The sequence below is a fragment of the Arvicanthis niloticus genome, chromosome 22 (assembly GCF_011762505.2).
Source record: "Arvicanthis niloticus isolate mArvNil1 chromosome 22, mArvNil1.pat.X, whole genome shotgun sequence".
NCBI lineage: Eukaryota > Metazoa > Chordata > Mammalia > Rodentia > Muridae > Arvicanthis > Arvicanthis niloticus.
Window position 1 is genome coordinate 45,694,511 of NC_133429.1, and position 72,089 is coordinate 45,766,599.

The 72,089-nt window shown below is 36.6% G+C and overlaps 1 pseudogene; it reads left to right on the forward strand.

Annotated features, from left to right (window-relative positions):
* Window positions 1-24,320: 24,320 nt before the first annotated feature.
* LOC143435732 (core histone macro-H2A.2 pseudogene) lies at window positions 24,321-25,510 on the forward strand (annotated as a pseudogene).
* Window positions 25,511-72,089: the final 46,579 nt, after the last annotated feature.

Sequence of the window (72,089 nt, forward strand, 5' to 3'; positions counted from 1 at the left end):
CTGACCTGCTTGGATTAATGTATCAAATGCTTATATAACAGGCATGTGCCATGTCTGGAAAATTTTTTAACAATTTTAAGAATCAATTACTTTTATATGTAAATAAATATTGCTTTAGTATGATATCAAATATTTATAATTATAAGCATTCTCTTTTCAACTTGTAAGGTAATTATTTTATTAATGGATCTTTCAAAGTTCCTTCTTTAGAGAATGCTTTGAAGCAATGGACATTATTTAAAATATTTTTAAATTATTATGTGTGTGTGTGTGTGTGTGTGTGTGTGTGTGTGTGTGTGTGTTAGCTCAGCAGTTAAAAGTACTTGCTATTATTCCAAAGGACCTGATTTTGATACCTAGCACCAACACAGTGGCTCATAACAATCTTTAAATACAGTTCTAGGGGATCAGTGCCATCTTTGGGTATTTGTAAGCACACATGTAATGTACCTACATACATTCCTGCAAAACACACAAGCACAAAAAAATCAATCTTTTGGTTGGTGGTTTAGTCCCTGGGAGCTCTGAGTGATCTGGTTATTTGATATTGTTGTTCTTCCTATGGGTTTACAATCTCCTTCAGCTCCTTTAGGCCTTCCCCTAACTCTTTAATTGGGGACCCCAAGTTCAGTCCAATGGTTGGCTGTATGTGCATTTGTATTTGTCAGGTGCTGGCAGAGCTTCTCAGGGGACAGTTACACCTAGCTGTTTTAAAAAAAAAAAATCTTGATATTTAAAACACAGTTCCCTCCCTGAAGCTGGGTAAAATTTCAGGAGACAGAAGTCTCATTATTAGTACCCGAACTGTCTAATCTTGATTGTCAGCTTGATTTGATGGAGAAATGACTAGAAAAGTATCATTCCAAAGATGAGTATTACCCATCAAGTTAAGATCCTATTCAATAGATGGGGGACCTGGGTGGGATAAAAAGGCAAGAAGGAGGAAGCTCACTAGCACAGAAATACTCTCTGTTCTTGGATGCAGTGAGGAATGTAAATTCTCCCAAATACTTCCACTATGGCATCAGCCTTTCTTATAACTGGAGTATAGTGTGAATCAAGCATGGGCAGAAGCCTCCAAAACTCAACCAGAGAAATCTCCTTCCTTCGAGTAAATAATTTTTAAGTATTTATCACAGAGATGAAAAGTCTAACATCACACTAGACTTTATTTTTAAAGCACCTTTTAAACTCAGTTTCCATAGTGATTTGAGTTGATGATGGTCACATCAGTGAGTTGATTAGCCCAGTTCTAACACACATGCCAAGGGTCCTTACAATGATGCTTGCTTAGGGTCATTCAGTCTGCAATGTCAGAATGTGTGTGTCTATACCAAGCCAGTTTCCAGCAACTGAACTGCTTAGTCTTATAATATTTAATTACCAATAACAAAGTGGCAATACAGTTTTCTTAATAGCCATAAATCAGAGGAGAAAAATACAGATAAATGTAACGTTTGTAGTATCATATATGTTTGTTTGTCTTCTCTTGTGTTAATATTATAGGTCATGCCATATCCTGCCATACATTATTTTGAGGAACTCTGCCTCGAGCCTGCCTTACTTTAGCAGTTTCATATGGTTACTTTAGTTTTGTTTGGAAACTCTAGTTTCAAGATCATTACATTTCGAATCTGTGAACTTACATCTGTAAAAATTTTTGAAACAATTGAAAGTAACAAATGTCACTATTCTTTAATTTGGCATTTTTTAAAGCATACCATTTATTTTATTACTCTATATTTCACATTAATATTAGTGTAATCTATAACTTTTTTGTAGTTTCCAAAACTGACACAGAAAAATCTCACTTCTCTCTCTCTCTCTCTCTCTCTCTCTCTCTCTCTCTCTCTCTCTCTCTCTCTTTTTTAGTTTTTTCTTTAGGTTGTAGCAGACAGTATCTGACAGATATCTAAGCAAATAGTTTTAATGGTGCTATAAGGAAGCCTTTAATATAATGCCTTGTTATTTCTTTGAAAATTCCAAGCATGCAACATGTTTTAATAATGTTCTTCCTTCTAACTCTATGCAGATCAAGCAGTACTTCCCCACCTCCTCCCAGCTCTATGTGTATTGTTTTATAACCCACCTAGTCCAATATGTGCTGCCTACATACCCATGAGGGGCATCACCTGGAGTGTGGTCCATCTATTCTCACCCACACCCTAAGAAAGAATTTTAAAAATAAAATATTTACCACTATGAATGAGTTAGCTACTGGACCTTCCCGATATACAGCACTGTATGTTATCCAAGCTGCAAGTTTTGTAGCACAAATGGTCACAAACAAAGATATAGTATACATAACTATCCCACATTATTTTCACTGTCAATTCCATTTTATTTTACAAAATACAGTAAATTATGTAGAAAAATAGAATGTAAATTAATTACAATAAACTCTAGATAGTAATGAAATTACATTTCATTATTGCATGCATTGTGCAGGGATATATTGTTCAGCCTGTGCAGCAGATGAGTAATTATTTGCTTTCCATGGTGTCTATCTATATCGGAAAGGCCCTAAGAGCAGGTGCTGTTTGTTATTTAGCACCAGATTCTTTGATCCTAGACTCTTTGCCTGGGTAGGATTTTTCCAATGAAGGAAATAGTATTAGAGCATTAATTCAAAGCTGAGCACTCTAAATATTCTCATTTTATGCACTTTGATCAGTTGTATGCCTCTGTGTTCACTAACATTTACTTCAGGAGAATCTTCTTTGGGTAGGGTTGAGCAATGGACTAATATTTGGGTTTAGCAAGATGTCATTAGGAGCCATTGTATTGCTATATGCATTTAGTACAATAACAGTAGTAGGGTTTTGCCACCTAACATGTTCTAACTAGCCTCGAGTTCTTGACTCATTAGCAATATCAGCTCTGGGTTGGTTCCACCTCATGGAGTAGCCTTAAATCCAATTTTTAAAATTCTTAAAGTTCTTTACTCCCCTGATGTTTGTGTCAATATTATACCTGTAGGCATATCTTGAAAAAAAATTATTCCAGTCAGAATGTCCAAGATCAATTAAATAAAAGAGGTGCTGGTGAGGATTCAGGAAAATAGGAACATTGTTTGTAAGAACACAAACAGGTTCATCAACTATGGAAATTACCATGGAGTTTCCTCTAAAAGCTCAAAACAGGTCTACAACAAAATACAACTATATTACTCTTGCACATATAGCCAAACACGTCTACATCTTTCTATAGACATACTTACTCATTCATGCTCACTGATGCTGTATACATAATAGCCAGATATTCAAAACAGTCAACATGTCAATCAGCTGATGCATGGGTGATAAAAAGGTGCTATACTTACACAGTGAAATATCATTCAGCTATTGGAAAATGTCATTATGAAATTTGCAGATAAATAGCTGGAGCTAGAAACAATCATCTTATGTGTGGTAACATTGACACCAAATGACAAACACTGCATATTTTATCTTATGTATAAGATACATAAGCTTTAAATGTGTGTGTGTTCTATTTAGAACACCCATAGAGGTTAGGTAGCTATTACGAGGCTAGGAGGGATGAGTTAATCACCTAAGAAAAAGAACTATAGAAATAATGTTATGAGTGGATAAAGAATAATTTAGAATAATTAATGATTAATTAATTATTAATTAATGGGGATGGGGTAGAAGAAGGCCAAGTAGAGAAAGAAAAACTAATTCTAAAGACCTATTTAAAAGTACAAAATCTTCCTAAATATAGACATAAATAAAAGGAATTCAAATGAAGTTATTATATAATGAAGGAGACAAGGCTCCACCCAGACAAAAACAGTATGTACTATAAAACAAAACCCTTAGTACAAGGAATAGACTACATCCTTTTGAGACATTGTTGAGTTATTGGCCAAAGTGGTAAGTCTCATAGAATCTCCCACTACTACTTTTGCAAATGCTACTGATCATCTTGTACTATTTGACAGCAAGCCCCTTTTGCTGAAGATATCACATACTTATCACATAGAACATGACGAAGGTTAGTTCATACTCAACTAAAATTTTACTTTAGAAACTGAAATTTGTTTACAGTACTTTCCCTTTCCCTCTCCTCCCGTCCCCTCCAGTGTCCACTTGGCTCTTTTTAGGTTCCGTGGCCTTTTATTTATCTGTCTGTCTGTCTATCTATCTATCTATCTATCTATCTATCTATCATCTGTCTATATCTATCTACCTGTCATCTTTCCATTATTTCTCTATCTGCCATCTATCATTTATGTCTATTTCTATCTATCTATCTATCTATCTATCTATCTATCTATCTATCTATGAATAAATCTACAAATGCAACCTACTGGTTCTGTTTAATCTTGCTTGAACATACATGGTTCTAGTGAAGACCACTTGAAATTGGATAGTCAATTGCAGGACTCATCCCTGGGACAAGATGAATTCTTTCTCTCTCAGAAGTCATTAATTGCCTATATTTCTTCATCTTGGATTAGAGCTTATGAGATTTCTATTATCCATGTTGACAAATAAACTGTCTTACCTAGATGTGATGCTTATGAACCAGAGCAATGACTTGCACAGAAAGATATACCTATATGTGCAAGAGAAGCACTTGGTGGTAACCAAGAACTGTTTGATTGGCCTTTGCCATTTACAGGTGGCTAATGAGGTCATGTATCTTAGAGGAGACTATTATAACATCATTTTATTAAACAAGTACAATTTCTAATGCCTGTACTTATACCCACAGGTCAATGCTACTATGCATCAAAAAATTATATATATATATATATATATATATATATATATATATATATAGTTTTTGATTATGCCCCCATATGCAGAAAGACTATCACCATTAATATATTATAACCACAATATATTGAGCAAACTTGACTTTAAATAATGGTAATCCTAATTTATAACTTGATCCTCTTTTTAAATCCCAGGAAACATGAAGGTAAAATCAGATTACAGGTGGCAAAATGATGCCTTTGTCAAAATGATAGATATATGTTTTATAGACAAGATGGGATAGCAGTGCTTATATGAAGTGTGACCAGGAATAAAAACCTATGTTTTATTGTTTGTCTAGTTCTTACCTGTGTAGCAGTTGAAAAGTAAGATATCATGTTAATCAATGTGGAAGAGTGACTCAATATTGATCACAAGGAGAAGCTTTGCACATTTAAGAAACCAAGCTAAAGAAATGAAGAATTCAGACCACCAGAGGTTTTGAAAGTTTCTATGTTTACATAAAACAAGACAGATTTGGTGGAAAATTATTCCCAATGTTGGTTTAAAATCATATCTGTTAAATTTAGATTAAATCAAACTCAACAAGACAACAATTCTGTATTGAAACATATCTCCTTAATTCCTTTCTGCTTTCCCTTGTTCCTCTCATTTTCCTTCCTTCTTTTCTTCTGTCAAATCAGTTGATGTTAATAGTCATACTCTTGAAGAGTGGAAAGGGTGCTAAATGATCAGGAGTGGAGAAGACTTATCTTGAGGTAAAATGGATTAAGAAGCAGTGGGTATTAACAGGGACAAAGAGGTAGTAAAAGGATTGAAAATGTCAATTAGAAATTTGTCATATTTCTAGATACTAATTTATAATTTAAGTTATTGTTATTGTATATTATATATTTCTTGTTGTTAATATATTTTTACATATTTCAATATATGTATGCATATATACATATAACATAATATGTGCATGTTTATATATACATGTAATATATGTTTATATATATCAATGTTAGGATATAAATACATATTATATATGTATATATACATATTTATGTATATTAAGTTTGTACATACCCATGAATGTTTGATTTGTGTAATGATGAAGACCTTACATTTGACTTCCAAATATGGCTACTAATAAGAAAAAGATAGGAATCAACCCTTGAAGAAAGACAGATCACAATTTCTGGAAAACTAAACATCAGACATAAAATACAGCCTATTAGACAATAAATTTAGAATAAGTTGAACATTAAAATAAGATGTTGGTATGAAGGAAAGAATGAATAAATAAAGAAAAGAACAAAAAGAAAGACAAATAAATGTAAAAGAAATAATGGTAATTAAAATGCAGTACTCAAAACTTGCCAGGATAACATCAGACTCTATTAACAAAATTCAGGAGATAGCATATTTATATAGACTTAATCTATATCCTAAGATACTATGAATTAAAATAGTAATTTCATAGAGGAATAAGTTCATATATACTGATTAGATCACATGAGTATGGTATTCTGAAATATTAGGACAATTTGAAATATCCAGTGCCCAATAAAATGTTCTATAAAAACAAAAGCGTTACACCTGTGATAAACATGTTAAAGATTGACAGCCTGAAACCGATAGTGATTGGATCATAACTGAGGAATATGCCACTAAACATTTTCTGTAATCTTTTGTTGTTTCAATATCATCAAAGTAAGGAAAGAATGAAGAAGTGATTGAGTTGATGGAATAATATATTTAAGTAATTTTTAACACATATTCTGAAGATGTCTCAATTTTCTGTAAAACATTGAGGCTATATTAACACTTAAAAAATCCATTTTAGCATCCCCTTTACCTTTAATGAAAACTGTGCAACCTAAAATGTTTCAAAATTTAAACTTTTTCAGTGCCAACATGATGCCACAAGTAGATATTTTCACACTTCTTACGATGAGTCATTGTGGTGTTCCTGTGATAAGTCACTGTGGTGTAGGCTTACACCACAGGATTGAGTTTCACACTTCCTGTGAGGAGTCATTGTGATGTTCCTGTCATGAGTCACTGTGGTATAGGCTTACAACATAGGACTGAGTTTCATACTTCCTGATAAATTAATGTGGCATAGGCTGACACCATAGGATTGAGTTTCACACTTCCTGTGATGAATCACTGTGGTATAGGCTAACAGCACAGGATTGAGTTTCATATTTCCTGTGACAAGTCACTGCACAATGCCCCTCACAAGGCAAAAGTATACCTGCATAATTGTCACAATTTCTTGCCTGTGATATGGACATACTGCGAGTAACATAAATGTTTGAAAAGGCCTAACTATAACATTCTGTAATAAAATAAAGAAGTGTTGTTATTTATAGTGAAAGGTATAGAAAACTTATGAAAAATATAGAAGGTTTTTATGACCCCTAGACCTGAGCAAAAAATTCAGGCCAACTGCCTCACTAGTTCCACCAAGAAAGCACAGCTAAATGTGAGATTTTAGGTCTTCACTGCCCTGGGATACATTCTACATTCTGGGAGGGGTACATTATCCCTGAGTCAGAAGACACTTGCTGGATTAACATTCAGGAGAGGAAGGGAGAAGCTGATTAACATTCCTCATACCTCAGGGAAGAGAACCCACCTTTGGGTGGGGAAGGCCCAAAGCATGGTCGTTGGGCAAGGTTACATTCTTGGGAAAGATGAGTGTACAAGATGTTTCCGCCATGACTCTGGCTGAATTATGGGTTGGGACTTTTGGGGACTTTCTACTGTTTTTATGTTATGTTTCTTTGGTTACCCCTTCACCTACCCCCACCCCCCATTTGTGGGTTCCCCTATATAAGACCGCCCCTAACCAGGCTATCTTGTCAATTCCTTTGCTCCTGCGTGAGTTACGAGTTGACCATCAGCTGGTTGATCCTAAAATATACTTCTTGCTGATTGCATCTAGATCAGTGTCTTATAAATTATTGGGTGGTCATGACATCCCAAGACTTGAGTAAGAGACTCTTCTCTCAGGGATCTTTCAGTAGCATTAAAACCAAGCTGTTGGAGAAATGTATGTCTAAGCACTAAGTATCAAATAGAATAGAAGATGATATTGTGATGACTAGCACACATGATCCAAAACAGCTAAAAAGAAAGATGAGAGAGGACATATATCAGAAAGATGAATACAAGCTAATAAAACAAAGAATAAAGCTATACATAGCTAAAAATGGAGGTCTCAGGCCCAAATTTAAAAACTATGTCCAACATCAGCAGAGTGAACATGAGTCACTTAATAGTTCTATAGATCTATCATGATGGAAATTGAGTGCGGTAATTAATTTTCTACAGAGTGAACACAAAAACTTAAAAAGGAATACATTGAATTTTGAAAAGTAGTGGCGATATAGCGCCTGCTTATCAAAGACTAGATATGAAGGGTGTCAGTGTTAAAAATGTGATGTGGTATCATCTAATAATGTTAATTAACCATTTCTGCTTTGGCATCATTCTCTATTTTTTATTGGTTATTTTATTATTTACATTTCAAATATTGTCTCTCTTCCTGGTCTTCTCTCCACAAGTCCACCATTCCATTCCCCCCTCCCCTTTGTCTCTAAGATGGTGGTCCTCTACCCACTCACACACTTCTGCCCCACTCCTCTAGTATCCCCCTACACTGAGACAACAAACCTCCAGAGGACCAAGGGCCTCCCCTCCCATTGATGCCCAACAAGGTAATCCTTTGCTACATATGCAGCTGGAGCCATAAGTCCCTCCATGTGTACTCTTTGGTTGGTGGTTTAGTTCTTGGAAGCTCTGAGGGGACCAGTTGGTTGATAAAGTTGTTTTCCCTATGGGGTTGCAATCCCCTTCAGCTTTTTCAGTTCTTCCCCTGACTCTTCCATTGGGGACTTTTTGCTCAGTCCAATGGTTGGGTGTGAGTATTTGTATCTGTATCTGTATTTGTCAGGTGCTGTCAAGCCTCTCAGGACACAGCTATACGAGGCTCCTGTCCACAAGCACTTCTTGGCATCAGCAATAGTGTCGGGGTTTGGTGTCTGCAGATGGGATGGATCCCCAAGTAGTATGGTCTCTGGATGGCCTTTTCTTCAGTCTGTGCTTCATTTTATGACCCCGTGTTTCCTTTAGACAGAAACAATTCTGGGTTAAAAATTTTGAGATGGGTGGGTGGTACCATTCATCAACTGTGGTTGTCCTTATCTACTTGAGGTGGTCTCTACAACCATCATTCTCTCTTGAAGGCACTGACTTCAGTCCCAGGATGAACTAAGGGCACTAGGGACAGAGTAGTGCTGCAGGCATGGGTTGATGCACAGCCTAGTCATGAGGTACATTTGCTGTGCTAGGGGAAATACTGAACCCTCGTTACTTTTGCTGAAGTTATATTTTACATGTTCGTTGTTGTATTAGCAAAATCCATGTGTTTCCAATGATATTCTTTCTGGTTGTCTTCCAACATGTTGTACCTGTGGTCTGTGCTTTCTACCAGGACACCCCTTAAATAAGGAGCCTAAGATTGGCTTTGTTCCTTGACAGCTGTTCTCATTCACACACAGAATTTTCATCAAATTGGTTTATGAAGGCAGACCTTAGGGTGAATGCCGGTAAGTCTAGGACTTGCAGGGGAATCAGTGTAAGGAAAAGCCCAGTAGTTGAGTTTCAGCCCAGACAAGTTTACATCATGACTCCTTGTAGCAAAAAGAAAAAAGAATATTTTTTCTTATATGTAGTTTCATTAATTCTTCCTTGTGGCCAGGCAGAATCAAAAAGAGAGTCAGATTAAAAAAATATCAAAACCAAAGTTTTAAATGGTATGCTAGCTGTGAGGGTCCCAGCAGCCATGCAAAAGTGAGTTTTGAAAGAAACTGAGCACATAGGATGCTATACATACTGTTGCTAAGGCTTGACCCTCAGTCTCTGCACATACACAGACAAGTAGTACCTACTACTTGTCTGTTACTGCCGATCAGATGAGTTCTTTTTCTTCATCAATTAAAGACTTAGAACTTAAACAAAAAATGGCACAAAGAGAATCAAAAGCACACCCTTTCCCCTTTGCCGAGTGGCCTAACGGTACATGCATTCCTTCCATGACATCGAGTGGGTCTCTATCTGTACTCATGGGTTTTCTTTCCCAATTTCCTCTACTCTTTGTTGAGCTGCTCCATGAAATATTATGTTTGGGGGAAATAAAAACTTACAGTATCAAGGAAATGGAGGCTTACTGTCCATTACTTGGGGCCACAAACAATTTTTTAAAAAAGAAAAGGAAAGAAAATCTAAAACTGGAATTTTTGTATTACATTTCTCTGCCATCTTAAAATCTCCATGGCATCACTCCACCTTTACTCTGTAAGGGTTCACAGGAGTTTTGTTTTGTTTTGTTTTTTTGTTTTTGTTTTTTTTTTTATTTTTTGTCAAGGAAGGGAAAAATAAATATGTCTGAACACCTTAGGTCTCTAAAAACTATCTTTTCCCTATCTTTCAAAAAGCTGGAAGAAGTATATTCATCAATGAAATTTTAAGCACCAATGCAACTCTCATTTTTCATTTATTGACAAGAGGCAAAATTATCTTCTAAGTTGATGCTGGTAAGAAGTGGAAGAGCTAAGTCAGCATTACAGTAAAATGCTTGTACAAATTACACAAACCAAAATTCTTGGCCTTTGGAAGGATCAGAGCAGCACACATTTGTAACAGAACAAGAAAACATGTCAGCTTATAAAAAAAAAAAAAAAAAAAAAAACCTGCTATAATGAGAATTTATGTTAAGGGAGGTGTAGAGTGAAAAAATTATAAAGATCATTTTATAAAATATATACAGGCTTTTTCTTTACCCCTAGACCTGAGCAAAAGAATGCAGGTTCACTAGTTCCAGAAAGCGGAACTGAATGTAAGATTTCAGGCCTTCACTGGCCTGGAATACATTCCAGGAGGAGTATATTATCCCTGAGTCAGAGGACACTTGCTGGATTAACATTCCTCAAGCCTCAGGGAAGAGAACCCACCTGTGGGTGGGGAAGGCCCAAAGCAGGAAGACACATTCCTGACCACAGAAAAAAATTCAAGTCATCTAGGTGAGACTGAGAAATAGTTGGGCAAGTGACATGACAAGACCACGTTTTTGAGAGGAATGGGTATACAGAGTGTTTTCCACATGGCCCTGATTCACTTAGGTTGTGCTCCTTTAGAATTCTCCGATATTTTTATGTTATGTATCCTTGACAACCCCTCCCCCCTCCCCATTGCCCTTGTTTGTCTTTTTTCCTTTTAAAAAGCCCCTCAGCTTGCTGGCCTTTTGTCAAATTCACCTCCTGCGTGCCAAGCGATTTGGGCTGGCCAACTCTCCTTAATAAACCTGTTTGCATCCAAGTACTGTGTCTTGCAATTTTTGGGTGGCTGTGATTTCCTGAGACTTGAGTAAGGGTCTCCCGAGTTTGGGGGTCTTCAGTGGATAAGAAGGAGACATTTTCAAAGCTATTTTGTAGAAATGTTTCCTTATTTCTGAGCACCTACTTACTTCCCTGGTTCCTCCTTGTCCTCTAAGGGACTCTCGGTGAGTTTCTGCTCATATAACAGAAAAAAAAGTTCAATGTCCAGTAACGTTTTAAGCCAAAACAGAATGGTGGCCAGAGCCTGAATTTTGCTGCTGACACCAGGGTTCTAAAATGTTCCACACTTCCATTCCTTTACAATTCACTGCATTAAGAGTGTGTAGACTTTCTACAATTAAGTACATATGTGTAAATACATAGTGATTGCTTTGGGGTCACATTAAATTTGTATGGAGGTAGTATATAGGGCAAGTGGGCAGTGCCACCAGATAGATCTGGTAAGGCTGAGTAGGCCAAACCCTGGGGAATCTCTGAATGGAGAAAGGCAGGCTTGGGGCCAGCTCCCTGCTAAGCTGTTCTGGAATGTGTAACCACAGCACCCCACTGACACCTAAACTCCTTCCCCCATGCAAACATAGCATCCCTAACATCTCAGACTGAGCCAATGGGAAGCATCGATGCCAGAATCCCACCCTACTCCCAAAATGTTTATAGTGTCCTATCCCACACGGAATAAAGTTCACGAGTTATTTCACCAAGAATAATCTGAGAGTGGCTGTTTCATTAAGCTCTAACACATATAGGAGTTTTCTTTCCCAGAGCATTCCTTGCTGGACCTTGGATCTGCAACCCCCCCCCCCCCCCCTTTCTAGGTCATGCTAGTACCCTGACCATCCCCTGCTGCTGCAGCTCCGAGCTGTCTGCAGCTGTTTGTCCTCATTTGACATTGATCATAGCTACTTCCTGCCACTGCCATCTTGCTAGTGGCTCCAGCTGTGGTTTTCTGCTGCTTGCTGCAGCCCACCACCACCGCTGCTGCTAGCATCATATTGCTAAGGTAGCGGGAGATGGTGGATACCTGCTCCATACAGGCTTTCCTTCGGAGACCTGTACGACTTTGGTTTTTCTGGCCAGACCAGAGCTCCATGGAACTTTTGGTTCTAGCCAGACCACAGATCATCAGAATTTTCCGTTCCGGTTCTATCACTGACCTTGTTCTGCCTCCCATGAGCTGCCATAACTTCCCCAGTGGTGTGGCAGACAGGCAACACAACAGTGATAATAAATAATGACAAGAAGTATTCTGCATAAGTAGCTGTCATACAGCCCTAAAAGACACATTTATATCAAGCTCTTCCCCTGAAAAGCTCAGGAGACATCCATCCTAGAAAGGTAAAAAAAAAAAAAAAAAAAAAAGAACATGAAATCCTGAGGAAAGGGATGAGTGACATGAGCTGAGCACCATTTTCTGGATATGGAGTGGCTCTTTCACTCATGAGCAGGCCGCATCTGAGATTACTTATAGAAGTGTGCATAAGATCGAACCAATAAGATGAATCATCATCCCAACACATCCATCCCAACACATGCACTAATTGGACTCATGGACCACAAACAAAGGAGAGGAGATAAAGACAAGATGGCGACATGCTGGTGAGTGTGTAGATGGAATGCTGAGTATATATGGCAGACAATTCTAAAACTGTCAAAGAACAGATTAAAACAATCTAATAAATAAACAGCAGAGAGAGCGAGTCTTTGCTTTCTGGTGGTTTAATGTACTCAAAGTCACTTCATTCACAGAATTATGAAAGTATTGTTTATATAAGGTGCATATTAAACTTAACCAATTTCACATTTTGGATTGGCCCTGCTACTCCAACACCTCATTATCCCAAAATTTGAATAACAAGTCAGATATCTGAAGCACTCTGGTGCTAAAGATTGAGAATAGAAACAACTAAACTGAGTATCGTTCTAGAAAAATAATGTGACAAAACCTTTTCTTGAGTAGATTCCCTGAGAACTAGACCCAGTTTTATATTACCTTGAGTAGTTGTAAGATTAGGCATAACTCTTAGACTTTTAGGGCCTCACCTTTCAGGACCACTAAGAAATATTCACAAAACCAGAGGAAGACTTAAGGATTAGCATAGGCACTCCTGCTAATTGAGATGGAGTTTCTGTCCTGACAGCTGAAACTTACTTCATTTTTGCAAAGCCTTCCCTCTTGTGAGAACTATTTGTATTCCAGTCCTTACACAACTGCACTTACGCCATTATCTTTCCAATTTACCTGTCAAACATACCAAACAGACTCTTAACCCCACAGTCCATTCAAATTAGATTTCTGTTCCTTCATTTCCCTGTCCTCGGTCCCACTTCAAGTTTATTATATGCAGGGGAGCAGGAGAGATTCATAAAACCACACTGAATTCTTATTTTGATTTTAAGGTGATAGCGATTAAACATAGGCTCCTTGTTTAGGTATGCTTAACATAAAATCAGTCACCGACTTATGCTCCCAGCTTCCTACTGTATATTGATTCCTGTCAGACTGGTTCAACTGCTGAACAGAGACCACTGTGGGGGTTTTTTTGTGTGTGGGTTTGTGTGTGTGTTGTTGTTGTTGCTGTTGTTTTGATTTGATAAACATCTCACTATTTAGCTTGAGCTGATTTAGGAAAACAAAATCAAAAGTGTGTGCATGTGTGTGTGTGCATTTGTGTGTGCTTGGGTTTGTATGTATTTCACACCATAGGTTCTGGGTCAGAGTGATCTTCAACCTGCTGCTCAAACAACCCTTTCATAGGGGTCACATTTCAGATATTCTGCACATTAGATACTTACATTACAATCAATAACAGTAGCAAAATTAGAGTTATGAAGTAGCCACACCATAAAACTTTATGGTTGGAGGTTACCACAACAAAAGACACTATATTGAAGGGTCACAGCATTAAAAAGATTGATAACCATTGTTCTAGAAAATTCTACAATAGCTGGTTACACGCTATAGAGGAAAACCAACAGTTACTCAGTCCAAAAACCTGGATGAATCAGTATTTCCATCAGACATTGAAAGCCTGGAGTTATCTGGACATGTCCCAATATGGAGACCAAGCAGTCCAAACAAACTGGAGAATAAAAGCAGCAGCAGCGGTGGCGGCAGCAGCACTTGCTCAGAACACGAGGAAAATCAGGTGTGAGCACAATGCTTTTTATTGAGCTAACTTCTTAAATTCTGGCCACTATTGGAAGGTGCTGCCCCATTGCAAGCTTGTTTTTCCAGCCCAGTAACTATCTTACATGCAAATCAACTTTGAAAATACCCCAGGTATACAAGAACATTTTACAAGGTCAAAAATATGTCTCAGTAGAGTTTGGTTGACAACCAATGCTAACTGCCACATTACTTAACATAGAAAGAATCTGTGGATAATGTGTATGGGGTCAACATGTAAGAAACGCAGTCCACTATTCTGTTAGAGGGGAAATGGTTAAATATAAGAGAATATAGTGAACCCGCATTGCTTTTCTCTGACTGGTAACTGATTAAAAATAACGCTGTAAATAATGTTATCCTGTTTATTATAAGGATGCACACTTGCCTCACAGTATTCCCCGAATGCTTTGCCACAATTCAAATATTCAAATCATTTGAATTGTCATATGCTTATTTCACTATTAAATACTGATTGGTTCCTTCAATAAATAGTGGTTATCACTATGCCGTCCCTCCTCTCTGGTGATTTGTACGTCATAATAAAGTAAGTATGTGCACTCTCAGAACACAGAGACTGACAGGGAGGTAAATTCAAATATACCGTAATGGGTACTAAGATGTAACAGTGTGAAAGAAGGCAGAGTCATTATCTAGGTGCTCCGAACTTGATCTTGCACATAACTCGTTTCATTTTCCTCCAAGAGCCATGAAAGAAAAATTCATTTAGCAAATATAAACATAGTCACTTACTCTGAATGATGTGATATTTTAGACACTCGAGATCGCTTACTAGGTGTTAAATAACATTTTTGTCCCTGTGCTCACAAGCTGGCCCAAACATTCTTCTAATAAAGCCTACATCTCTTTGGGGAGGAGAGAAAAACAAAATCCACAACCTAAGTCTATGTTTTAGGCAAGTGTGAGAAAGGCTATAAATATGCCAATAGATACTAAGATTGACACGGGTTATAATTTTAGCAAGAAGATGTGGGTTGTGACTATGGTGCATGATACTTGATATTATTAGATTATTGGTGTTAACTTAGAAGCAAAGGTTTAGAGAAGACCAAGTACATTGTCCAATGTCTCACACGTTCTAGAAGATCCCGGATTTAAACCCAAACAACCTGTCCCTCTGACTCAGGCACTACCACTATATCACAGGCTCTGCTCCTGCTTCCTTGTCATTTTCCTGCATGTGTATTTTCAAAACTTGATTTTCTTCTCCTTTAAGTTGCCTCTGTTTACATCAAAAAGGGGATAGATTACCAAGTTGTTTTCTCTCTGAGTAGTGTGAATTCTTGGGGGGTGGGGGGACCTTAGCCCTGAGAAAAAGCGTCTGTGCTTTCTGGAACATTCCACTTGGTGAAGTGACAGATGCTGAGTGACTTTTGGAAGTCTTAGTGCAACAAGGAGTGGCTGCCGTTTCTAGCCTGGGTTGTCTTCTAGGTCCTGCACTGGTCTTTGTCAGGCCTTTTTTAACTTTCTACATCCCTGCAATCCTAAGTATGTCTGTCAGCAATACATTTGGCAGTCAGCCAGCTAGCCAGACAGCAAATCCCTTTGGAGAATTGGCCTAGTGGAGCATAAATAAGGACGTCCACCATGATGCCTACTTACTTGGCAACCTGAGTCACCTTTCTGAGTACTCCTTCACCCTCCGTATCACTTTTTATAAACAGGACAATGATTTCAAGTAGCTCAAGATCTTTGAAGCAGCTCTCATCCAACCCTAGAGGATTAGCTTTTCACTCGGACCAAAGCTAGCTGCCAGGTCACCACTTAAGGCCCTGAAAAGACTTGCCAGCCGATCAGTGCCGCAGTCCGCTTTCTATTGTTGAAGGATTTGTACTTTCCCTTTGGCCACACTTCTATCCAGATTGAATAAGATCTGTAGGCCTCGGATTGCTCCTGTGATTCTCTTCAAGGACCGCACACGGCCATATTGTCTTGAGTTCCTTAATCCTGTAAAACGACTTCCATAAACCAATAGGAAAAAAAAAACAAAAAAAACCAAAAAACAAAAATGAAACAAAAACATTTATATGGCATGTCACATGAAAGGAGAGAGTATATAACTTGTTTCCACAGCAACTGCTTAGGACCCACTTCTGGCATTTCTGCCTAAATGGGATTATAATGGTAGAGTGATTCTAGTATTCCTTCCATTGCATCTAACTTTTGGGAAGCTCATGCTTTCTGAAATTTTCTGAAAGGGTGTTTGTTTTCCCGTATAAAGGCCACACTTTCTATAGAGAACATTTTTACATCTATATTTTATATATTCTTATATCTTTCTAATATTAATATACTACTATGAATCTATTTCAAGTTGGGTCTTATAAACCATTTTATTAGCCTGGGAAATACAATTTTATAATGTGACAGATCACATAGCAATATAAACTCATCATTTTAGATGAAAGGCCATTAAAAAAATAACTCATCTTTTACAGTTTGAGTCAGTTTTACTATCTGCTATGTCAAACCTTTCAAATTTCTAAATTTCCATAATGATTTCAGTTCAATGAGTACGTTAATGTTCCATGTTATGCTTGAAATCCCACAGGGTCTAAATGAGGACAGGCAATAGACGTGTATCCCAAATTCATCAAAATGTTTGTTTCTGATGACTTTATTTAAATCCCTCATGCTTCCTATGTCTGATGTGAATTTCTGAGTCAATGATTATTAAGTTATTAAATCGAGGTTCAGTTTCCTAATAAAAATTTTTGGATATTTCCAAGAGGACTTATTTCAGGTGATTAACTGAAGGCAGGTAGTCTGTGGAAAGACAGACAGCAAGAGAAGTGACTGACCAATGCTACATAAGTAAATTGGCATGATTATCAAGGTAGGTCATAAATAGTGACTAAGATGGTGTGCAAATTCTTAGGACCTGGAGTGTGTACTTTGCATAATCTGTCCCCTTTAACTTTGGTAAGTAATAGGATATCACTTGTGTGATTTTGCAAGTTTACATAGAAAAACTGAAGAATAAAAATGGAGAGTGATTAATTTTTTTACTGAAACTGGAAAGTAATTGAGGCTTGTGATAAAGTCTAAGTCAGAAAAAAAATTGATTTTAAGGTATCAATCAGGTTTCTCACTTGCCTTCTCTGAGCCTGGAACATCTATCTCATCTTGAGAGGAGGCATGGGATGTGGAGCAGTTGGAGGGTGGACCTGGAGGGAAATGAAATCTGGAGTGTAAATAAAATAAATAAACAAACAAACAAACAAATACATAAGTATATAGTAGAGCCAGGAATCGATCTAGGTTTGTCTTACTTAGGAGAAGCTACGTTCAGTCACGACATTTTCCAGCTGAATGTTAAATTCTATGGTCCTCATTTCTATGCCTATAACACTTAAAACTCACAGCACATATTTAATATACTCTTTATATAAAAGTTTGATACTAAAGAAATTATCTGTTTTATAACGTTTTATATATGAGTATTCTACTTATATTATTTCTGTTCCTTGTTTCATAACCTCTTCTCTAATTATTAAGTAGGCATATATAAATACAGCCCACTGAATTCATTTATATGAGCAACAGTATATATATATGGTGTAGTGGTGTGTGTGTGTGTGTGTGTGTGTGTGTGTGTGCGAGTTTTGGGATGACCTATTTGGCTTAGGATACTAGCTTATCACTTTCTCAGCAGCCATTAATTTCCTGTAGTTTATTCTGTAGAAGTAGGGCCTTGTGAATCAATGTAGGGTTTGCCACATCCACATTGACATGTTCACTGATGTCATGTGTAGGTCTTGTGCAGACAACTGTATTACTGAGATTTCAAGAGTGTTACTTTGTGGTCAATAGGAAGACACACGCTAAGAGCAGGCATTCTGCTCCTCTGCTTATTACAACCTTTCCAAGTGCTCTTCTGCAATGCTCTCTGAACTTTTTTATGTGGGGGTTATATTGAAGACATATCCATTTGGATGTGCATCCCATGTTCAATTGTTTTATGAATATTAACCCCCTACTATTTTTCGAGACTCTCCGACTCACATCCTGTCCACCTATCTCTCTTCCTTTTACCCCAGAGAAGGGGAGAACTCCCATGCATATCAGTCTGCCTTGGCACATCAAGTTACAGTAAGACTAGCTGCACCTTCTTCTACTGAGGTGAGACAAGGCAGTTCAGTTAGGAAAAGAGGACCCAAAGGCAAGCAACAGAGTCAGAGATAGATACTCTTTCATAATAAGAGTCTTGGATAGATCAGAGATACAAGTTGCATACCTAAACACAACAAAGGCAATCTACAGCAAGCCAATAGCCAACATCAAATTAAATGGAGAGAATATTAAAGCAATTCCCCTAAAATCAGGGACAACACAATGCTACTCACTCTCTCCATGTCTGTATTCAATACAGTACTTAATATTTTACCTAGATTGATAAGATAATGAAAGGAGATCAAAGGGATACAAATTGGAAAGGAAGAAGTCAAAGTATTGTTATTCACAGATGATATGATAATATACATAAGTGGCCCTCAAAATTTCTACCAGAGGTCTCCTACAGCTGATAAACACCTTCACAAAGGGCCTGTATACAAAATTAGCTAAAAAAATTTGTAGCCTTCCTTTATACAAAAAATAAAGAGGCTAAAATAAAAGTTAGTAAAATGACACCCTTCACAATAACCACAAATAATATAACATATCTTGGTGTAACTCCAACCAAGCCAGTGAAAGACGTGTATCTCAAGAACTTTGAGTCTTTGAAGAAAAAAATTGACAGGATATCAGAGGATGAAAAGACATACCATGCTCGTGGATTAACATAGCTAAATGGCCATCTTACCAAAAGCAATCTAAGATTCTTTTGCAAATCTAATAGAGAGAAAATGAGAAATATACTTGAATACATGAACACAGGAGACAACTTCCTAAACAGAACACCAATGGTCAGAGACTAAGATCAACAATTAATAAATGGAGCCTCATGAAACTGAAAGGCTTCTATCAGGCAAAGGGCACCATCAGTAGGACAAAATGACAGCCTATAGTATGGGAAAAGATATTCACTCACCCTACATCTGACAGTGATGATAGTCAAAATATATAAAGAACTCAAAAAGTTAAACACCAACAAATCAAATAACCCAATTAAAAATGAGGTACAGAGATAAACACAATATTATCAAGAGAGAAACATCTAATGTCTGAGAAGCACTTAAAGAAATGTTTGGTGTCCTTAGTAACCAGGGGAATGCAAATCAACAACTCTGAGATTCTAGCTTACACCTGTCAGAATGGCTAAGCTCTAAAACTGAAGAGTCAGCACATGCTGGCAAGGTTTTGAGCACAGGGAACACTCTTTCACTGCTGGTGGGAGTGCAAGCTTGGATAATCACTTTGGAAATGAATTTGTTGATTTCTCAGAAAATCGGGACGTGTTCTACATCATGATCCAGCTATACTACGTATAAGCATATACCCAAATGATGGTTAATCATACCATAAGGAAACCTGCCTGAAGAATTGTGAATATTTGTTTTTTGTATCACTGGTTGAGACAGGCAAACATTTGAGTCAATAAAGTATCACTTCTTTTCCAAACTATCTGTGTGTCTTAGATACTTTTGTAAGGATTCCTCTTTTTGTGGCACCAAAACCAAAAATGCAACCTTTCTTAGTGATTGGAAGAACTAAGGGTGTAGAATCTCTCCAAGATGTTCTTTGATTCTAGATCTCGTTTACGAGTTGTATAATTTCATTCTCAGGATGAGTTCAGTAGATATTTTTTTATGATATATTATCTGGATAACTCTGCCAAAGTCTGGATGAATGATTTCAAAGGCAATTTATCTTCTCCTTTTTACTTAGTAGGTGTATAAGTGAAAATATGAATTTGTATTTGCAAGATACCCTTTGCATCCTTAGGTACTCAAAATTGGGCATAATGATAATTACTTCTCTAGCAATGGTATGAAGTATTTATTACCTGATAGTTTATATAACTTATGCTAAATGAGAACCAGAGTCATCATATCCTTATACTCAATCCAATTAGTTTCTGGTAGGTGGTCCTTGACTTTTTCTAGTTGTTTAGTGTCTACTTGCACTAACTCAAAATATTTAATTACAAGTCACACTTCATAAAAGTAAAATCTAAGGAAACAGGTTTATGAGATTAAATGCAAATACCTTCAGTGTGCAAACTTGTTAAATAAGGTAGAAAGCATGGTTGTGAATATGATATTTTATAATTTAGCCTAATTGATATTCATTCCTTTCTATTTTAAATGAATTCAAAATTTTTCAGTAAACATTTACTGGCTATCTATTATGTATTAGACTGTATTATGCTATTAAAGCACACAAATAAAAATGCTTATTCTTTATGCCCTATAAGAATTAACAATTTAATTTTTTTCTGGGAGAAATTGAGTTGCAGATTCTGCTATTTCATGTGCTCAATGCGCTCAAAAACCATGCTATTGGAATAAAAAGTGCATTTATCTCCTGTTTCGCTAAGGTGAGTGGACATGCATTTAAATTGTTCACTTATGAGGGGAAAGCAAGCAGAATAGCTTTTCTGTCACCTCTGTGTTCAACATGATCATTCTTTTAATGTAGTGAAGACCCACAATAGATGGTTTGGGGAAATACATCACCATGTCTCATCCCTGAGTTCTTTGTTGCCTAAAATCCCAAACTTATTTTCACACAAACTGCACTGTCCAGCTTTTCCCTACTGTCTTTTTGAGAACCTTGATTTTGATACAATGGGTTCTACCCGATTTGTTCTGAGGGTATATGAAACCAAATGTATCATTGAATAAAAGATTTCTAAATATGCTTTAGCTGAGCAATAATTATGAGTTAAAAAGCATAGGGAAGAACAGCAGTGTGATTACTGTTTCATGGAAAGCATATCTGTGTAGATATATGTATGTCCAGTGGAAATGAGAGCACATGTCTGGAGTGCAGGTCCACACTAATGTGTTTTAAATGCCCCGTGAGCTGTAGGGATTTTACTTTCTTCACAATATATTTCATGAGATAGACTCCAAGTAATATATTTTCTTCTTATGGGACATGGTTTGTCACTGCTCAGTATAACACGTTTATTACAGTTAAAGGACTTTCCATCATTATGAAAGTCAGTCAGTAGGGTCGAAGCTTCCATGTAAGATACAGCTTGATTTCTTCGTGTTTGATAACTCAAGTATATGATGTCTTTAATAACAGCATCTTAACTTTTAAGTTCTGTAGGGTAGCCAAGAGCAATAGCAGTAAACTGTAATATTTGGGGAAGGGGAGCGTCTGTGGGATCACACTGACCAACAGCTCCAAAGGAGGCAACCTATTCCTGGGAATGGTTTCTGTTCTTGTTTTCTTAGCCTCTATTATTTAGTAGGGAAATTTGGCGTTCTTTTACAGAGTAACTATATTTTAATATTTTGTGTATGTAGAGAATTTATGTTTAGATATAAGCACATACAGGTTCACAGACAGACACAAATACACAAATAAACACACACACACACACACACACACACACACACACACACTTTTTCTGCAGAAAACAAAACAAAGCAAAATCCATCAAAAACAAAACAATGTTTAAAACAAAAATTCAAGCAACCAACCACACAAACAAAGCCACCGAGAGGTGCTCAAAGCCGACCTGGGATTGAGCACTGACTTAGTTAACTTAACAAACCTTCCATATGTTTCTCCTTGAGGTATCTTTGATGAAAATGACATATTATATTTGGTCACTTCTTTGAAAAAAATAATGTATAGATTACAAAACATTAACCAGCTTTCTAAAACATACATGTGTGTGTGCGTGCATGGTGTTCTTTTCCTTTTTAAAATATCTATATTCACCACATCATAATGACCTATACATTTTCCTATAAACTGTTTCTTTTGTTCCAGTGATATATATATATATATATAGGAAATAGTGACTTATTATATGTTTAAAACGATTCTTTTGAACAATTCCATAGAGATTTCAGAATAATGTGTCTTTTCTGAAGAGGATTTTATTGTTGAAAATAAAATACTATAGTTGGGACATTGCGGTTTGTCATGGAAAATATTTACTTTGCAATAAAACATTTTCCTTTTACCCTTAAGACCTAATTGAATGGGGTTTTCAGGCTGTCATTTGGTGATTAGTTTCCTGTATTGTGTGTTTTGCTGGGCACCCATTTTTTGTCAACAGTGGCAGATGAGGTAGAATTTTTGTGTTTCTTAAAAGTTGTTCTATTAATCTCCAGTGCTCTAGTGAGCAAGTCCCAGAGTGATACTGACTGAGAGTTTCACTTATCTTGCACTTATATAGTATATATATTGATGATTGCTTTATAATACATACCAGGGTTTTGTACTAAATGATAAAAGATGTGATTATCAATAACCACAAACAACATTATTTTAGCATAAACATTCTATGGTCCAGGCACTAATGCAAATTATTGAAAGCTTGGATTTTTTTCACTGAACATTAAAAATGAGTTTAAAAAAGTAGGTAGACCCATAATTACCTCAAAAAAAAAAACGTTTCTGCTGTATAAACTTTTAAGCCAACTGTTGCTGTTTAATGTTGCTTTAAGTTGATGATGTAGCATTTTTAAAATTCACTAAACATTTTAAATCTTACCACTTTTAAAAACTCCCTAGAAATCTTGCTAAATATGCTATATCTTCACTTATTTCCCTCTCAAGATTGCCTACTGAGGAATATCTGACAATAACTTATGTTAACAGTTTCTACACTGTAGCTGCCTATTGTATTGAAAATACACACTATGTGCCTATAACATTTTAGAATGGAATCCAGATTTTTTTGGAGGCCATAAAAAAGAAAATAAAATTGTATTTTATCAAGGTCCTGTTTAATCTATGATTCAACTGTATTTGTTTACGCATTAAGTTTGACTTATTTTTTTATTGCAGTTTTCGTGGTAGTATTTAATCAGAATAAGCCAGATATTCAGATTAAACTTCATGTAATGTTATTGCTGGTAGGGATTAGAATCTTTAAATATTGTGACATTATTGATATTTAATTAAGAAGAGTTTCTTACCCTAAAATGTTTAACTTTCATTAGAGTATCAAAATTAAACCTTTAATCCAAGTACATAAAAATCAGACAGGTGATTCACTGTAATTTAGAAGCAAGCCTGTTCTGCATATCAAGTTCAATGCCAGCCAGGACTGCAAAGAAATTCTATATCAGAGAAAGCAAATCAGAGGACATATAGACAGAGCCAGGTGGAAATAGGCAGACAGACAGACAGACAGACATAGACTAATAGACAATCTTTCATTGAATAATAATTACTAATTACATAATACATTTGTATAAAAAAAAATGGGTTCATAGTAGCCATGAATCTAGTTTCTGCCTTTACAAGCTGGTCTGCTCTGGAAACTTAACACAAGTAGAACAGTGCAGTGTGCAGTCTGTTATGGCTGGCTTTTTCTACTAAGCACGATGCTCGTCAGGATCTTCAATGCTGTTGGATGTTTCAGCTCTTTGATCTTTTCAGCACTCAATAATATTCAAGCATATTAACATGTTACATTTTGGTTTTTTTTTTTCTCCATCTAAGAAACGTCTTCCTTAGAGTGATATGACAGGGCACAATTAGGGGTCTTTATTACCAGCATGGAGGGTTGGCATAGAAGGTGCATGAGGATAAGAAGGAGAGACTTGTCCCCTTAGCTGTTCCTATGCACAACTCCTGAGTAAATACAGAAACTAGGTTGGCAAAGAAAGAAGAGTAAAGGAATGAGAAGAGAAGATATGCCATAGTCTTCTCTTCCTTTGGAATGAATGTGTTATAGTGAGTACTAAGGCAGAGAGACCTAGGTCTCATATACAACCACTCATAAAACGGCTCTCTTCAGAATTTTGCAAAGAGCTCTCCCCCCCGGCCCCCCCCCCCCCCCCAATCTGTGGCCAGGATTGTCGAGCACTAGGCCACTGGTCGCCCAGAGCCCAAAGTGCAGCACCAGTATTGTGTAAGTGCCAAGAGACCACTCTGGCAACAAACTGAGAGGAAAACTGAGGCAAGATGTCAGGCCGGAGCGGGAAGAAGAAAATGTCCAAGCTGTCCCGGTCAGCCAGGGCTGGTGTCATCTTTCCAGTAGGGCGGTTGATGCGCTACCTGAAAAAAGGAACCTTCCAGTACCGGATCAGCATGGGTGCTCCGGTCTACATGGCCGCAGTCATTGAGTACCTGACAGAGGAAATCCTAGAGTTGGCTGGGAACGCTGCGAGGGACAACAAGAAGGCCCGGATAGCCCCCAGACACATCCTGCTGGCTGTTGCCAATGATGAGGAGCTCAACCAGCTGCTGAAAGGAGTGACTATCGCCAGTGGGGGTGTCCTGCCGAGCATTCACCCTGAACTTCTGGTCAAAAAGCAAGGGACCAAAGGCAAGTCAGAAAGGATCCTCTCCCCACCCCCAGAGTAAAGAAGAAAGCCGCATCAGGCAAGAATGGGGGTAGGAAATCCAAGGCTACCAAGCCACCGACATCCAAGAAGTCCAAAGCAAAGGTCAGCAATAAAGAAGGAACATCAAATTCCACCTCGGAAGACAGGCCGGGGTGGGGATGGCTTCACCATCCTGTCTTCTAAGAGCCTCATTCTGGGGCAGAAGCTGTCCCTGCCCCAGAGTGACATCAGCCATATTGACTCCATGAAGGTGGAGGGCATCGACCACCCAACCACAGCCGAAACTGACCTCAAGGAAAAGACAGGTAAAGCCTTGGAAAAGGCCGGGGGTAAAGAGTTCTTGGAAACAGTAAAGGAGCTTCACAAGTCCCAAGGCCCTTTGGAAGTTGCTGAAGCTGCCGTCAGCCAATCCAGTGGACTCACAGCCAAACTTGCCATCCACTGTCACATCCCCCAGTGGGGCTTGGACAAATGTGAAGAACAGCTGGAAGAGACCATCAAAAGCTGCCTGTCCGCGGCTGAGGACAAGAAGCTTAAATCTGTCACCTTCCCACCGTTCCCCAGTGCTTTCCCAAATAGACGGCCGCCCAGGTGACCCTCAAGGCCCTCTCTGCCCACTTTGACGACTCAAGCTCTTCCTCCCTGAAGAACGTGTACTTCCTGCTCTGCGACAGCGAAAGTATCGGCATCAATGAGCAAGAGATAGCCAAACCAGACACCAAGTAGCTCTCTCCAGCGGGGAAGAAGGCGGATCAGTGTGGATCAGTGTGATGGCACAAGAGCGGGGTTTTTATTTTTTAAAGAATTGCAGAAGGGTGATGGGAGCAGAGTGGGTGGCTGAGAGGGTGAGCCAAGGCAGCAGGAACAGGTCCTGCCTGCCTGGGGAAGGGACCCAGTGCGTTTTATATTCTCACTACAAAAGGTCTCTCTTCCACAATTAACCAGGTCTTCACCAAGGGGTTCTTTACGTGTGTTTTTCTTCCTGTTTTTTTTATAACTTTTTTAAAAACAAACAAACAAAAAGAAACATAAAAATAGACCTTGTTTAGATTTATAGCATTGACTTTTACACACTCTCATACACACACACACACACACACACACACACACACACACACACACACACACACACACAATCCATTCAAAGTTCCTACGTGTTTGGTTCCTCCTTTTTCCAAGTGAAAAGGACGTGACTGTCTAACCTATATATACTGGCTGTCTCCCTCAGTGGAGAGAAAAATGAGAAAAAAAACCATGGGGAGCTTTTATGTTATAGGGTCTCCTCCATGACGCCCAGAATATTTGTAACTACACTTAAAAGGGTTTTGTTTCAGAAGTTTTATTTGTACAGCTTTTTTTTGTTTTTTTTTTTTTTTTTTTTTTTTTGGTTTTGGCTTTTTTTGTTTGTTTTTGTTTGAAAAAGAAAAATAACGATTTAGTGTCTTAAAAAAAGAATTTTGCAAAGAATGGTTGTTAAGTATAGGGAGTCACAGATTAAAATTGTGAGTGAGTGAGAGTAGTTTTGAAAAAGGATTGATGTTTCTTCATTTGCTCTATGCTCTTGGAAATGTCTCTTACGATTTTGGTAATTAAAATAACATTTTTTGTCAAGTTGCATGATGGTTGACTGGGGCAACCACCCTCTGGTTTCCATCCTCCACCATCCCATAGGTGAACCTCCTGCCCATTGACTGCTTTCCGTACTGATTCATAGTTTTAGACAAAGCAAAGCATTGCTTGTTTACAAGTCTTTCATAATTCTTGTTAACATCATTTTTATATGTTCTCTCTTCATACTTGGAAAGTGGCATTTTAAAACTAGAAATGAGCGGCAGAATGGTACAGTGCACACAAGCAATGGCTAATGAAATGGGACACACAGGGAATGGCTAATGTTTGTAGGGAGACCTTAGAAAAAGGAGGTCCTCACAAGAAATGCTGACCAACATCCCAACTTTAAACCCAATTATCTGTGCTTGTAGAATGTTCATGAATGTGAGTGCCTTCTCATCTTTCCTTCTTTCTTTACGCTGACGCTCATAATTTCCCCTTGATCTCTTTCCACAGCAGATGTCACCTCCACTTCCTGTCTGATTTCTCTACGTCTGATTCTTGTCCTTGCCTTGACTCAGCCTCAAGTAGATAATCACCCCTGAAGAGAAGATGTCGCTTTATCTAGGGTGTTGATAACAATCCTATAAGCCAGACTTTTGTTTAAATATTTTAACAGAAGCTGAATCAACAGACAAGGAGATTCCCTTGTTAGTTTTGTAAATTCATTTAAAAACTTTAAAGTCTGTAGGTGTTTTGCCAGCATGGATTTATGTGCACTTCACATATGCCATGCTGCAGAGGCCAGGACAGGGCATTGGATCTCTTGAAATTGGAGTTAGTAATGCTTGTGAGCCCCCATGTGAGTGCTGAGAGAGGAACCTGGGTCCTTAAGAAAAGTAATGACTACTCTTACCTGCTGAGCTTTTATTAAATAATTCATTACTAAATTTCATGTTGGTAAATTTAGTTTTAGTATTTTCTTTATAATTGTGCTTTATAGTTATTTTTGTACTCGATACTCTGTTTCTTAATTGTACTCCAAAGCATATTTAACATGCATGCAATGTATTTAATTCCCTTCAACTGTCTCTCTTTCCTCCAACTCTTGTCACATTCAGTATTCATCACTCATCCCCGCTTGCTTTGACCTTCATGTCCTCTTATTTATTTATTTGCTATTTATTTGTATAACCAACAGCCTGCTTACCATATACTCATGGGTGTGGAGATATATATATATATATATATATATATATATTACATTATATATTTTTCCAGTGGTTTTTAATTTATGTGTTAAGACTCTCAAAAAGGGTCACATATCAACTATCCTACATTTCAGATATTTACATTATAATTTATACCGGTAGTTATAAAATAATAAATAAACAATTTTGTGGTTGGTAGTCACGATAACATAAAGAAACATATTAAAGGGTCACAGCATTAGGAAAGTTGAGAACCACTGATCTATAACATCTGTCTACAAAAAAAAAATGTGTGTTTGTGTGTATCCACACATGTATGCATGCCTGTTTTGCATGTGTATATATATGCAAATGGATATTTATTTCTCATATACTGATGATATTTACTTTATTTTCATTATACAAGAAAACATCCCAAATCTGCTATTCCTGAAAGCCAAGTTTTTGGTAGAAAAAAAAGCATAGAGAGCAAAGTGAGTGATGAGAGGTTGTTGCTCCAGAGAGCCTCATAATTTGGGCTCACAAATTATACACTCCCAGAAAATACATTATGGTTGTGATATGTAATTGCATCACACAATATACTAGAATGATAAACTAAAGGGATAGAAATTAAGTTCACGAGTTAAGTTAATAAGTTAATAAATGAAAAGACAGAAAGGCATTGGCTAGAGGGATGGTGTGACATTTTACACAAAAGAGTTAGGTGGTCAAGGTGAATGAATAAATGCAACCTAGGCGCTCTTTGGAAGAGATTGCCACCTGAGGATGATGGCAGCAGAACTGGATGAGCCCAGGGCAGGAGCAACTAGCACCAAAGATCAAAAACCAAAATCAAAGGAGCTATGAGAAATCATTTAGTGGACAAGAGTACTGGCTGACCTTCCAGAGACTAAGCTGTGATTCAATTCCCAGCACCCACTTGGGGCTCATCACTACCTGTAACTCCATGTCCAGGGGATCCAATGTCTGCTCTGGCCTCTGTGGTTATCAGGTCCATATTTATGCAGGCAAAACACTTATATACATAAAAATAAATAAATACATTTTAAAGAATTAAGGAAAAGGAAGATACAATATTTCCTTCTTCACCTGTTTGCTATATTGAAGCCTAAACAAGCTGCTACAATGTTTCCCACTCTCATCTGGAGGACAGCCTAATCAGCTCACCAATTCAAAAAATAATTTCTTCCAGATGACACTGTTACTCCTATATCTCAAGTGCATGCGACTAGATATTTGGGTATTCTTGGTCCTGGAAAGTTAGACATAAATGTAACAACTCTCTTTATTGAAACTGAGATAAAGTAGCACTTTTTTTTTGAGCTCAGATCACTCCAGCACAGTGCTACAGGAGTCAAACATAAACAGTCAGACAATAAAATGGTCCATGAAGAGAACAATTTACATTGATACTTTCAAATTAAGTTCACAGCATTCAAGTTCTATGATTTCATAATATCCACAAATTCCATAACTTACTATGAATGTTTGTTTATACCTTTCAATTCACAAAACACTGATTGCTCTACAGCACAGAGAATATGACGGTAATAACAGCCCTAGTGCATTATACTGAAGAAGCCATGGGCAACGGTTTGATTGCTTAAGCCCAGCAGGTTAAGCACTTACAGCAGGTCACTCTGCTCAAAAAAAATTGTGTCACTGTAAATTTAGAGACTTGTGTGGTTTGAACAACACAATTTGTTTAATGCAATGGTTATACATCATAGAGAATCAGATGTGAGGAGAGACAAATGACTGGTGTCAGGACACTGTGAACATGAATAATGTCACAAGATAAAATTCACATTAAGAAGATTGGATATCGGGAAAGTGCTTTGGGGCGGTGGTATATGTGACCCAGAAAAATAGAACAGAGTACCAGTGAGTGAAAAGACACTTTAAAACAATTTAGGTACAAAATCATTCTCAACTCAATTATCTTACAGATTTAAAAAATATATAATTTCACCAGATAGCTGGAATTGCAATAAGAATAAAGGATTTATTTAAAATTTTAGAAACCTAGGTGTATGTGCGTGTGTTTGAAGATCTATGTGTACTTTTGATTTAAAGTGGCTTTAATGTTCAGAAGAAGGCGTCAGATGCACAGCAATGACCCACATAGTAAGGTGGTATACACTAAGGGTATAATAGTGGCCCTCATATCTCGGGGCTAATGAACAGCTATCAACTGCACTTAAGGCATACTCAGCTGAAGGGAAATCACCTCTGGCACTGCAAACCGGACCAACCTCCTGAGGGCATTGTGATCATGAATCTTAGAAGAAAGTCCACCACTGCCAGTTTCCTAAACCAACACGATTGACTCCTAACATCCTTATACCCACCGACATGAGTAACTCTCACACCTCATCAAAGAAACATCTCTTTCCTGCAGACAGAGAACATGAAAGAAAACCACAAGGAGTCAAATGCCAAAAAAACAAACAAACAAACAAACAAACAAACAAAAAAAAAAACCCAGCTGGTCAAGGGGTGCCCATTCCCAATGGCCACCTCTACCACACAATTCCCGTCTTTAAGGCTCAGTGAGAATCAGAGAAGAGAGAATGAAAAGATCGTAAGAGACAGAGGACCAGCACAAGTGCGGTGAGATTATGTCCTAGAAATGGCAGGTGGGACTCACTAGATGGGATGACTACTCAACAAGAATTGAACAATGCCATCGTCAGTATAATTGCAGCAGAGAAGGCAGGAACTCTCACACAAATGAATGTGAGTTCTTAGTCTCACATTCCCAGAGAAAGAACTACGGGCAACTAATGGGTAGGGAGAGAGAACATCTTACCTTCTGGTCAGCGTACTAACTGGTTATCAAATACAAAGTGCTCAGCCATGAAATCATATTTAGGAAATAATAATGAAGGGACAGAACAATCTGTCCTAAAACATACACATGTAATAATCAATATGAAAGAAAAAAGGCCAGGAGTTTGACAGAAAGCACCTGGGGAGAGAAAGTAATAAGTGGTGAAGGAAGGATAGGAACGTGGGAAAATGACATAATTATTTAATTAAAAATTAAATAAAACTCAAAAATACAAAATCTTAAGGGATATTTTTAAATTTAATATACTATGTGTGACACAGATTAGGAGAGCCTTATGATCTGACTCTGTACTTACAACGTTTGTATATTTCTCCACTCTATACATTACAGACTGAGGGTTGCTATGTTGATCTGAGTAATCCAAAGACAAGGCTCACAATTGAAGACAAATGTTAAATGAGTTAAAAGTAATAGATTCTGTTACGAGCTAAGTTGCTTAATTTTCAGCCCTTCTGTCTTACTATCCATGCTTTACATTCTCAGTGGCTGTGTCTGGCTAGAAGCTGGGATACAGAACACTAAACAATTGGCCCTCATCAAAACTGGACTCCTGATAACAGCACTTAGAGTGGATGTACCCACTTCCAGTCTTCTCACATCAACACCCTGTCTTATATGAGGGACACTGCAGCTGTGATAAACATTTAGGCAGTGTAAAGTCATAGGAAGTATGCGTACTTTCTCAAAACAAGAACAGGAAACCCCAAACTGAGACTAGTTTATTCTCACGTAAGCATTCCAAAGGCTTCATGCACATGCTTCTCTGTCATTAAGAAGTATACATCATCACTCAGCCTACTTGTTACGTTTTGATCATTTTAGTGGGAGCTGATCTCAATTATTTCTTTGCATTCTTAAGAGCACACTAACAATGTTTTATTAATTACTTTATTCGTTTACATTTCAATTGATCTCCCGGGTACCCCTCCACAACCTCCCCCTCCCATCCCGCACCACCCCCTTCCCTTTGCCTCTTGTAGGTTGCTCTCTATGCACTCACACAACTCCTGCCAATTTTAAACATGTTATTCATTTTTCCCCATACAATTTTAGTGTAATATTCATAAATCTACTTAGAGTCTATAGCAAGCTAAAGTAACTTTTGGACTCTGTTTTTTTGTTTTTTTTTGTTTGTTTTTTTTTTTAATTTGATCATTTACCAACAAGTTGCAATATCTGTACTTAAGAGAAGGGGGCAAAAAAAACCATACAAATGCCACGTGGTTTATCTCATTTAAATACACACAACTAATTGAAAAATCTAAGTTTGTTGGCTCTTATACCCAAAGACTCAGACACTGAGTTAATAGATTTTACTGCAACTTTCTCTAGATTTTGAGTTTTTGCAGAATACCTTTAATCCAAATTTAAATTCATGTGTAATATTAGGCATGTGTTCCAGGCTACAGACCATTTCGTTGCACTTAATTTTTACTTAGTTCTATTTTTTCAGCTCAAATGTAGAGTTAATTTTTTAGATCACAATTCTGTTTACCGGAAAACTGAACAGTGGATATTAGCAAATTACCGTTCAAACCTATACTCCCTCACTTTTGCTTTGTGGGGAACATATGTGAGTTCTTCAACTTGCATAGAATCCCAGTATTTAAGAAGCCAAGGCAAGATCAAAAGTTTAATGCCAGCCCTAATTATACCAGGGGACTTTTACTTAGAAAAATAGTCTCAAGAAATTTATTATAAAATTACATTTCCATTGATATCCATAATGGGTGTCACTAAGTTTAAGTTCTTAACAATGTGGCTCAGATTAAAAAATTGATTAGCATATAAGCATATCTGAATTTTGTGTGCACAAAAATGTTTTTTTCATTTTGAATCATGTTTTGAATTGATAGCATTTTCTGTTGGGCTTGTCCTTAATTAAGGATAACGTGACATCTGACATATGGAGTTGAAATCTATGTTTCACTGCCCTGACCCTTCTCTATATCAGGTGTATTGCAAGCCACATATATTTTTAATGCAGTTATGTGAAAACATCACTTAAAATAGTGCTTTTGACTTAGCATTAGGAAATAAATCTTTTCAATCCTTTCCAAAATTTTATCATTCCAACTAGTAAGCTAAAATAATTAACTCTATCTCTTGGGTCCACTAAAGCAATTTGGCTTGTAATGTGTCTTGTTAGATTTGAAGACGGAGTCCTTTTTTGGGATACTTTGTAGCATTTGTGGTTCATTACCTGCTGCGTCATCAGCCTGAAAACCAGAGGTTAATTTCCTTTCAACTAAATGAAGCAGATAATCAGCCATGGGAGAATGGCTCCTGCTCTGTAAATAAGTCTTGACAAGCTGAGGGATCGCCCAGCGCATCCCTCAATCCTGTTCCTGCCATCTGTCCATGAATTAAGATGAAGTAAATATATTAATTTGTTACATCTCGAAAGCTGTATTGACAAACCCATATGGACGTTTTAAATGACCATGTATAACTGAAATACTTTAGTAATATTCCATTGAGCCATGGGTTATAGTTTCACAAACTTCCTATTCTGCAGGCAACATGTGGAGAATATTTTTTGACCAGATGTACAGCTAATGACAATCAAATCAGAGGCTTTCCAAAGCATCACACAAAGGAATTTTTAAAAATCTGAGTTAAAAGTTACATCAACTAGATGGCATGAAATGTATTCCTTTTACCAAAAATGAGTTATACAGACAGATGACTAGGGTTGTGATGATGTTTCCAAAGAAATTGTTTTTTTTTTTAAATATCCTTATCCACCTCAAAGAAATGTATGTCATAAGCTAGAACTGGGAAATTACAAAGGTTGCCTCTTTTCATGTAGAAATGACATGCCAGTCAATAGAGAGGCAAAGATCCAATTTATCTTCATACAGAAAAGAAATCAGCAGGCAGGCGCAGAAGGCAGACAACAGTCCGGCACTGTGCAGGGGAATTTCTATTTGTCTGGGATTAAAAATAAATGTATCTGAGCTCCTGTATGCATTTGACACAAATTAACATATTGAAAGACTTTATCCTGATAGTAGTCATATAAAACATAACAATCTATAGAATAATTTTAGTAGTATCTATATGTACTTCATGTGATGAAAATGTACACCAGTACATAAACACACATGCACTCACACATACACAGACATGTATTTCTTACAGTGAATATACTTTCTATTTGTTATGTTGTAAACTATTGAGAGAAATATCTCAAGATGCATAATTTTGTTCTTTTGTACTAAGTATATTATATATGTATGTATATATACATATAATTTTATTTAATATGTCCTCTGACAATGTATTTATGCATACAATAAAGGTAACTGATGCCTCAGCCAGGCATGTATGTTCTGGAATGTGCTGATGATTAATTAATACAGTATATCAAATCATATTAATTTGATATCCTATATTAATATCTCAAACAACTTAAACCTATTTTTTGCTTCTAAAATAATGAGTCATTGATTTATAGACACATATATTATTACTCTCATTTTACAGGTAATTAATTGAGGTTCCAGTTGTGATTTTTCATATTGGACTTGGTAAAGTCAGTGTCAACCACATCTGTGATATGAGTGTAATTAGAATCAACCTAACATCTGTACCATTTCTCTAAAAATTACAAAGAAATCCTAAAAATCACATTCTTTCTCATTCTAGTATTCACTTATCAAATTTATTTTTCAAATTGTTTAGGTGTCATGAACTTTGGCAACTGAGGTTTGTTGATATACACACAAAATTAAACCTATAAGCTCTCCTTCAATTGAGAAACAGGTACAAATAAAGCAATAAAAATAAGATGAGAATAAGAAGAAATGAATGGAAATCGAGAGCTCATCATTCAAGTTCAAAACCATAAGCCAGAGTTCAGAATTGTAGCAGAAATAGAGTGAAACACCAGAAGCAATGCGAGGTCATCCATATGATTAGTTCTCTTCATTGTTCTCACTAATAATAACAATACAAGAAAAGGAATATAAAATTAAATATCAATTCATCATTCTTCCCAGAAATACAGAGAAAACATCATGAAAGGGGAGGCGAGGAGACGGAGCGAGGGAGGCTCTCAGTGAGGCTGTACTTCAAGGACGCAGCACTTGGGATGGTAATTACTTAACTAATTAATTAATTAAAAAGAAAGTTGTAGGCAACCAAATAAAGTGAATATTTAAAAGAGATATTCCAGACAAGGTCATAGGATTCTGTAGAGTGACAAACATTTGTGAGCTATCTCCAATATGGGTTCTGGGACCTGAACAGAGTTCCCCTGAAAGAGAAACAAGTGCTTTGAACATCTTAGCCACCTCTTCAGCCCAAGACGGGAGATTTCTATAGTCAACACCATCACTGTCTGGACTCATCCCAAAGAAGCTATCTTGAAACATTAACTTAATACATACAGCCTTGGGGAACGTTCATCTGGTTGCGGCTGTGGAAGTATTAAAAACTTATACTCTGAATTTGGGGAAGTGATAGTTTTAAGACTTGGTCTGTGTTGCACATCATCCCAGGTTCTCGAGTAGCTAATGAAGGTAAACAATAACGACACTAATATTGTATATCAGTAAAATTCACAAGTCTTGACACATAGAGGATTAAATAACCCAAGGCAATTTATAACTTTCACTGTCTTGTGTGTTTTTGTTTTTAACTATCTGTGGAGCTTTAGGGGCAGCCAAGAAAGATTTATTCCTGTAATTTTCTTCAAACTGTTCATATATCTTTCTTAAGCCATAACAAGAGCCTACACTGAAGTCAGTTTTATGAACAAAGCCATATTCTTGTCATGCTACATTTTATTGCTAATATATAAAACTTTAATGAAGTTACATCATGGTTTCTTTCTTTTTTTTTTGCTAAACTCCATGGCTTAGTAGTTTTTATTATATTTTTGTGGTTTTGCTTGTTTTGTTTTATTTCTTTTCAGAAACATGTCATCAAAATGCTATCAGAGTGAGAATTCATCTGTTCTGGAAGTAAGAGGCAGGAAGTACTAAAATCACATTTTAATCAGTGTTTTAGTCTATCAGATGTTTATCATAGAGTTCCCACATTGCAAGATTAAAGAAAGCAGCAATATTAAACTTCTAGGAAAATTTTAAAATATTACTCCAAAGATGAGTTTCAGAATAATATGTCTTGGGCATATAAGTTTTATCTTAAAAACATATTACATATGAATTTGAAACTCAAAAATATCAAGTTTATCAATAATAAATCACGATATAACATTTACAATTATTTTCTATCATGTGCTTTAGTGTTCCAGTTTTTCTATATTATACATATATTAGTATGTATGAACAAGAACAAGAAAATCTATCATATGAAATAGTACTATTTTTTCATTAGGACACCAGAATTTTATTGCCAATATTGATTTTCTTTAAGGACTTCATAACTTTGAATAATATATGGCTGTCACCTGAGTTTTCATTGAATGTCTAGAAGTGTAGTGGGCCGTGTAAAGTCAAAGGCAGCATTTACATTACATCATTAGGCTACTTTTTACAGATACTGTATTGAACTAATAAACACGCAGTTATGCTTTACAACATGGTTTATGCCTCACAGGATTGTAATCTTGAGTAGAGGAACACAGTAAGTGCATCTTCTACTCTGCTTCTTTGAAGCTCCTGTAACCCTCCTCTGTAGTATGACACAGACTTGCTGACTATCTTGGGGATCCTACAGCATTGACATGATCAACATGCTTAGTATTATTGGATAATAACCACAGTATTTGACATACATTGAATATTTAATAATTATCAGTATTAAACTGACCTTATAATTTAGAAGCATCTTATCGTGACACAATCACACCAATTCACTCACTACTTTCATCAACACCATATGTAAATAGTTGAAGTTTAGATCATACTTCTGGCAAGGCTAAAAAAAAAAATACCTTGTGATTTAAGAAAGTTTGTTGATCCCAGTTTCAAAGTTTGGAGTCCTAACTGATAGTCTGGCTTATATGGGTATCAAATTCTGTTGATATCTTGTGTTCTGTTCCTTCTCATAATATCGTGGTCTGTTGGATAATTATTATAACGATATTTACAATTTTATTTACATTCAGCCTATCATTTGAAGTTTTTCACATTATCAAGGGCTATTAAAAATGTCCTCAACTTTCATGACCATTTAGTTACCATGAACTCATTCATTCAGCCTGTCCATTGATACTACTGTGCTTGATGATGGAATGAGAAAGATTTCTGAAATAATTCCATGCCTTTGATAATATTTCTAATAAAATGAAGAATATTTTATTACTTTATGTACCTCTTTCATATTCTATAATCCAATAGATATTGTGATTGCTTCTTATATTAATTCATGGAAAATACTAAGAACATTATATTATGCAAAAAAGCTAATAACACCATGGTATTAAGAACTTTATGTGCCAGAAATAATTCCAAATGACAAACATGTAACTTAATATGTGGAAAATTCAATCAATGTACCTATTTCTCAGAGGTATAAACTGAGAAACAAAAATATTAAGGCAAAACATTAATAAAGAAACTAAGTCTGTTTTGAATTCAAGGTGTATGTTAATTGTTGTATAGGTGAAATTCATGTCACCAACACATATCCATTAATGTGATATTATTTGAATAAAAACAAATCTGAAGTATGATATGAATAAATACTTTTAATTGTGAATAATCTTCAGATGGCTATGATCCATAGTGAATAAAATCACTTGCTATATATGAAAATGATAAAAGGAGCTTAAGCGCCAAGAAAGTAATTCTTTAACATAAATAATTATCTGGTCATCTGAGGTGAAATGTGATAGGAAAACTGAAACATTTGTAACTGGACAATCTCTAAAGTGTAATGGATTTTTTTTTTTGAGGTGGATGAGACATTCAAATGTCAATAGCTCACCCCCTTTTATAGTGGAATGATATTACATTGTGGTAAGATGCTGCCATACTGTTCTTAACATTTATCAGCTAATGTACATACAGAATTTTCCATTCAGTATAGTTAACAGTGTATCAGAGAGCATAGAGAGCTGTTGGCTATTCAGCATGTTGACCCAGTTCCCTTAGAGATGTTCTGTTGTGTGATTACTAGAATTTGTGATATTTATAGCTTTAATTTTTGAGGCATCTTCATGCTGGTTTCTCACAATAACTGTACTAATTTAATTTTCCCAGGAGATGGTACAAAGGTTCACTTTTTTTACCGCATTCTGATCAATACCTGCATGGTCTATTGGATAATAATAGTGACATTTGTGGCAGTGTGAATGGAGCAGGGTATCATGAAGGGATATGAAATAAACTAGTCACAGGAATATAAAACATCCCCAGTGGATCTAATGAGAATTGAGAGAAGAGCATTGCTTTCTAAGGGCCAGGAGAAGAGACGGGGAAGGATACAGGGCAAAGTTCAGTTGATTAGTGCTGGATGTGATAGGAGTAAGAAATCCACGTGTATTATTTCCACAGCTGAGTGGTTATAAACAGCAACTACACTACACATTTCAAAGGGGAAAGTTTTGAATGATTTCATCACAAGTAAATGAAGAATGTTCAAGAAGATGTGTTTAACCTGACTTCAATAACATATAATATGTGCGCACGTCAAAAGCCTACATGATGTATGTAATTTTACTTTTCTATATTTCAATGACATTCATAAAAGGGCATCAGGCATCCCTCCAGAATATGATGTCATATACATTGAAAGCAAAGAAGCAAGGAATGTATGGCTTGAAAGCAATGCAGGATTTGGTGCCATGTTTAGAGAACGTCACCCATATAACTCAAAAAACCCAAGTAAGTATAAATGATCTGTGAAAATATAAGGAAGTAACAGATATAGTAGAAATTAACACGTGACAAATAACAGACAAAGGACCGGAAATAAGTCTGAATACGCAAATACAGATAAAGCAGAAGAAAACATTACTGGGCTTGAAACCTGAGCAAGAATTATCATTATGGAAATGCTTTCCTTTGTTTCTTGTTTGAGGCAGAGTTTGTGATGTTTAATCTTGATTGTCAATTTGATATGGTCTAGAGTCACCATAAAAACAGATCTCTAATCATGCCTGTGAGGTATAGTCTAGAGTAAGTTAAAGGAGGAGGGAAAATGCTCTGAGCTATGGATGATACTGTCCTGAGGGCTGGAGTCTTGGAATGAATAAAAAGAAAGGCTGTCTGAGCATAAGAATTCAACTCTTCTCTCTGGCTCTTGACTGTGGATTCAAAATGATCTGCAGCCTCCTACCCCTGCCACTGTTCCTGCTCATTGCCCCAAAAACTGCAGAAATTTAGAGGCTATAGAACTGTAAGCCAAAACAGAATTCATCTTACATAAGTTTCCTTGGTCAGATATTTTGTTGATGCAACAATTAAAGAAAACAGTCCATGGCTCATATCACCTGCTGACCTGAACTTCTCATGAAGACCAAGCTGGCCTCAGAGTCACAACCAAAGTTGAGGTGGCAGACAGCTAGGGAAATGGAGCCTAGAAATTCTAAAATTGGGTTAGCATTATTAAAATGTGAATTAGTATCTGTAAAACAGAAACAAAACAAAAGCAGACATTAATGAATAAAAAGAAAAAAAACCCACAATTTACAGAAAGACAAGGAAACAACAAATCAATGATTTAGATTCTAAACCATGTAGAGAGATACTTTCAGTCTTTAAAATCCCAATAACTTTGTCATGGAAATACATTCATTTTTCCCATATAGAGAAGAGAGTGGAAAAGATAAAACAGAAATAAACATTATGTTCTTTTTTATGTAAAGCTGTGAGGCAATACCTTTTAAGTCTCATTCTAAGACTGCCAACCTTGGCTACAAAGGAGGAAACAAACAGAATAGGAACAAATACAAACAGATGCAGTAGCAACAGTTTCCTTCTTCAGAGAAGCCCAAGATTAACAAGTTAGCCACAAATTAGATGATCTTCCATTTTCCTAAGATTCTAGCCATTACAATGTGTCAAAGATTGCATCTAAATGTCATATATCAGGTGTGATAATTTTCTGATGTATATACTTATATTAGCACTTTGAGGTTGAAAAAGAAAGGAAGGAAGGAAGGAAGGAAGGAAGGAAGGAAGGAAGGAAGGAAGGGAAAGGAAGGAAGGAAGGAAGGAAGGAAGGAAGGAAGGAAGGACAGAAGGAAGGAAGGAAGGAAAAGAAAGAAAGGAAGGAAGAAAGGAAGGAAGGAAGGAAGGAAGGAAGGAAGGAAGGAAGGAAGGAAGGAAGGACAGAAGGAAGGAAGGAAGGAAAAGAAAGAAAGGAAGGAAGAAAGGAAGGAAGGAAGGAAGGAAGGAAGGAAGGAAGGAAGGAAGGAAGGCAGGCAGGCAGGCAGGCAGGCAGGCAAGCAGTGTCATAAAAACCAGCCATAGGGATCTGCAGGGCTGGTGCCAACTAGTTATTCTGTGATCAAACACTTCTCAGTGCTCAAGATTGTATTTTTGGAAGTGGGGCCAGAACGCTTTGCTGAAACAACTATAGAAATAGGGAAAAATGAGAGAGGGGAAGAGAGAGGGGGCACAGGAGAAAGAAAAAGTATCTATAAACATAGAATGTAATTAAAATTTAAAGTAAAAAAACTAAAACTTAATAATTTATAATATTTAAAACAAACCAAATAAAAAACTAGTGAAATACAATTTTAAACCTTAAGAAATTTAGAAGTATGAAAGTTATAAATTTAATGTAAAATACAGACATGATCAGTTTGGGAAAGACTAATCAAACAATCTAAAGCAAGAAGATGATACAAACAAACTAAATGACAGCTAAAAATATTTTCTTATATATATGGTTTATTGTGTATATTGTTCAGACACCTTATAAATTTTAAAACACTCATGTCTAATTTTATTTATTTATGTCTATGTCTGTGTATGTACATACTAAATGTATATGTGTACCCATGGAACCCAGAAGCGTGTCCACTGGAGGTGGCATTACATGTGGTTGTGAACCACCTGACATGGATGCTGGAAACTGAGCTGGCGTATCCCTTTTAATGTCTAAGATATTCTCAAGCCCCATCATAATGTTTAAGAATTCATTTAGTCAACAGACAAACACACACACATAGACACACACACACAGACACACACACAGACACACACACACACAGAGAGAGAGAGAGAGAGAGAGAGAGAGAGAGAGAGAGAGAGAGAGAGAGAATTTGAGATAAAGACCATGTGACAAATTCAAGCATGAGACTGGAGACATAGGAGTAAATTTGTAATTATGTTTCCATTTTTAATTCAGTGTTTCATACATATGTTTCACATTGTTTACACTATCCCTCTATTCTTCAATTCTGTAATGCTTCTGTCAAATGACTGACATCTTTAGTTGTCATTGCTACTTACACATATTTAAAAACAAATATATTTGCACAGTTTATATCATATTATCTGCATGCTGTATGTACATGATTTCAGGGCTGACTACTTTACAATGAAAAACCACATGAGGAGCTATTCTATACAGAAGATCATTTCTCCCTCTCTCAGCATTTCCCAATCCTATGATAGTCTAATATGTAATATTTGATAATAATAATCATATATAAAAACTTACATATGTTTAGAAATTATATCACTTGCAAAGTGTAATTGTAACTAAATATATTTGTGACATCTAGTAATTGTTAGGGTGGCTCAGCTTACTGGCATAGAATGGCGGTATGTTGAGAGCTGTGAGCTTTCCACAATGCTCATGAAAATGAAAAGAAAAACCAAAGCAAACCAAAAACTTTCTACTTTAAACAAAGGATGCTGTTAGATCTGGCCTTTGGGATATTTGATTGACAGCTGTCAGACTCCAGCCCCCACTAGAATAACTACAGGACAGTGTAAAATTGATGGATTGCCTCAGGGTAGCTGGGGTAAAAGTCAGAACCATAGCCACCACAGCTGTCCCCGTGGCCATGAGCAAACCAGGGTTGCAAGAGATAGTGTTGCTACTTGGGAAGTCCCACTAGGCAGCAGCGGCCAGTTGCCAAGTGCTGTCAAATAGCCTCTACATCATCCGTTTGTTCAGCAGTTACTAGCACTATCATATCTGTTTGAAACTCCCCAAAACCACTCCAAGAAGCTGAAAACTAGCCACAGATGTGACAGAGATGTTAACTTACCTTGGAGTGCCCCCAGAAGTCGCCACTCAGCTACAGAAATCCCTACCACTGTCATGACAGATTAGCTTCTGTTACTGCTGCTCTAGGCACCGTGTCATCTTAGAAGGGCCCCCAGATAACCCTCCATACATTCTTCTGACCTGTCCCTAGTCTGGTGAGAAGTTCCTTCCCGCCCTCCTCAGCCAGTATGAGGTGTGTTCTCATTCTCCTTCCTGTCTGGACGCTTTCTCCTACGCTCTACTACTCCCCAATCTTGCTTAATGAGCATCGCTAGGTCACAGTCAAACCTTTCCAAATCGCTTCCTTGTCTGCTTATGACATTTTTATGATGCGTGCAAGAAGAAGAAAAAGCATTTTTAAAGGTATGTGTGGGGTGGGGGTTCACTTTCTGATTTCTCAGGCGAAACAGATGCCAGAGGGCATCTTAAGAGTTCTGGAGAGTTAACAGGAGAAGAGAGACTGGGAGACTGGACAAGGAAAGACGGGATTGGTATGTGTGTGGGAGAGAGCAGGGCGGGGAGTGGGGATTTCTGATAAACTACTGAGGAGGTGACAAAGTAGAAGTCTATGAAAGCTAAGAGTGGAGAAGGATGCGGTGACGGTGAAGAGCCAAGGTTTTAGGGCAGTCTTAAAGTACTGTCCCTGGAAATTGAAGAGACCTCCAGTCTCTCAGTACTACCGGGAAAGCCTAACGGCCTAGACCCTGACCCTGCACCTCACAGCTGTGAGCCAGATCCCCACAGTAATCCTCTGGCTACCGGGGCACAGAGTCCATGTTTTTGGCTTCAAGAGCATAGAGAGGTAAGTCTTTGCTTCTCAAGAGTCAGAGTAATAATAAGACTATGGTTTTGAGCCATAAATCTGGGTCTTTGGGAGCCAAGAGCCATACTTAGCTTAGAAATTGTGCCTTTAAACTTCAGCCTCTATGCCTCTGGTACTCAAAGGCTTGGAAACTGTTCATTGTCCGTCTCTTCCATCTACTTGAAACAGAGCAAAAGAACCATTGTTGGGTTTGTTTCACTGACCAAGTAATTGGTGTGTGTGTGTGCGCGCGCGTGCGTGTGAGTGTGTGTGTGCGCTTGCGTGTGTGTGTGTGTGTGTGTGTGTGTGTGTGAGTGTGTGCTTATATGTACACATATGCATACTCATCATCTGTCCCATGTACAGTTCATATGTGACACTCTTCATGAATGGCCGATGGCTTCCAGCCAGCCAGGGTAAAGTGGCCAGTTTCTCTATATTGAGCTTTTAGGTCATTATTTATTAGCATGAGGTTTTGTGGGTTTGCATTTAAATAGCTTTAAAAAAAATGTTCATTTGATTGAGATATGGGGTAGCCTGTAGGCACTGGGGTTCTTGTTAGGTGGTCTTTGGATCTTGGAGGGAGCCTGTCAGTCTAGATGAGAAAACTTCATTTCAACTATGTATGTATATTTATAAACAGGATTATATGTATTATACCGTTTTCCAGATAAGCAGTGTGATCCTTAAGACTTTTACAGAGATGTTTTATTATTATTTTACCCTTCCCTCTCCTTCTTCAACACTTACCTCTCTCATGTTCCCCCATCCCCCCAAAAAACGAAAACAAAACCTTTCCCATTTACACAATCAGATCACTTATATCCCACAACTCCCCTTCATCCTTCTGTGTTCCCCTCTATATTTATCTCCCTGCTCCCTTACTAACGAGGCCTTTGTCTTTTCCCTTATCTGGTCCCTTTAATCCTCTCTCTATTACACCTCAGTCCCTCTCTCCTGGCAAAGTTTTCCTTTCCCGGTTTCTGTAGGATTTATACTTACATCTGAAAACTTGGAGCTTGGAGATTCCAATGATAAAGAACATGTGACATTTGTGTTTTTAGGTCTTCGTTGCTTCACTTAATACGATCTTTTCTTGTTCCATCCATTTACCTGGAGAGTACATGATTTCATTTCTGTATAGCTGGGTAGTATTCCACAGTGTATATGCACCACATATGTATTATCCACACACAGATCACAGATGGACAGACATTTAGGTTGTTTCCATTTTCAAGCTATTTTGATTAGAGTAGCAATAAAAGTGGCTGAGTATGTATCTGTGCAGTAGGATGTTCAGTCCTCTGGTCATATGCCAAGAAGAGATATCACTGTGTGAAAAGGGAGACTTCATTTTGAAACTTTACCATATTGATTTCCATAGAGGCTACACCAGCTTGCAATCCCACCAAACTGAATGACAGTTTCTTTTCCCCCTGCATCCCTTCCAGCATTTGTGGTCAGCTGTTTGTTGATCTTCACCATTCTGAGAGGAGTGCATTTCAGTCTGTATGTGGTTGAATACATGGGTACAGAATCTGCAGACTGTGGACCAAATTAATTCTGCGTTGAGCCAGTGAACATCACCATCTACACACATGCACCCACAAACATGAAAACACAAACATAGACACATGCTTACACATACACATGCACAGATATGCATACATACAAACATACACTAACATACACACATTACCACCCACACATACCCACATACACACATATACATACACACACTCACTTATTCACACACACATATATACATAAACACACATATACTCACATATACACATATGCACAAAGATTCATATATATACACACACATGCCCTCACATATATACACACATACATTTATACACACAAGTACACATACATAATACACACATATGTACAGACACATAGGCACACACATAAGTATGCACACATATACATAAACACACCCAGACACACACAGTGAGAAAGAGTAAAGCCATTCTCTGTGTCAAAAGATTTGTGTTTCATTTTTAAATGAGATAACTTAAGCTATCTGCTTTGTGTAAATATTTATACCACTTTTATTATATTTAAATCAATTTTCCTAATGGAGAATTTAAATTAAAACTCGTTTTAAATACCAATATGCTTTTATTATTACATTCAATTGATGTGCATCCCATGTTGTAGAAGGGAAATAAACCTAAGTATCAATGTGCTTAGCTTGTGGCTGCTAAATCGTGTGTGCAGAGCACACTGAGTGTCAAAGAAGACTGCTTGATAAAGTTCTTTAAAGAGGATTTGAAATGGGGCCTAAAGTGTATTCAGGAGAAATAACAGAAAAAAAAAAAATCCATAGAATCTATGCTTACAAATGCTCTAAACAGCAACAAAAATATTGAGAAAAAAAATTTCAGAATATAATGATAAAAGAAATCGGAAAGACAAATGAAGTTCTCAAAAGACTTGAACTGTAGTTTAGAAACAGTTTTAACCAAAGCTAGTTGTACAGCGATTTTAAATGACCTCTGGTTCTTCAATCAGAATCAACCAAATTCTTTCAGTCGCTGTTACAATCTAAAGTGATGATAATTTTTACTGTTAAAAACAATACAAGATGCTTTCACTAAATTAAGCAAGGATTATATCTCAATGGATTAAATACATTAAGATTAATAATTTTATCCTTTTGTCAAAAAGGGGATCTCTTACAAAAACCTTCATTTTATAGTAAAGTTTCTGTTAATTTCACGTTGCATTAAACAAATGTCTCCATTTTCTGTTTTTTTCTTCTCCTTCATCTCTTTCTTCTTTCCTTCTTTCTTCTTAATTTTTTTTAAAAATATATTTTTTTAATGAACTAGAATTAGATCACTTTTCCTCTCTCTTTCTTCTCTTTCATCTTCTCCCAGGCAGCCTCCCTCAAAAACTTCCCACGCCTTTCTCTACATTGATTGACTGTTTCACTTCTTCTATGTGTGCCTGGGTCTGTGCGCAGACACACACACAGAGACACAGACACAGGCACACAGACACATACACACACACATATACACACAAATACACACAACTCACTGAATCCACTTTTGCTCTTTCAAAGGCTTCAGAGATAACTCTGTAGTAGACACCAATAAGTGGCACATCTCCGGGAGAGGTTAACATTCTTCTCCTCTCAGAAGACATTTGATGCCTGTAGTTACCTACCTAGGGATACAACCCGCACAAGATTCCCTTTCCTCTCTCATATAACATGTTTGTTGATGTTCATGATTCTGGCTTTTATTATACAACAATTTCTAGTAAAAGCTGTTTCATAGCAGACATCCTAGTATTCTGGATCTTGAAATCTTTTACACACTCTTTCTCAGTGTCAGAGACGCAGGAGTTGTGATACTGGTATATCTGTTATTGCCGGGATTTGTATAATCTGTTGACGCTGAATTGTGTCCAGTCGTGGTTTTCTGTGATGGTCTCCATGTGCTGTAAGAGAGGCTCCTTTAATGAGGGGTGGTAGTTATACTTAATGAGGATGATGTTACGATTTAAAGTCTAATTTCCTTGTTTCTAAAAATACTATGCAAGACGGCAAGGGAGGGAAATAATTAAACTCTCCAACCTAGCTGCAATACCTAAGAAAAAGAACGCTTACCAGCATGGCTAAGTATGCATAAAGGTACAGTAAGTAGAAATCACATGTTGGTGGCACCCAACAACTGTCTCATTAGACTCAAAGTCCACTGGACATCATGGAATCCTTCCTAGTACTAGAAACCTGGTTAACTTTCAGGGTCTAGTGTGGCCATGGATCTTAAGAAAGAATCTATTACTGCTGTTTTGGTAGACCAGAGTAATTCTTTTCTACATTCTAAATCTTATACATTATTTTATTTGAATGAGGGTTTTATGTTTCTTAGTCAAGCCTTAGACTCAATGTGCAATGGAGACTTGTTAGGAACTTCTAGTTCCCTGGCCTCCACTCCCCTGATTAGGGATGATAGGCCTGTACACATCGTTTCTGTGTTGCTCGCATTGAATCCAGAGCTGTGCACATGCCTTGCAAACACGGTGCCAGCTGAGATGCATCCCCAGTCCTCTGTGTCCTTTATTAATTTCAGCCTTGGTATTATTTGTATTCTTCTGCAATGATTGTTATTTAGGTGCTTCAATAAGTGTCTTTGTCAATAAATGAATTTATCATCAAAATTCCACTGGCAGAACTATTCATCTCATTCTGTCCTTTCACTCCTTAAAAAGGCTTCTCTTTTGTTTCAGTTGTGCTGTCTATATATCTCCTCAAAAGTGTAGCAAAATGGAAGGAACTTTTATTAAACATGGGATATATGTTCTGTTGTTCTTTAAATGGGACATGAGAAAAATATAAACTTCCTGTTGTGCATTTTGTATTTAGAATGAACTTATAGATAACTGTCCAGTAGCATATATATATATGTTTATATTTATTTTATGGTCCTCTACTGAATCTGCTATAATGTAATATAATTTGCTTTTATTTTCAAAGACAACCAAACCCAAACTATGTGAGATGAAAATATACAAATCTGTTAACTGTAGAGAAAATATACAAATCTGTTAACTGTAGAGTCATGTTTTTAACCAGTGTGTAGTAATAAACATGAGAATGCTTGACTTTTGTTGCCGTTTTTTTCTGTTTCTATTGTGATAGTGTCCTCTTCTTCAGATTATAAAGATATGTTGTTAATCTTTATCCTAGAGAAGAGCTCGGTGCAGCAAATGTAAACCTGGTAATTCATATATTGGAATGGTAGTGCATTAAATCAAACAAAGCAGAATCAGAAGTATGATAGAAATAAAACTCAGTTTCGTTTGACATTGCTTGTAATTATCTAAATAGAATAAAATTCAATTATATGTCAACCAATTACTATAATTTCTAAACTGCATAATTGGGAAACCACCTCTTAGTTTCAGGTTTTAAATGAAACTAAAGACACTTAAACCCTTTGGGGCAGCAGTAGGAGGTTAGCATTTCAAATATCCTGCATAGCAGATATTTACATTTTGAATTTTATATGGGTACTAGAAGTGCTCAGTGAAGAACTGCGTTACAGGGTTTCAGCATTAGAAAGATTGAAAAATTCTAATTTAAACCACAAGCAAATCTGGCTCAGAAGGTGTTCCGAGCCCCTCTGTGTCCCCTTCGCCCACGAAAGAGACACGTGAGGCGGTGTTCGGGTGGTTACCACAGTGAGGCTTTATTCTTGTATCAGCAGAAGCGGAAAGACCCCAAGCCTGGAAAAGGCACTGCTATATGTACCCTAGAGTGGCGTGTTCACTTCTGATTGGCTGTTCACTCATTACCCATAATACGCCCCAGGATGGGCAGTGACTTTGGCGCGCTTTTTGCCTTTTGCACCTGTGTAGTTAGTTGTTTACTAGTGGGAGGACAGGATGCCCGTGCCATTTTGTAATGGCGAATGTTGTCACGCTCACGTGGCTCCTAACAAGAAGGATCGAGCTTTGCTTTAGCATTTGGTATTTCATCCTTTCTTCTTGTGTCTGCTTGCTTCTCCTCCTCCCCTTCAAATGGGTGTAAATGGGACAAGGGACATTGTCCATTCGATTTAATTGAATGCTATTCAAATACCCTGTCCCCCACTATTCTAATTTCCTAACAGCAGATGCGGGATGACTGAAGAAACTCTGCAAACATGAACTCATTTCCTCAAATTTTGTAATTGCCTCCCAGGGAGATATTTAAGGTGTGAAAAATTAATCTAAAAAGATAAATGGGTGGAAAATACTGAGCAACAAGCAGTGAGATTCTGAAAGATGTCCTCACCTGGTTTCTAATAGAGTATTATCTTTGTTATTCTTTTACATAAAGATTTTTTTCACAGTGTCTGACCTATAATAATTGATGTACTGGGTGCTAATAAAAAACATGTGAAATTATCATCCCTGTATTTTTTTTAACAAAGGAGATATAAAAGCAACGTTTATGGAGAATAAAATACTCAATTTTCTCTATTCGTTAAGCACATATGGTAGAGGTTTAATGATTTCTGCTACCATGAGATGTGAAAATTACCTTCCTTTCATTGATTTACTTTTACAAAGTAAACATTCTTACAGTGGTAATAATTTCCTTTTTAAATGGGAACTCTTTTAGTTGATTCAGCTGTCAGTTAGACACAGCCCGGACTTACCTGAGAGAGTATCTCTGGGGTTTCTCTTGATCAGCCTTGGCCTAGGGTCATGCTCCATAGAGGAAGGTGTGTGTGTTGCCATTTTAGGCAAGGTGTTCCTGGGTTGTACACGAGATCTACCTGCACAGGAATGGCAGGAAAGGGACAATAAGCAGTATTCATATGTGATTTCTGCTTCAAGCTCCTGCTTTGACCATTTCTTTACTTCTATCCTTCAGGAACGGATTGTGACCTAGACAAGTAATAAACCCCTTTCTCCCCAGGTTATTTTTGGACACAGAGTTTAATCACAGCAACAGAGAAAGCACACTAGAATAATCCCTAAAGACTGGGTTATTTTCTGAAAATTAATTTTCAGTAAGATCTTTCCAGTTTTACTAAGGCACGGGCTAATAAAATCTTATTGCATATAGCACAATGTTTAATACAAATATTCATTTTAAAATGATCACCATAATCAGGCTAAAAGCAAACATCTTCTCAATGCTTGTCCTCTTTTGGTTGTGTAGTGGGCGTACTTAAAAAAATTCTCACAGCAGATGCGAAGTGTATGATTCAGGATGATGAACTTTTGTCAGTAAAATCTCCCATGGATCTACCCAGTTGCCAACCCAATATAATGGAGACTGCACTCCCAGCAGCCTCTTTCTGTGTCCCTGCTTCTCTGAGGCTCCTCACAAAGGCTTTTCCACACTCTGTTTCTGCCTTGCTTAGACTCTGTGTATAAAAGAAAACTTGAAGTATTTGGATTTTCAAGAAGAGTTTCTCTCTGTGCCCTTGCTATCCTGCAAATCTCTGTAGAGCAGGTTTGCTTGAACTCAGAGATCTGCTTGCCTCTGCCTCTCTAGTTAGTGTTGAGTTGAAAGGCATGTGGAGACACCAACATGGCTTGGATTTGTTCTTCATTCACTGCCCTGAGCATATTACCCTCAGGGGGTCCCCTATGTCTCAATGCAAGTGAAATTCCTCTCTTTGTAAGGCTGAAAGAATATTCTATACACTAATATATGATACATTACTTGTATTATATATACATTTCTTATTCTTCCCTCCCTGATAGTTATTGGATAATTAATACTGACTTCCGTGGTTATGATGATATTACTACCAACAATGCATTCATGTTCCCTTTCAACACTACTCCTACACTTGTTATTTTTGTATAAAAATAAGCATCTTAACAGCTATGGAGCGGTGTCTCCTTGTGATGATGTTGATTTCCCTGTTGATTATGGGACTTGATCACCAACATTTTATGTTTCTGTGGGGCTATTTGTGTCTTTTTCTTTGAATACTTTTCTGTTCAGGCCCTTTGCACATTTGTAGTTGGGTTTCTCTTTCTTATTGAGTTGTATACTTTGGTTTTTTTCCCTAGCAAACATGTATTCATATTTTTTTTTTTTTACAAACAACACAATTACAAAGCATTTAATAAACTTAAAAAGTTCTAGAGTTGGAATCAGTTCCACGGTTAGAATCCATTCCCCAACAGGGATGCCTTGTTTGGTTTCAGTGGAAAAGGATACCCTAATCCTGCAGAGACTTTGATGTGCCAGGGTGACAGGACACCCAGGGAGCCCCACCCTTTCAGAGGAAAAGGAGAGAGGGATTTGGGTAAAGACTCCATGAAAGGGGACCAGGAGTGGGGCAGTGGGAAGTATAAATTAGATTTATAGATGATAAACAGATAGATAGATAAATAGATAGATGATAGATAGATGATAGAGTTCCAGTCTTTACAAATTTGAATAGTTTAAAGTTCAGTCTATTTAAATATCTAAAATCCATTAAAACCAAAAATCTCTTAAAAACATTTAATGGCTCTCAGTTGTAGATTCTTTTTAAAATCAAAATAAATTAAGTGCTTTCTTTGGGTTAATTAAAAGTAGACTGCTCTCATATAACACTTCATAACTATACTTTCTTGTCCCTTTCCTCCTAACTCCTCCCATCTACTCTTTCCCCAGATCCACTCCTCCTCTGTTTATTCTTCAAAAAAGAGCTGGCCTTCAAGAGACAACAACTGAGTAGGACAAAGTAAGATACAGTAAGACAATGTGTAAGCCTCCTATCAAGGCTGGACGAGGCAACCCAACTAGGAGAAAAAGAGTCCCAAGAGCAGGGAAAAGAGACAAAGACACAGCTGTTCATAGTTAGGAGTCCCACAAAAACACCAAGCTAACAGCCATCATATATACCCACCCACTCAGAGGAAAAGGGGAGGGGGCAATGGGGAAGGATTGCAGGAGGGCTGAACAGGAGGGGGCAGTGAGCAGGATGTAAAGTGAATACGTAAACAAAAAATAAAGTTAAATTAAATTTAAAAAGGAAAAAGTTAAGATCTTCAGAGGTACACTTTGTAACATGGTTACTCCTTCTGAGAGTTGTGTCTTTATATTTTATTGTTTTTAAATTCATTTTGAGTTTATTTTTAAGTTTTTCCTAGATTATTGTTATTCTACCCTGCTATTCAGCTTCTGGATTTTACTTGTTGTTGTACAATTATACAGGAAATTACTACAGGTGTTTTTCAACTGCATGGGAAATCATTAGTGATGTATTTCCTTTCTCATTTTCCATTTTTCCTGTTTTATTGATTGTTAAGATTTCTTCTAATTACGTTTTGCTTTATTTATATGTTGGGACTATAACTACATATGTTTTGTTTATTTCTAAGTGAATATTCTAGGGACTTCAGCATACACTTATCCATCGCAGCATGCTGGCTTCAATATTGACTACTTTCATTGAAAAGTAGAAACTTTAAATACAATTTTTTACTACCACATTTAGAGTAAAATGATTGTATTGCCTTTTCTTTATAATATTGAGAAACATATTAATATAATATTAAAAAACATAATAGTTTTTCCTTTCATAATGATAGATAAATTTTAAACTCAAGAGGAGATTAGTTTTTGCCCACAGGATGGATCACAAGTTGGGGCAGTCATTGGTTGCCATTCTTTAGGTCTCTGTTCCATCTTTGTCCCTAAACTTCACATAGGTAGGACAAATTTTAGGTCAAAGGTTCTGTGGGCAGTCTAATATCCTTATGTCTTCACTGGCAATCCTGCCTAGCTACAGAAGGTAACATTTCAGGTTCTATCTTGCCACTACTAGGAGTCTATATACCAGAGTCACTCCATACCCTCTAGGCACCTCCCCAGTCTCAGGTCTCTGGCAATGTAGTTTCTCTCTGTTTATAGTAGATCATTTTGACTCATTTACAGTCTGCTTCCCTGTTTTTTTTTGTTTTTTTTTTTTGTAATCTTTACTCTGATGTTTAGAACATACAAATTTTTCTTTAAATTTACAACATTGTATTTTTCCAACTTATAAATTTTCATTTGGCTCCTTTTTCACCTTTTCTAATTTGTCGGTGAGTTTTTTTAATTTTTTTTTGTTTTTGAGATTATACTATAATTACATCATTTTCCACTTCCTTTTCATCTCTCTAAATACTCTTATAAAGATCTTTTTCAAATTCATGGGCTTCTTTTCATCAATTGTTATTTTACACACACACACACACACACACACACCCCTTAAATGCGTGAGTATAAATCTGCAGAAGGACCATTTTGGCAGTGTCCTGAGAACCAGGAAAAACGGAGTTTGCTCTAAGATTGTGTCTCTTAAAAATGCCAGAGGAACACCATTCAAATCTCCCTCATGTGACTTCCTAATGTATGCTGAACAAGATAGACACCATTAGCCATGGTAAGGTGGACAAGGGAAAGTACACAATGACTCAACCCAGCACACTGAGTCCAGGCATTTGTGGTTGTCTATAAAGATCTTTTACTTTTTGACTGGAATCATATTTATATCTGTCCGAGGATCCCTACTACACCATCCTACCACATGGGCCTTGTAACAGCATTTTTCATCTGTGTTAAGTCTCATAGTTTTGGAATAGTCAAATATTTTTCATTATATATTATGAAATTTAAGTGTAATAGCTTGTTCTTATTACAGTTTCAGTTTAGCAAGAAATAAGTGTTGAGGTTCATAGGTCAGCCTTACTTCTCTTGTATAGCCTATGTTCAAATGCTACCCTGATTTTCACAGCCTTCTCTCAACGGTGCCCATCTTTACTGAGTGTGTACTACCTACGGGTCAATCTGAAACGGGGGACTAGTTAACAGAGACGTTCATTTCTTACACTTTCCAGTTAATCTTGCTTGGGTCAGTCACATACCATTGGGTGTTCTGCAGGGTATTCAACATACCGATTTCATTGTTTCTTCCAGATTCTTCCTTTCTGTTGTCTCCTCCTGTGTGATGTTTGAAGGTTAAGTATTTCTGCTTCAGAACTGGAAGAAGGCAATAGAATTCAGTTTCAGGTACACTCTTTAACGTTATGTCCCATTGCATAAATATTTATATCTAATATAAAGTCTTTAAAATACAGTGGGGTGTTTTTCAATATTCTGCTGTAATATATATTAAAAAAAAACACTTAAACTCACCAAATGGTTTTATATATCTCCTGAGACACTGTAGTATACATATCACTGATCATAAGTTAATAATTATTCATTTTATAAAGAATATATATTTTAACATGCTACTCCCACTATTTTTGTTATATAGAAAAACAAAATAAAATTGGGTATCCAGAAATATAGAGAAATATCTATTTTATTTGATTGCAACCCATATCACAAAATCTCATTATATAAAATAAAGAAAAATCCCTTGAACATCTGGGTTTTTTTCACATATTTGAAATAGTATTTAATAAATATATTTTGAATTCTATTTCTAAAAGCATTATTTTGGTTCTATCTATTAGTCTTTGGGCATTTAAGCAAATTAATAGTATATGTTTTTCAAATAAATCTTGTGTAAATTCAAATATACACACACATACACATATATATGCACACAAACATAAACATATATGGTATTTAGGACTCAGCTAATCACTAATGCAAATCAGCTCATTATTCATTCCTTCCTTATATTCATGTACATCCAGGCATAGTCAAGTTTGAGTTCTTAGAGATATTTATACAACTCATCTGTTATTCATTATATGGATTATATTTTGTAGTAACATACTACATATTAGGACATTTACTTATTTACATGACTATATTAGAATGTTAAAATTCAGAAGGATAAACTCCTATTGTGGTCAACTTTAATTTTCTAATGTGTAGCATTATGTCCAAAATGTCAACCTCTCTCTGGATAAGTTAATGTTGTGGTTGTGCAATGTTGTATCAGGCTACATTCGTTCATCAGAAGTCTTTTGCTATTAAAGATTTCCATACGAGGGTTTTCAAGCTGGTGTAGGGCACCACACATTTTATTTTTGTATGAAATCTGTAACATTGAGGTGAAAATCATTTGACTGCAATGTCTATCAGGTTCTGTGTTTACACAGCTCAGGCTATAATTTCTGTTCAAATTCACCATCTGAGTTTCCTTTGAGAGTAATTTCATCTGTCTTATCTGTGCTTTTCCATAAAAATTTTAAATATTAATGTTATTTGAGAACCAGGTACTATATGTTTCAAATTTTCAAGTTAAATAGAATCTTGCCTAGATTCAGACTTGCTTGAACCAACAAAAAGTCAACACAGAGCAGAAGATCTGACAATTGTATATGATTTGAGTTTCTCTTCTTGACTGTCTTGGGAACATGGCAACTGTCCCTGTAAGAGTAAGAGTTGGCAAGTGTCTGGATTTATATGGCCTAGTCATCCTTATCTACCAGATGAGGGTATTAATTGGCTTATACGTGAATGTCTGCCCAGCTCTGTGCAGATACACCTCTAGCTTACTGTAGCTGTTTCAGTGAACATCACTGAGCTCTGCAGAGACTGCCACCTAAGCCTTTCTCATATTAGTAAATGATTGAAGTATGAGCTAGCAATACTACTTTTAAGACACTGAAGTTTGCAGAAGTTTGTTCTACAGCAACAAAGATGCTGTGTGATATAGTAAGACAATAATCCTACTTTACACTTAACATAATTCCTATAAATTAGTATCTAGTTACTTGATTCATTTTAGTTATTTCCCTGCTTCTTTGGACTTAGTACTTTCATATAATAACTTTAATGGTGTTGTTTTAAAGCCAGAAAAAATATGCAGAATAAAAAGTTTTATTGAATATACTAATCGCTCTTATTACTTGATGGTTAATATTTAGTGATTGTGGTTATTTTGAATACCAGTCCAAAATCATCTTATGTGTTTTTTTGGGGTTGTGCATTTCTGTATGTGTGTGTCTGTGTGTGTGTGTATGTGTGTGTGCGTATCCATACAAATCAGAATTCAATCCATATCTCTGTATTTATTACATGTGAGAATTAAAAAAAAATCATTCTGAGTTGCTGCTTGAAGTTTTTCTTTTTTAAATAAACAAACTATGTTAGAAATTGTGGTTTTAGTTATTTATTTTGGTCAATGTGACACAAGCTAGAGTCACCAGAGAGTACAAAACATATGGCAAAAGTCCCCTTACCAGATTGGCCTATTTGCACCCTGTGGGGTCTTTTCTCGGTTGCTGGCTGATGTAAGGACCCAGCCCACTTCAGACAATGCTCATGGACAAGTGATCTTGGGTTGTATCAGGAAAAAAGTCAGTAAGTAGCATTTCTACATGCTCCCTGCCTCTACACTCCTGCCTTGAGTTCTAGGCCTCACTTCCCCTTCATGAAGGACTGGTACCTGCAAGTGTAAGATGGAATAAGCCCTTTCCTCCCCAGGTAGCTTCTGATCATGGCCTTTCTCACAGCAACAGAAAGCAATCAAAGACTCATAACTGCACTTTTAAGACTAGAGATCCCCTTTTAAATTATTTTGGCTGCACCTTTAATCACAGTTCCCTTTCAACCAACCCTGTGATGCTAGGTTGCTCACACAGAGGATCGCTATTTTCAGTCTCCATTCCTCACTGAACTTTGAAAGCTCATTGTCACCAGCATTGTCTGAATAGTGCAATAACATCGCGTCTCAATATGACAGGTAGAGGGTGGCTTTCTCTAATTAGCACTAATCTAATTACAGGTCAAGAGGAAATTATTAATCAAATTATATTTATGTCACTAACAGATTCCTTATGTACATTAGGTCATACCGGAGCTCTAGAATCCAAGATGAGTTCAACAAAGTGCTGCGGAATCCGTAACATTTATTTCAATTTAAAATTACAAGGGAGTCTTTAAACCTTAGAAATAACCAAATCTGTAATTTTGCAGTGGAAATAAAAACTTCTTTGTTGATGAAAAGGCTGAGATTAAACAGAAAAGGATCTAATTTGATCTATCAGCCATTTTAGTTGGTGAATGCACTCTATGCACTTTGGCATAAAGGCATATTTTTCTAAACATGAATGATTTCTGCATTTTATTGGTCTGTCGATTCCTAATAATAAAATTTTATTAAAGATAAATATGCTTATGTATCATGCAGGTGTGGTGCAGTCTAGAAGAAGTATGATAATGTATTCTATCGAGAGCCTGTGAGAACTGGAGCAATATATTGAAAGGGAAGGTTGATCGAGACTGAGTCCAGCTGTGCCACCTGGAGCACAGCCTCTGAAGCAGCGTGGAACAGTGAAACGTGCAAGATCATTGTAAGTTCTTAGACGCCACAGAACAAAGCATGTAACTTGTGCTGTTGAATTTAGAGACTCAACACTGTTTTTATTAAAGGCAGACAATACACAGTATTTCAAATGCTCCTTGTGGAGTTATGTGTTACAGTAATCAAATGTTGTTATTGAAAGTTGCCAACACAAACTTCCAAACAGTATTAACTGAAGTGAGTGATTATCCTTTGAGAGCAAGAACCAAAAGGTATCATTTCCCAGCCTCTCAAACCATCTGAGTAGACCTTAACTCATGCTGTCTATGGTAAGTTATTAGAAGTCACTTCATGTGCCCAGTTTCAAAGAAAAATGTTCATTTCACCCAACCTCAGTACTATTGCTTTGTTTGGCTTTGGGGCATTTAACAGATTGTGTCATCTGGAAATTTATATTGCTGCAAAATTTGCCCTAAATGTACTGAGAAATAGTATATGAGACATTTGAAAGCAACTCTGACTGATGCAAAGCTCTGTAGAATAAGGATGTGCATGACCCAACTCATTGGCTACCTTGGTTTGAGCCGTGTAGAACTGCAATCACAGATCTTATGGGTATTGCAGAATACATATGCCACAGCATAAAAGGCATTTAAAGATGCTGTTGATATGGGCGAAAGGTTGCAAGACAAATATTTCTAAAACAACTATAGTTACATGTAGTTGCTAACTAAATATACAACATAAGTAGGTCTAAATGAAGCATGGGTAAAATAAGGTGGAAACGTGAGAACTAAACACTAGGGTTTGTGTGTGATTAGAAGTCTGTACTACTGTTGGGTTGCTAGGGTGTTAGGAAATTTGGAGGCTTTATCTGAGTATCTGAGCATCCTGGTAAATGTAAGGGAAAAAGTCTTAAGTAGATATACAAAAGATAAAGCAGAAAGAGCCAAAGCAAACAACCACAAAAGGAAAAAAAAAACAAAAAAAAAAATAGAAAGAGACAACAGAGCCACAAGACATCCAGTAAGAGGTTATCAAAGAGAAAGTAGTAAGTCCTGCTTATAAACAATTGTTTCAGTGTAAATGGTATAAACTTTGTCATCAAAAGAAGCTGTCACTAAAGGAAAATGAAAAGAATCTCCAACAATTCACTGCAAACAAACAATTAATGTCAGCCTGAAAGAAAGGCAGAGGTTGACTGGGAAGATCATAGACAAAATATATATTTATATAAATCTGTAATATATATTATAAAATAAAAATATTAATATATATAAATCTATAATATTATAGATTTTATGCTATATAAAACTATAGATTTTGGGTCAAAATGATCAGAAGAGACCAATTTTATTTACCATTGATAAGATCATTTAAAAAGGACTAGGTATTATATTATACATTTATAAGTATAATATATGTAGTCTCCATCCAACATTAAAGCAAATACATGTTTAAAGAAATAGAAGGCATACAGCATGGAGTATGTGTTAGCACTATTATAGGGGCTACATTGTTTCCTCCAAAAGACAGACCATCAGACAGAAAAATAAGGGCAAGATAATATATGCCAACAATTCCTTAGGCCAAACTGACTTAACAGAAACAAACTGAAACCTACATCCAACCAAAGCAGAACACACATTTTCTCTGACCACAATTGCACATGCTACAGTACAGATTGGGTAAGGCCAAGAAACAAGTTAAAAAGATGCAACAGATTTCCCATGCTTTGTTACAAAGGTAAAAGTACACCATAGTATGCATATCAAGTCTGATCAGGGATCAGTGCAGTATAGAGGGGCAATTGTTTGGACTCTGAGATGGCTCAGAGAAGAAAGGTATTTGCTAATGAAACTGAGTACTTGAGTTTGATTCTCAAGACCCATATGATAGAAAAACAAACAACAAACTGATTTTGGCTCACTCTATAGCACATGCATTTGTGGGTGTGTGTGCACTTGTACACAAAATAATAAATAAATAAATAAATAAATAAATAGGCATAGTCATGCATATTCTTCTATGTTGTGGTGGCATGGTATCAAAGAAGGATGGATGACAGGGTTAAAAAAGGAGAACAAAGAGGAATTGGGAAGAGAATGTTTCCTCTGAGCTAACAATCTGCAGCCCATAATGACTTGCCTATCCTGAACTTCAGGAAAGAAAGTAAGATGAAGAACAGCCCTGGTGTCTCTTAAAGTCATACTGAAACTTTCTGGAAATTTCAATATTCCATGTAGAGAGAATTATAGTATTTCATGACTATATAGGTTTGCACTTGAGCTGGCCCAAGCCCATTAATTCACACATTTATTACTACCTTTAATAACAGGGACTAATGGCTTCCACATCCTCTGCTTTAGAATTTCACAGAACAGCTTCTATATTTCATAGCTCCCAGTGGGAAAATAAAAATATGGAAACAGAATCAGTCACCATAAAAAACTTTAAACATTCTCATCTTTAGTTTTCAAAAGCTGCCTGTTTCATGCAATGCCACAGTTTAGATACATAAGGCTTAAATATCCACTCCATTTCATCAGCATGCTTTTTGGATTTTTTATCCTTTTGGTGATTACTTCCTACAAAACCACTGTCTTAATGAGTAGAATTCAAAATAAATATAGGAGTTTATGTTATCTAAAAGTTTTCAAACTAATCCAGATATTATGTCAATCAAAACATGTCCAACTGTGACAATAGAGTATAGATTTTGCTCAGGGTCTTTTATACAGATTAAAGAGGTTAGAACAATGTATTAGGACACAATTCAGAGAGATTATTCCAATACTGGAAGATCCAGGCTCCCCTAAAGGGAGGATAAATGCAAGTGTCAGATGGAGATAACAATAAAATACATCTTAAAGTGCTGTTGTCAAAATTAAGTGATGTAATAGATGTAAAGCCCTCGGTACAGTATTTGACACAATACTAAGTGCTTGATAAATGGTAGTTATTATTTTATATTATGTCAAGTATGTATTTAATCTTTTTGTTCTTTACAAAATGGAAAACTATTTTTAGATGAACAGTAATGAAGGTAGACAGGGGAAAAATCAGGGTAATGTGAAATATTAGAAGCGTTTCATGAAGTGTCAATTGTATCCTTTATGTGGTGGTGAAAATGCATAGAAATACTGTAGGCTATTTTATTTTGCTTTCCTATCTAATAAATAACATAATACCATCTATTCCCCAAGGTGGTAGAAAGTCACTGACATAAGATAGGGAAACCACAAAGGAAAAACTAAACTTTTGTTTATAGGAATGCTTCCATAAACATTTTCTGGTATAATAGGAGATGCTGGGGAATGTGACTTAAGCTACCCTTCCTCAGTTGTCATGAGAACATGGGAAGAACCTCAATATAATGATGGATAAAATGCATGAATTCTGTCAGAATAGGAAAGGTAACTAGTTACATGAAACTGATGGAGTAAGCGGAACTTATTCAAATATAATGAAGTAATTACATCTTAATATAACAGCAATGATGTTTATATGTATGTGCATGTATGTGTGTGCATGTGTATGCATGTGTGTTCATGTGTGTGTGGTGTGTGTGCATATGTGTGCATGTATGTGTTGTGTGTGCATGTGCACATGCATGCCCGTGTGTGTGTGTGTGTGTGTGCATATGTGTGTGTGTGGATATGTGCATGTGTCTGTGCATGTGTGTGTTTTGTGTGTATGTAAAATGACATTTAGACCTGCAACCCGCAGCCAGAGAAGCAACATCCTTACCCAGAGGATCTTTGTAGTTCATCTGTGCCTGTAACAGGTCAGGTTAGGCCACTCTGGGGGCGGGGAAGTGTCAATGAGGAGGTTCCAGCAACATCTTTGCAATAATGAAGTCAGCAACCCTAGGCAAGGTCAGGCTCGAGAAACCTCCATGGATTTATAAGTTTAGGCCAATGGAGAAACTTTATAGTCAGAAATGTGACCTTAGGTTGAATGCTCAGTGTCATAGAGAAGTGTATGTGATCTGGCACATACTGTCAGTGTCATAGAGAAGTGTATGTGATCTGGCACATACTGTCAGTGTCATAGAGAAGTGTATGTGATCTGGTACATACTCTCCAAGAAAATGGGTTATGATGTAATACCCTGGTGGTATTAGAGACATGCCCATATTAATCATGGATAATTTCATTTAACAGGGACTAGAAAGACTGTATTCAGGTAAAGAGGATGTAAGAATGCTACTCATTAAGGCAATAAGTTTTGACTAAATGGGAACTAGGTACTCTCAAGAAAAACTTGAGCACAGGCATCCACAAAAATACATGAATACCATAATCACAATGGTACTGTCTTTGGGAGTGGGGAGAGATTCCTAAACATGGCATTAATTAAACTATTTTATACTCATATTTATTCTTACTCTATTACTTAATTATGATCAATAATGCTAGTCAACTGTTTCTCAGATTCCAGAGTGCACTTAACTTTATACAAATGCCACTGAAGAGCTGCTAGGGAGGCCTTGGTCCTTATAACACAGCTATGACACCTTTATCTAAAAATGTCTACAGATTTTCTATAGACCCAGTTTCAATCTTAGTTTTCTCTAAATGGATGGCCATAATTAGAAAAAATGAGCTTAAAATACAAGTCTGGACAAGTTTCTTGTTTTAAGACTCATAATATAATGATACCAATGTTTCTTTGTGATGGTATAATGGCCTTTTTGATTGCATAATTAGTCTAGGTTACAGCTAACAGATTCCCCAATTAATTCAATTCAGAAAACACTGTAGGGAGGAAAGTCTGCCCCCTTCATCTTTACTGAACAGTAGTTCTCTAATTATACAAGTATATTAATATGTCCCTTCCTGGAGTAAATATGAAAAGCTAAGTAACAATTTCATGTGGGCCTCAGTGACAGTATTTTCTTCAATTCAAATTTGGAAAAATCAAGGACAGAACAATGGATTCAAAGCCAAGACCACAATTTCTTCATGTTTAACAGAATAAAAAGTAATTTTTTAAAAAAAATCAAGTTTTAAACATTTATCTAGTTCATTAAACATAAAAGAATACTTCTGTATGATCTAACTTAGTCATGTTGCTTATTACATATGACCGCTAGCTTGCTCAAACTTCCTTTGAGGAATGTGCAATTTAAATAAAAAAGCCTATTTTTAGACCAAAGTAACAGTGATTTGGGTTTTCCTTTAATATTCTTGAACTTGAAGCTGCCCCCTGCCACACATAGCCCCTTTTGCTGTGAACGAGATTTGCTTTGAGGAACAAACCAAACCCCCAGATTTTTCAAGCTGCATACTTGCGGTAAATTATTTATCATGAGGATTAAATTAAAAGAATTGAAAAGTTTAAAATAAATTTGATGATAACTATAATAATGAGTGTAGTATATTTCAAAATTTACCCTTAGAGTGCTGTAAATAGGAATACATATCTGAGTGCTATTGCATGAGGAAACAGCTTTCAGTGGGGCCTGTGGGGTCTTTACTCAGGGTTGAGAGTGGAGTCGATAAAATACCTCCAGCTTTCACATCAAAATGCAGGACTGTATTTCTTTTTAACATGTTTTGTAAAACCATACTGTATAGTTTTGTACCCTATGTCTTAGTCAGGGTTTGTATTCCTGGGCAAAACATCATGACCAAGAAGGAATTTGGGGAGGAAAGGGTTTACTCAGCTTACATTTCCATATTGCTGTTCATCACCAAAGGAAGTCAGGACAAGAACTCAAGCAGGTCAGGAAGCAGGAGCTGATGCAGAGGCCATGGAGGGATGTTACTTACTGGCTTGCTTCCCCTGGCTTTTCTTATAGAACCCAGGATGGCACCACCCACAATGGACTGGCCCTCTCACCCTTGATCACTAATTGAGCAAATGCCTTACAGCTGGATCTCATGGAGGCATTTCCTAAAAGAGGCTCCTTTCTTTGTGATAACCTCAGCTGTGTCAAGTTGACACACAAAACCAGTCAGTACACCCTGAAAAGAATGTTTTTTTAAACACTTTCAAATGCTTATTATTGTATAAATGCAGTCTTACAGTGAGATTTCTTTTGCCAGATGGCTTAAATATTCTCACTAGAAGAACCCATATTCAGCTAACCAATTGAAAAAAAAATGGCATTTCAGCTGATTTTCTAAATTCTACTAGTAGAATCCCTGCAGGGTTTTTATTTTTAATGCTGTAATCAATATAGTTTGAGCAATCACAAACTCAGCATCCACTGCAGGTCTTTAAAAAAACAAACATGAAAGGGAAGATAGAGACAGAGTAACTCTTGCCATTAAATAATTTAGGTAATCTTACATGACATGAAATATACAAATGAGATCAATAGCATTCATCCATTGTCAGAGTAGAAAAATCCAAGATTTACTTTAGAATGCATTTGGAAGTAGAATGTCTTCCAAGTTATTTTAATCTTGTTTAACTTCTTTCAGTTGTGTGAGTGTGTGCGTGTGCATGTGCGTGTGCGTGTGCGTGTGTGTGTGTGTGTGTATACTTCTTCTCACTGAATATGCTTATAATGCTTTCTCAAAGTTTATTCATGGTTATTATTCTCCCTTTCATGACACAACAAGTGGAATTGGCTTCTTACATTTCTTTCTGTATTGTTTATTGCTAGTGTATGGAGACCAAAAGCAGTGATTTTTTTTTCATGTTCATATTAAAGATTTTTATTAGAACAATTTAAAAACAATTCATAAAACCTAAGCATATTTCCCCTTTAGGGTATACAGTCCTATACAAAATCATTATGTATTTCAAAAGAATGTAAGAATAAAATGAAGGTTTTATCATAAAGAAGGAAACACTTTTCATAAGTAACCTAATTTGGATAACATTGACGTATCATATACTTTTTACTTTTAGTTTGTGAGCATGCATGCATGCATGTGTGTGAGTCTGTGTGTGTGTGAGTCTCTGTGTGTGTGTGTGTGTGTGTGTGTGTGTGTGGTATATGCATATGTGTGCTGATATAGATATTTGTGTGATACTTAGGGAGGACATTAGGTTTCATATGTTGAACTGTCCTCACTTTTCAGAAAACCATGTACTGTTACATGTTATCTACTTTCTCCAATGGTGCAGAATTTATTTAAAAGTACCTGGAGAGCCCAGGTACTTTTAAATAAATTCTGCACCTGTAATTATGAGATCAATGTGTAATCTTCTGTATTTGTGATGTCTGCCTGGCAATGCTTGTACTGTGATTTCAATCAAGCTCTTCTTCCAGTACACAAATGAGACTTGCTTCAAAATTACCTTAAAATACCTTAGGAAGTGGTATACATTTCCAGCTGTTTGTATTTGACTCAAATTCAGTACTACTAAAAATTATACTTCCATGTAATCCTTACTACATTCTGTAAGAATAAAACTCACCTTAAAGAGTTTAAAGAAAGAGAGGATGCTTTAGTTTTCGAAAATACTGAAAAGGTGTAATAATAATAGTGAACCCAGACACAAAAGCTGCTGCAGCAGAAGAAGAAGCTCAAAAATGAATGTGGCAAATTCTTTCAAGAGATAATCATTCAATTTGGAAATGTTGGTGTTTTCAATAAACAGTGCTGGAAATCAATGTACCCAAGAAAGAATGAAGTTAGATCCCTTCCTGACATATGTAAAAATAATAAATATAACAAAACACTTAAAGCTATATAATTCTTATGCAAATATGCAAGGAAATTATTTTAAAAAGAAGAAAGAAAAGAGCTCATTGATCTTGATGAGAATATTTAATGTTTTTACATAATTCCAAATTCCTCATTTACAAATTACACTTAAAAATTACCCCACATGGGCAAAGAACTTAAACTTGTATTTTTCTAAAAATACAAATGGCCTATGAGTACATGAAAAAATGATAAACTATCAAGTAATAAGTAATTAATTATCAAATATTTTATATATACATATATACATATATATATATATATAAAATTTCTACTCCTGAAGCTATTATTTAAAAATAAATATTTATTTATTTTTATTCTATGTCTGTGAGTGTTTTCCTACATGAATTTATGTGGACCACATACATGCCCAGTGGCTATAGATTTCTAGAGTTAGATTTATCTGGGACTGGAGTTACAGACAGTTATGGCCTATAACAGTGAAAAAACAGAGAAGATGATAAATGTTGGAACATGTTACTGTTAATATTTAATAAAGGCTATTTCTTGGGCCGACTGACTATCTAAGCAGTGGCTTCTCTGCTTAGCTCTGCTACCATGTTCCACAGACAGAGGCCATGCACGTGTCACAGCTAGAAATGGCCAGCCAGAAACACCAGCCCTGGCACCCATGAGATGCCAGTGTGGTAGATGGCTCTGCCAATTTACCACGCTGTCTCTACAAGGTTAGGCTGAGCCCAGACCATCCCACCATCCACACAGTATCTGGTAGAAATGAAACTCTAATGCTTAAATATTATCCAATAACTTTATATGTTTGGTAATGCTCAACTAACAAGATGCCCACACAATTAGAGGTGTGTTCCAATATCAAACCTTAGATATAAGTTGCTACCCAGGACTACTCTAGATACATGTGTGGTCCTCCATGGTTCCTACATTTCTGCTCCCTAGCTCCTCCTCTTCCTTCTCCTCTTCCCCACCTCTCCTCCCATATTAGCTCCTCCTAAATTACCGAGTGTATTGTAAAATATAGCGGGTGGGGGGTATATCCTGCTACAGGAACAATATGAGAAAATTGGAATCTAGGTACACAGAGAGCATTGATGAGAAATGGGTTGGTCATACTAGCTCCTTGGAATTACCATGTGATCTAAGCATATATACCAAGTGAGTGAAACCATAGCCTCAGAGAAGTGTTGGGATAGTCACAGTTTTAACATTGTTGTGCACAATATTCATAAGATGGTATCAGCCAACATGCCCATCAACTACAGAACAGAATCAGCTAAATGCCCATCAACTATAGAACTGACATGTCTTCTACTCTATCATTGTTTACACATGGACAAGAGGAAGACCTTACCAACCACTAGACCCTGACCTGGGGAAGGCCTTTATAATTCCCATGGGCCTGAGGCATTGGAATCCTTGTCAAAATCCACATTCATCTGGATACACATTCACTCAAGAATCCCTCTACCCAACAATGAAGAGATAAAAATACCTGGAATATATCTGTACATAAAAACATATTAACATAGTAATAAAAAATTGAGGAAGACCTCAGAAGATGAAAAGATCTCCCATGCCCATGGATTTGTAGGATTAACATAGTAAAAAATGGCTAACTTACCAAAATCAATCTAGAACTTCAGTGCAGTCTCTATCAAAATTCCAACACTATTCTTCACAGATATGAAAAGAGAAATTCTCAACTTCCTATGGAAAACAAAAAATTCAGGATAGCAAAAACAATTCGCAATAAAAGAATATTTGGGGTAATTACCATCCCTGACATTAAGCTGTACTATAAAGAAACAGTGATTAAAGACTGACTGCACAGTATTGGTACAGAAACAGACAGTTAGATCAATGTAATAGAATTGAAGACCCAGAAATAAATCCACACACCTAGAGTCACGTGATCTTTGACAAAGAAGCCAAAACCATACAGTGGAAAAAAGAGTGCATCTTCAACAAACAGTGCTTCTCTAGCATAACCATTGAATGCAGCTCTTGGATCAGCTGTAGGATATCTATGTCTCTATCTATCTATCTATCTATCTATCTATGTATCTATCTATCTATCTATCTATCTATCTCTCTGATCTATTTAGGGAATGATTAGCAATGTTCTTATAGAATGTAACAGGAAGGGAGTGCAGAAGTGTCAATAGTGCAACAGTAGTGATAATGAAATTAATAAGATAAAAAGGTAGGGAAGTATTGTGTCAACCATCTCCACAAAGATCAGGGCTGGGTCTCTCCTTTGCCTACTCTGTATATGTTCAGGGTTACATTTGTAAGAAAATCATACTGTTGCACATCTCTCTACAATGTCAGGAGAAAATAATTCTATCTTTGAGATCTACAAAGACATTTCCTATCATCAAAACATTTGCCAAGAGGTATAAGCAACTCAATGGCCAGCTGCAAGTGGAGTGTGAGGTCAGATGTTCTTGGAGTCAGACACATTTCTTCATATTTGGCAAGTAAAGAGTATACTGTAAAGAAAAACTGAGTTTAGATGAGAGTTGTGAGGCTGGGGATGCAGAATTCCTCCTCCTCACTAGCTCACAAGGAATCTAAGCCGACAGAGACAAGGTCACTTTCTAAACACTGAATTCATCACAGAATATTTTTTAACACTCAGCATTTGTCAAGAGCAGCCAGTGTCATCTGGGGAATTATTCTGTCTGTAGACTGACTGAAACAGAAAAGTGACTGTTATAGAGTAATATACAAGTCCTCCTTATGGTTGAGAAGTGCATCAGATGGATACATCTCATCAACAAAAATGCTCTTACCCCTCTATGATAAAAAGTCAGATGTGCAGGTTGGTTATGAAGGACAAGGACCTAGAGGATGTTTCTGCCTTCTCAAAGGAGAGCATACCTGTCCTAACATAAGCTCTTGACTTATTCAATGAATGTATGGTTCCTGTTGTACTCTGATGACTGGGACAAAACTAACTATCTGACAAACAAAGAACAAACAACAGGGAACATCCTATAACTAACATTATTTATGAAAATTTTATTTTGGTAAAAATATCAGGTGGACACAAAAATCAGAGTGCTCATATAGAGAACTGGTAGTTATCTGCAGAAATGTTTTTTGGTTAAAGAAATTATAAGATGCTTTGTTGCTTTGTCTTGCAAGGCTAAGTTAGACATATGCTGAGTCCTTAAAGCTTGAGTAGGGACACTTGTTTTACAATTCTTTATCCAATTGGGGAATCAAACGGCGGGGGGTGGGGGTGGGGAGGGTGGAGGCCTATATCTGTGACATTCGCAAAAAGAGTTTATAGACAATGGCTAAATTCAAAACACAATCTTTCTGCGGAGGCAAGGGAACCCTGTAATAGGAAAAGCTCTCTTCTCAGCTCAGATTTCTTTGGGGATATTAATGGGCCAGAATTCTAGAAAGTTTGCCAGAAGCTGCAGTTATAGAAAGTGGATACCTTAATATAAAAGCACAGATGCACCCAGGAGAACATCCTGAAAGAGAACTGACAAGATAAAAACAGTAAAAGACAGTGGGGGAAAATAGACGAATTATTGGAGAAATAATATATTTGGAAGAGGAAGGAGAACCCTGCACCTGGAAGAAAGGAAGGAAAGATTGCATGCTGTTGAGAAGACCTATAATTTCCTTTAGCCTTCAATGCAGTTTGGTGCCAACATCTCCAGGTGTCAAGCAGCCTATCCAGTGTGCAGGTGATGAGCAGACAGATTCTGGCCACTTCCAAGTCTGAACTTCACTGACATGGTGTTTCTACTTCCCACATATGAGTAGAGTAAAAGACAGAGTTCTTTCTTTGGAAAAATAATACCACAGCAGACACTGGACAGTGCCTCTAGGCTTTGAAGAACTGATATAGGTCTTTTGTGCATACTTTAATTTTTCAAAGTAAGCCAATGGTGACATACCCTGTAAGTGAAAATTTGTAATTTATCTATAAAACAACACTTTTCTTTCTTAAATAAGCCAATAGCCCTGTTCTTTACAATCTGTTTAATGAGGAAATACATTTGAAAATGTTTAAAATGTTCTATGCTTTATGGTTTTATATAATACCAAACTAGCAGTGATTTTGTGCGTGCGTGCGTGTGTGTGTGTGTTGAATAACTGATGACTGGACAAAAACAACAAAAGTAAATAAATAAATCCTCATAGTATTAATAAGACTTTTTAGGAATATTGTGTATTTAGAAAACTACATCTATTCTTTAAGCAACCTAATTTTAAAAGTGTAAATGTCTAAAGATCATTTCCAGGATCTAATGAGGTGTTCACAACTTGGAAATCCACACAATAGAGCAATTTCAAAATCCTTCGTTATCATATTATATTTTGAAAACACAAAAAGTAGCCAGACAGATAATATCAATCATGGCAACTAAAGTAATTCCAAAACTTGTTTGTTTAATGTGTGATTCACCAACAACTGGTGTTTACTCCGACCTAAGAAAGCTAACTCAATTGTACAATGTTCTTAGCAGACAGCTAGTTTTCCTTCATTGGTCTCCAATGGAATTACCTTACAGAAAGTTTTTCTGGAATATTGAATGCAAGTTCCTAGAAACTGACTGAAATCTTTAACTACACTGCCCCCAACTCCATTGATTTATAAGGTTTAACTCCATGCTATATTATATAACATTAATGAAAACAGGAGAGAGCAGAGGTGCGAGATTTAGTGTCAGCAAAGCTTTCTTCCATTATTACCTCACATGGGTTGTTGTTCTGAGCCTGAGAAAGAACATGCAATGTCTTTCATATATTTTCTGTTACATACGAAAATAAAATCATGTCATCAATGTTTTAGACAGCTGTCTAAGTTGATTTTTCTGTTTGTATTCTGCTCTGAATTAATTTTACAGAGGTGTCTCAGGTTAGAAATGAAGAACAGAACATGGCAAACAATATTGAATTCACAGATATTCTCAATCAATAAAATCTACTATTTTAAATGTTTTTTTCTAAATACATGAACATAATCATCCACTTTCTGTTTGGATTTTAAGTCTAACTCCACACAATGGAGCCCATGCCTGTCACCACTATCGGGCAGAGAACCCATAGATAGTCAAGTCAGAGGCCCCAGGGAGAACTTCCTATTAAATACTTCTAAAAGAACCTATAACTAAGCTGACTCCTAATGAGTTAATTTTATACCCATAGGTAAGTGACTTCTCAATCTTCATTTGAGAAGCTTCTATTTTCAATAGAGTGTGATTACCACAGAGGTCCACAACTTGCCAATACTTAGAGACTAAAACACTACTGAATTACTGTCCCTAAAGGAAACATATATGTTGCACTATATCTCCCAAAATAGGAAGAGGGGTCAAGAAGAGTGTAGAGCCAGAAGCGGTAGATGGATTACAACAGAAACAATGTCTAGATCTATTAGAGAAGCTGTACAGGCAAACTTGGCAACTGTCACAGCATGCACTAAACCTGTGCAAACCCAAACCGGATCAAATCCCAGCCTAAAGAAGAGAGTTGAATACAAAATCCCAACACTAGCCACAGAGAGAAGTTTAATCATTAGCTACTGGTACAGGGATAGACAGTTCTCTCTAAAATATAGGCCCTGATAAGGTGACTGACTATGCAGCAGAAGAAGTCCTGTGATATGTGGGCTGCACAACTGTTCTCAAGAGTTTATTTTATAAAGGGAAGGACACAAACATGCTGTTTAAAATTACAGAATTAAGATGCATGAACACTTGAAAGTTCATTACATTCACAAACTGTAAAAAGAAAGGCTCTATCTCAATAACACAAAGTTTATTTAAAATCCACTGTTGATTGGAAAATTCTTGCTGGACTAAAATTTTAAAAGATGCATCAATCTGAATCAATACCACCCCTCTTGTAGAATTCACTGTATAATCATGACCATATACAATATTTTACTTAGATGTATTTTAAAACTATTGGTGAAGAAATATCTCTCTGTAATGTAATTCTGTGCTGGTTCTTGTGCGGTAGCGGATACAACTAGTGCAAGAAAGCAGTGCTGTAGCAATTAATTCTTTATATTATTTATGTAAAACTTTACATAATAGTGTGTAATAGATTTGCAAAGACAATAATATATTGAAAGTCTATTATTGATTAGAACAAAAACCTTATCATGGTTAATTAAATTCTACATAGAAATCCATTGTACTCTTGTAGACTACCTATTGGTGCAGACCTGTAGTTCCAGATACTTTGAAATCTACGGCACGACAAGTGCTAGCCCAAGAATGATCAAGGCTATTTACTAATACTTTGTCTTAAAAAAAAAAGTGAAAAGAAGGGAGATGATAGTGTTCAGTGATGGAGGGCTAGGGTCTAGTCAGAGAGCTCATGTCTCATATGTCTGAGGTACTGCATTCAACTCTTACTATTGAATAAAATTAAACTCTTCTACATACAATATTAAATTCTAAATGCTTTCAGGTTAGGGAGTGGGCTAGGTTTTGCTCAATTAATACCCTGATTATCTCCTCTTTGTGGGCATCAGTTTCCCCAAATTTTGTGTTTTAGAGTTAAAGTTTAATTAGAACATACTACACTGAATATTCCTGTATTGCCTGGTCACATGCCTTAAATGCCAGTGCTAGGCAGACAGGCAGAGGCAGAGGAGGCAGAGGAGGCAGAGGAGGCAGAGAAGGCAGAGGAGGCAGAGGAGGCAGAGGAGGCAGAGGAGGCAGAGGAGGCAGAGGAGGCAGAGGAGGCAGAGGAGGCAGAGGAGGCAGAGGAGGCAGAGGAGGCAGAGGAGGCAGAGGAGGCAGAGAGGCAGAGACAGAGGCAGAGGCAGGGTGATCGCTGAGTTTGAGGCTGGCCTGGTCTTATAGAGTGAGTTCCAAGTCACAAATCTATTTCTGGAATAACACACACACCAACACACACACACACATATGCACATATATTGTATACACACATGCAAACACAAATATATATATGTATATGTATATATTCCTGTATCACACATGCCATTTCCAATATCTAAGTAGTTATAAGAACAAAGGTATTCAGTGAAGAAAATTTCTGAAAGATGTTGCAGGAAGTACATTAGAAAGTTTCATCTCCCCCAGCAATCATAGCTCAGCTCAGGATGCTGTACACACACAGATGGAGCACTTGGCGCTGTATATGCACCACCAGTGTGTCTTTTTATACATACTATATGCAGCCTGCCAAAGCTATTTTCACCCTGGGAACCATGAACTGAAAATTTTCAACTCCTGTATATTAATCATCAACGACTTAAAAATCATGCTAGCATATTTTTTTAGACTGACACTTTCTCTCTTCTGCTTTATTTTCAAGGTATAGGAAGAAAATGGTGATTTTCATTGCACAACAAAATAAATGTAATTTTGAATAAATATACATTCATAAACATACATTTTATAACTGCCTGACACAAAGTATACAGGTTCTATCAGGGGCCCAGTAATTTGTTCTTATACTAAGGAAATAGTAAAATCGCACACTCTGTGGTACTTATTCACTATTATTTGAGCCACAATAGCAGCAGTAATAATAATCTCCAACTAAAGTAAAAGTAATAAAATTTGATTTACACAGATATTCGCATCTTATGTTTTTCTAGTCCTTTGTAGTTTTAGGCTCATGACTATGAAGTGAATATATTCACTCACGGAGGACAGAAGGGACACTTGGATTGAGAATTATGTTTCTTGAAAACACAGATTGATTTTCTAGAGAATCCTATTCCTTAATTATGTAACCTGGGTGGTTTTGAAACACTCTGTTTTAATATATTGACAAATACTTATGTATTTAGCTGGGTAGGATAACAGTCTTTGCAAAACTTAGGAAAGTGACATTATACTGAGTGTGACACCAGAAGCTTCTAACTCAATGCTTATAAATTTAAGACCAGAAACATTGCCGAGGCAGTATGGTGGTATTGAACAGCCAGTTTCTTTGATGGGAGTTTGAAAAAATTATTGATTTGTAACGTGATTCAGTCTTTGTAGTGTAAAGATTCCAGACTGTAAACTCCAACTAAATTCTAAAGTTCCTGAAAATGCCGTAATTAACTCCCATGTGCCATCTCTACGCTTTCTGGCAAATCCACTCCATGGCATCATGTTTTCCAAAACTATAAAATGATGTGTTTCAATTGACATCACTTTATTTAACCTGGCATCATAAGAAATACTCACTGGCAGCACGGCACAATTTAATAATATGCACTCCTAGGTTAAGACCATTTAAAGCCAGACTTTCTTCATTTCACAGCCTTTGATACTTTAAGCTGAAAGAAACTTTCTTCTGGCATTCTCTTGGTACAATAATACTGTTTGAGACTTTGATCTCTGCTCCCTTGAGAAAATAAACATAAAGAATTTATGTTCGATTACTAAGCTATTTAAAAAAATGAAGTCATGGAATTTGCACGGAAGTGGATGGAAAAA